At 44.8% G+C, this 72,089-nt stretch overlaps 1 protein-coding gene across 2 annotated transcripts; it reads left to right on the top strand.

Annotated features, from left to right (window-relative positions):
- Nucleotides 1-19,668: 19,668 nt before the first annotated feature.
- cd9r (CD9 molecule related) lies at nucleotides 19,669-66,248 on the top strand. Of its 2 annotated transcripts, none has more exons than XM_084329760.1 (9): nucleotides 19,669-19,882; nucleotides 20,188-20,312; nucleotides 23,392-23,497; nucleotides 23,660-23,757; nucleotides 42,570-42,644; nucleotides 42,819-42,935; nucleotides 43,170-43,262; nucleotides 59,695-59,778; nucleotides 63,540-66,248. In XM_084329760.1, exons 2-9 carry the CDS (start codon nucleotides 20,247-20,249, stop codon nucleotides 63,873-63,875), a joined length of 975 nt encoding a protein of 324 aa, XP_084185886.1. In that variant the 5' UTR covers nucleotides 19,669-19,882; nucleotides 20,188-20,246; the 3' UTR covers nucleotides 63,876-66,248. The 2 variants fall into 2 exon arrangements, with proteins under 2 accessions (XP_084185886.1, XP_084185885.1); XM_084329759.1 differs by having other exon boundaries at nucleotides 63,480-66,248.
- The last annotated feature ends 5,841 nt before the right edge of the window (nucleotides 66,249-72,089 follow it).

Genomic DNA, 72,089 nt, shown 5'->3' with positions numbered 1-72,089 from the left:
ACGCCGAAACCCTCACAGAATGGTGCGACCAGTCCTGATTCCAGCAGCTACGAAGACTGTAAGAGCCAGCGACGCGCTCCTCTCGATGGAGAGGTTCTTCAAAGGGGATTTTCTCTCCTCGTCCTCAGAGGAGAGATGGACCATGTACACGCTGCTCATCTCTGTCGGTGAGCGCAGCGCCGAGCAGGCGCTCCAGCTGGAAGCACACGGCCGTGTGATCAGTTGGCTGATTCGGGAGCTCCTGTCCTCTGCTTCCGAAGCCCCGGTTACCAGCATTCCTTCCTCCGCAAGTTCAGCTAGTCCTCTCGCCGTTAGCACGGCCCAGGCTGTTAGCCCAGCCGTTAGCCTAGCGTCCCCAGCTAATGCTGCTAACCCCAGCCCTGTTAACGTTGCTCAGGTTGTTAGCTCAGCCGTTAGCCTAGCGCCCTCAGCTAGTGCTGCTAACCCCAGCCCTGTTAACGTTGCTCAGGTTGTTAGCTCAACCGTTAGCCTAGCGCCCTCAGCTAGTGCTGCTAACCCCAGCCCTGTTAACGTTGCTCAGGTTGTTAGCTCAGCCGTTAGCCTAGCGTCCCCAGCTAGTGCTGCTAACCCCAGCCCTGTTAACGTTGCTCAGGTTGTTAGCTCAGCCGTTAGCCTAGCGCACTCAGCTAGTGCTGCTAACCCCAGCCCTGTTAACGTTGCTCAGGCTGTTAGCCCAGCCGTTAGCCTAGCTTCCCCAGCTAGTTCTGCTAACTCTCGCCCTGTGAACACTGCCCAGGCTGTTAGCCCAGCCGTTAGCCTAGCTTCGGCAGCTAGTAATGCTAACCCCAGCTCTGCTAACACAGTCCAGGCTTTCTCAACTAGCTCAGCACTGTCTGCTAGTTTAGCATCTAAAGCTAGCACCTCAGCTTTCCCCTGTAGCCAATATAGCCTTGTTAGCTACTTCCTTAGCATCCCCTGCTAGGTTAGCCACTGCTAGTTCTACAGGCCCTACAGCTAAACATTTGGCTTCCTCAGTTAGGAGACTCAGTGTGGTTCCGGCCCTTAGTACAGGCTTAACTCCCCCTGCTACTGCTAGCAAGTCTAGAAAGGCTAGTAAAGCCCTCACAGTTAGCAGGGCTTCTTCAGCTAACCCAGCCTCTACTGCCAGCCTAGCCCCTGTTAGCTTAGCCCCAGGTGCTACGCCCGGCCCGGTCTCCACGCCCGGTCCGGCTCCTATGCCTGACCCGGCCTCCTCGACTGGTCCGGCTCCCACGCCTGACCCGGCTCCCACGCCTGACCCGGCCTCCTCGACTGCTCCCGGCTCCTCGACAGATTCCGGCTCCTCGACTGATTCCGGCTCCTCGACTGGCCCCGGCTCCTCGTCTGGTCCCGGCTCTTCGTCTGGTCCAGCTCTTCGCCGTGGTCGTCGCCGTGGTCTTCGCCGTGGTCTTGGCCGTGGTCTTGGCCGTGGTCTTCATCCGCAGGGACCCCCGTCCGGGGGTCTGCACCCGGTCCCGAGGTCTGCACGTGGAGTGGTCCCCGTCCGGGGTCCTGCTCTGGGGTTGTCGTCTTCGTGCCTCCGCTCCGGCCCTTCCGGTCCGGCCCCGAGTCCTGCGCCTGGAGGGTCCTTCATCCAGGGTCCTACTCCGGGTCTGACGCCCACGCCCTTTTGCTCCAGGCCTCCTGACCGGTCCTCCGTCCCCGTTTCCAGTCCCCCTCACCGGCCCTTCATCCCCGTGTCCAGTCCCCCTCACCGGGCCTCTGTCCACGTTTCCGGCCCTCGTCGTCGGGCCTTTGTCCCAGTCTCCGGCCGCCCTGGCCCTTTGCCCCGCCCGCCCTTCCCCGGGTTTCCCTCTGGTCCTGTTCCTCGGGTCCCCTGCTACTTTGCCCCTCCTGGGTTCTTTTCGCGGCCCCCCGGTCCCGGCTCTCCGGGTCCTCGCCCCCCGTTTTTTCCGGGGTCTCGGCCCCCCGCCTCGCCCGTTCCCGGACGGTCTTACCCGGACGGGGGGGGTACTGTCATGGTCCCAGCCAGGGATCATGCTCGAACAATGTGAACAGTGTTTTTCTGCCGCCCTCTGGTGGCCAAACGCAGCAACTCCAGATCCTGGACTCTCTGTGGCATTCGAGTCTAGGTTTGCTGGATTCCTTTAATGCTTTGTTGTGTTCTCTGTTCATGTTGTGTGGTGCGTTTTAGCTTGTGTTAATACTTTACATGTGTCCCTTTAAGGCTTTCCCTTTGCACTTGTTTTTATTGGTGTTAACATCTTTATATATGTTCCTTAAGGATTGTTTCTTTTAGATATTCCTTTACACTTGTTTTTATCAATGATGTGAGTTGTTTTCCTTTCTGTGTTCCTCAGCCATGGCCTGTTGCCAGCTGGCACTTGTTAGTAATCACAGGGCAGTATATAGACCTGCCAGTTCCCCTCATTGATTGCCGCACCATTGCATTGTTTTGTATTGTAGTTGTGTTCGGTCACATACTCACCGTTTTGTCTCTAAGTATTCCCTGTGAGTCCGTTCCTATTTAGTCCTTATTCTTCCAGCATTGCTGTGTATTGTTTTCCGGGTTTTGCAGTTCGCTTTTGTTTGTAACAGTTTTAACGTGTATCCTGTTTGCAACTGCTAGTAAAAGCCTGTTCACTTTCATCCGCCGTCTCAGCTTCTTCTCTCTCTGCTCGTGTTAACTGCATTTGGGATCTCCTCTTCTATACCACGCCGAAACACTCACAAAATGGAGATAATTTAACTAAAACATGCCTAGAATTGCCTTAGTATGTGTATTTCCCACCAAAATAAGTCCACTATTATAAGCAAAGTTACAAGCTTAATTTTCCATGGGAAAGGTCTGGAAAGTTTGTACTACTGGAGATATATTATTTATTGTCTTATTATTGGACAGGAGATAAACTCACCCTGAAGGTATTTCTGGTAAAAAAATAGATTTGGTGTTTGGTGTTATTATTGGTGCTATAAATAATCTATAGTATATAATATAATATGTACTATAGTAGCCTATAATAACATCTCTTAATAATTGTTTTACAAATCTCATTCTTAGCACCATGCGCCGTCCCACATATGGGAAGTTTTTAGGACGATTTGCCCACCGGCACTTTGGCGACCCCTAGTGGCTCGGGTGTGCATATTTTGTAATACAATATACAAATCGAATTGAAGGCTTATTTGTTGCCTGTCAATAGCGATAAAATCAAACAAAATCCGTTCAGCAGTTCTCGAGTTACATGCCGGTATTTGAGGCTTGTGCAAAGTACACGGTATTGCGCAATATACCACTCCCGACTCTTGGTGCAGTAGTTCCGTCAATCTAGATCCAATCTCGAAAATGATTGTGGAGGGTTGTAGCCAATGAGTGTGGCTTTCCAATGATACCCCACGTGGGGATGTATGAATAAAAATATAAAAATAACCGAATGAGCGAAAACAGGAAGAGAAAAACAGCCGAATGAATTGAAGTCTATGAGAAAGCTCAGTTTTTCTTTTGTACACAGTTTACCAAAATCACTCCTAATCATTTGGACATGTACTAACATAAGGCTTCAGGCTATGGGTCCGTATGGATTTGTAAGCCATACCACCTTCTGGGGAAATACTACCTCTGGACTACTAACGTAAGGTTATGTATATAACCAAGTTCTGTGAGTTATGGTGCGCTCAGCACCAGTTGCATAATATCTCGCTTCAGTGGATATGCACTGAATAAATTTCAACATGTACCTTTACATACCAACATCCATCTGACCACACCCCCATCTGCTGCCTACATAAGCAGGGGTGGGGTGGGGCCACACACTCATCTCCTTCCCAACAAATTTCACCACAATGAAAGATCAAGGGCCGCAGCGGCGTCCTGGTGCTGAGCGCACCATAACTCACAGAACTTGGTTATATACATAACCTTACGTTCTGTTTCGTTATGGCTTCGCTCAGCACCAGTTGCATAACAGGAGCTGAGCGGGAGCCATAGCCCGACAAATGTACCCCGCTGAGGCCCCCCACAACCATCAGACCGGGGAGGACCGAGCCCCCCGACCCTCCCTAATGGAGAATACCCCCCCTATTGGAGGCTTACGGGAGGGAGACGGATCCGACCGTGCGAAGAGGAACTCAAGCAACTCAACGCACAGGGTGAGCAGACCGTGGCTTGACCCCACGACTACACACACGCACAACCCGCATGCCACCCGGGAACGAACGGAAGAAACAAACCTCGTTACTGCCCCCAAAATCACGGGGTCAAGAGCAACCCAACCCCGTGGCAAGGCTGTAGCAGCGGAGCGCGAAGGAAGACCCAGACCCACCGAAGGGACTGGATCCCCTGGAAAAAGGGGGGGCCCGGAGAGGTCAATGACGCCAGGCATCAAGACCCCACCAGGCGGTCACTTAGTGACACCGCCCCCCACATCGCCAGCATATTCGGATAAAACCCCTCCAAGAGCGGGCCCTTTCCCCCCAATAGCACACCGCCTGGCACACTGACTCTGAAACACAGGCAGTCAGCATGGCCGTAAGCACTCAAAAAGGTTAACCAACGGAAGCAGGCAGCGCACCGGGGAAACCAGGCAGCAGGCTGTAACCTGAGCCTGGAGCACTGCGGACGAGACAGGCGCCAAAGGAGTCAGCTGAAAACAGCCCCCCCGGCGGAAGGGGCGTATGCTGGCGTTGTTGCATGACAAAGCCTCCATTAAAAAAAACCCACCCAGAGGGGTCGAGGCAGAGAAGGCTGACATGATTGGCAGACGTCATGAACGTGTAGGGGCACACTCAACCGGGTAACCCGGGAGTTGACTCTGCTCCAACACACCAGGGAACCAACCACCCTGTCGTTACCATATGCGGTGGTTGTTCCTATAACCCCTCAAGAAAAAACTCCAAAACACACCTGCGGGCATACACTGGCTATACCGCAGTACAAGTGTTTCAGTTTTCAAAAAAGGGTTATCCCAGGCCTACGGTATCAACGAAACTTTACTTCGGACCGGGCCCGGCGGCACGGGAAGCACAGGGTTACCAGAGGAGGTCCAAAGACCACCCCAACAGCCCCCTCTTCGCCACGCGTGAGAGAGGAGCGAAAAGAATGGAGAACCAGCCCTAAGCACACCGCACTTGGTATTCCCAGGCGGTCTCCCAACCAAGTACTAACCAGGACCGAACCTGCGTAGCGTCCGAGATCGGACGAGATCGGGCGTGTACAGGTTGGTATGGCCGTAAGCCATTACGATAGTGCAGAGTACAACATGTACCCAACAAAGGGTCTCCATAGCGCCTAACCCTGTGACACACGGACCGACCTGGCATTTTCCCCCCGAAAAAAGCACAAGTCCGTCAGGGTACCAGAACAGCAGATCTGCATCCCCGGCGGACAGCGGGTTAACTGACCTGGACCAGCGTGACCAGACCAGTCCCGTGTCCTAACCAGATATGAACGAGAATTCATCGAGACAACCTAGTAAACTGGCGCTCGGAAGAGACAAAACTCCATCCCAGTTGCCCTATAAAAATGCTGTTTTAACAAGCAACCAAGGCGCATGTAGCCCCTGTGTGATTCTGTCACAGAAACACACCTGAGCCAGCACTATGTATGCGTCGAGACCCAAACACATCAATGGATAGTCTAGCAAGACACCAAACATTGTTCCTCCAAGTCGCCTGGGAGAACGACACGGAGCCGTCGTGCTTCATGTACCTTCCTCTTTTTATTCAAAAAAGAAAGAACCCAGACCGACATGAATCCCTCATGACGCCGCTGAGGGTAATTTTTTTTTACATTTTTACATCCCACCACCCTCCCATAGGGAGGAGACGGAAATCCCCAGAGAGACTTCCCACGCGAGCTGTATAGATTGAAAAGAATATATTGCAACATTGAGCCATGTAAAAATTTGGGTTAGGGCTCTCCGAGGAGGAGGCACTGAACCAATACACACTCAATAATCGAATTGAATCGAATACACACACAATAGAGCAGGACTCCTTTTTTTATCCACTTTTTCTCCCATTTTTCTATATTTTCTCCCATCCCAATTTCGTATCATCCAATTCAACCCTCCCCTGTCACAAACGCTGTTTCTTGCCTCCCACAAGCCGGCTGCAATGTGGACTAAGTCATACATAGCACAAGTCCCCTCCGGTACTTGAGGTAACAGCAGTCGCATCTTTTCACCTGCGCAGCTCGATCTCTCAGTGGCGAGGAGTAACGCGTGGGAGGCTCACGCTGCCCCCGACACTTCCTGATTCTACTGCGCAGGCGCACCAACCGACCTGTAGGAGTCGCTGTCCACAACGCCCGATCCCCACCCATCAGTTTCCCACCCCCTAATACGGCCAATGTGTATTAGTATGAACGACCAGCTAAACTGAAAGCAATGTGGAGCGCTGGGCTCGAACAGGCGAGCCCAGCGTCTCCGCATTCGTGGCGAGCGCCTTGCCCACTACGCCAAGTAGCCGCCCAGCAGGACTCCTTTTTGAAGTTCTACTCACATTGATAATCTGAGGAGGAGGCTCTGCACTCTGAGGAGGCTCCCTCACAGGGAAGGAGAATCCGAACTCACAGAAGGCCCGAGGAGGAGCTTCGTGAGGAGGAGCTCTGACAACTCCCTGAAACAGATCCATAACATGGACCTGAACAACCCACGGAAGTATAGTGAGAGAGAAAATAAAGATATAATGTCAACGTATCTCCTTGTTCTTCTGTTTTCCTTTCTCCAGCTAATACTTTCTTCCTCGCCAAGTGATTGGTATACAGGCACTATATTGTGGATGAAATTTGAGAAGGAGATGAGTGTGTGGCCCCACCCCTGCTTATGTAGGCAGCAGATGGGGGTGTGGTCAGATGGATGTTGGTATGTAAAGGTACATGTTGAAATGTATTCAGTGCATATCCACTGAAGCGAGATATTATGCAACTGGTGCTGAGCGAAGCCATAACGAAACAGAACTACTATACAGAAAAACTTGAGTAACAAGTTTTTCTACAGTTCAGACCTATGTTACTCTATTACGTTAGCACTAAAAGTGAATTATTTTTCTGGAATCAGAAACTTCAGAATGTCATCTTTCAAAAGAGACATGTATGTTGTTTTGGTTTGCAAAAAAAGTATGCAGTGCTCAAGACTACCGGTTAATCTTTCCATTTATGGTAAACCTGTTATGGTTTGTAACCGACCTCAAACGCAACGGCACAGAGAGGAAGTTCAGAGTTAGCCAAAGCAAGGGCGTATTTATTTACAGAGTCACAAGATGGAATGAAGTACAGCAATCGAACAAACGGGGAATCTGGCATGTGAAGATGTTGCGGCTCTGCAGATACTCCCAGTAGGTAGTGGTGAGGAATTGGCTAGTGAAGTTGAAGCGGCTCTGCAGATACTCCCAGCTCTCACTCCCGGTGGAAACGGAGAGAGAGAGAAATCAGAGTTAGCCCAACGAACACACAGAGGCAGAGAGGTGACTGATCCAGTATAAATCCAAGTGACTTGATCTTCGGTGTACCACACACAAGTTTAGCTGAGTCCAGAGAAAAAACAATACGGTATCTTCAGTGTTAATCTAACACAAAATTAGGTGAGTCCTGGTACAAACAAAAACGGGATCTCTTCGGTGTTCACCAAACACACAAAAAACTGATAATCCAAAAGACAGTTTCCAAAAACTCACCAGAGCGCAACGCGAGAAGCGGGCAGATAACGAGGCGTAGCTCCGAACAGGGAACCAGGTTCTCCACAGCAGTTCTCCACAAAATATCGTGGAGAGCAAAAAGACAGGAACAGCGACGGGGAAGGCAGGTATATGCAGCTGTAATTCAGAACGACCCAACATCGATAGTAAGGGGGTCTGAGCATATAAAGCCTTCAGGGGTGCTAATTACAAGCTGTGACAGCTGCGGGATGAGATTGATACTTGCTCCAAAAGCGTGTGGCGGGGAAAGCACCAATCAAACACGGCACCTTAAAGGAACGGAGCGCGTGGCGGGGAATGCATTAATCACATAGTACCTTAAAGGAACGGAGAGTGTGGCAGGGAGCGGACCAAAACCTCACAGTACCCCCCCCTCCACGGGAGCCACCCGGCGACCAGCCCGACCCGGCTCGCCCGGATGGGCACGATGGAAGTCGGTGATCAGGCCGGGATCCATGATGAGCTGGCGGGAGACCCAGCTCCGTTCTTCCGGACCGTACCCCTCCCAGTCCACCAGGTACTGGAACCCCCGACCCCGCCGTCGAACGCCCATCAACCGGCGGACCTGCCACTGGGGGTGACCGTCCACCATCTCGGGAGGAGGTGGTTCCGGAGCAGGAGGCATCAGGGGACTGAGAGAGACAGGCTTAACCCGGGACACATGGAAAACGGGGTGAATGTGCATGGACGCAGGAAGCTTAAGACTCACCGCCGCCGGACTGAGTACCTTCAGAACCTCAAAAGGACCGACGAACCGGGGGTTAAGCTTCTTGGCTGAGGACCGAAGTGGAAGGTCCCTTGCGGAAAGCCACACCCTCTGCCCAGGGTGGTACGTCGGCGCAGGAACCCGGCGTCGGTCAGCCCCACGACTGCCGCGCTCCGATGACCGGAGCAGCGCGGTTCTGGTGATCTCCCAGACCCGACGGCACCGGTCGAGGTGGTCCTGTACGGAGGGAACTGCCACCTCCGACTCCTGTGCAGGGAAAAGAGGGGGTTGGTAACCCAGGGATACCTCAAAGGGTGAGAGGCCGGTGGCGGAACTGACCATGGAGTTGATGGAGTACTCGACCCAGGGAAGGAAACGGCTCCAAGAAGCTGGTCTCTCGGCAGCCACACACCGAAGAGCAGACTCCACACTCTGGTTCATCCTCTCCGTTTGTCCGTTAGTCTGGGGATGATAACCAGAGGAAAGACTGACCGTTGCCCCCAATCCCTTGCAAAAAGCCCGCCATACCTGGGAAGTGAACTGGGGCCCCCGGTCCGAGACGACGTCCTGGGGAAAACCATGGAGGCGAAACACGTGGCGTGTCAGGAGGTCCGCCGTCTCGGCCGCCGAGGGAAGCTTGGGAAGGGCCACGAGGTGAACCCCCTTGCTCAACCGATCCACCACGGTCAGTAGGCATGTGTTCCCCTGGGAAGAAGGAAGACCTGTGACGAAGTCCAGCGCCACATGTGACCAAGGACGGCTCGGGATGGGAAGCGGCTGCAATAGCCCGGAGGGTGCCTGGTGGGAGGCCTTGCTGCGGGCGCAGACTGCGCAGGCCAGTACGAACTCCTTGACGTCGTTCCTCATGGTGGGCCACCAGAATCGACGAGCCAGGAAGGAGAACGTGCGATGAACGCCCGGGTGGCAGGCGAACCGGCTGGTATGGCCCCACTGGAGGACCCGGGACCGGACCGAGTCGGGGACAAAGAGACGATGAACCGGTACATTGCCTGGAGCGCGATGGAAACGTAGGGCACGCCTTACCACCCCCTCGATGCCCAAGGTGACTACTCCTACCACCCTGGCCTCTGGGAGGATGGGAGTCGGGTCCTCAGTGGTTGGAGCCCCCTTGGAGTGTAACCGGGACAGGGAGTCGGCCTTCGTGTTGCGGGAACCAGGGCGAAACGTCAGCGAGAAGTCGAACCGACTGAGGAAGCTGGCCCATCTTGCCTGCCGGCCATTGAGGCGCTTGGAAGCACGGATGTACGTCAGGTTCTTGTGGTCCGTCCAAATGGTAAATGGCTCCTCGGCCCCCTCTAGCCAATGACGCCACTCCTCCAAGGCAGCCACAACCGCCAGCAGCTCCCGATTGCCGATGTCCTAGTTCCTCTCGGCAGGGAGGAAACGACGCGAGTAGAAGGCGCACGGATGTACCTTCTGGTCTGTTGCCGACCGCTGGGATAAGATAGCTCCCAGTCCAGTATTCGAGGCGTCCACCTCTACGATGAACTGTCTCTTGGGGTCTGGATGGAGCAAGATCGGGGCGGAAGTGAACCTCTTCTTGAGGGAGCGGAACGCAGCACACGCCGCTGGGGACCAGTCGAACGGCAGGGCGGGAGAGGTCAGCCTGGTAAGCGGTTCCGCCACTTGACTGTAGTTCCGGATGAACCTTCGGTAGAAGTTGGCGAACCCGAGGAAGCTCTGTAACTCCTTCCGAGAGGTGGGTTCCGGCCACTCCTCCACGGCCCGGATCTTGCGAGGATCAGCTCGGGTCAAGCCTCTCTCCACGATGAAGCCCAGGTAATCGACGGAGTCGGAGTGGAATCGGCACTTCTCCGTCTTGACGAAGAGCCGATTGTGGAGGAGGCGCTCCAGCACACGCCGGACATGCTGGATGTGTTCCTCGAGGGTCTTGGAGAAGATGAGGATGTCGTCTAGGTATACTACCACAAACTCCTCCAGCATGTCACGAAGGACGTCGTTCATGAGCGCCTGGAATACCGCCGGAGCGTTGGTGAGGCCGAACGGCATAACCAGGTACTCGTAGTGGCCCCTGGGAGTCTTGAAGGCGGTCTTCCACTCATCGCCCTCTCGGATACGGACTAGATGGTAGGCACTCCGGAGGTCCAGCTTGGTAAAGACGGTAGCCTGGGTGAGAGGCTCGAAGGTGGAGTTCATGAGAGGAAGAGGGTACTTGTTCTTAATGGTGATCTCGTTGAGCTGGCGATAGTCGATGCAGGGTCGAAGGTCTCCGTCCTTCTTCCCAACAAAGAAGAAGCCGGCCGCCACAGGAGAGGAGGAAGGCCGAATGAGTCCTGCTTCCAAGGACTCAGAGATGTATTGATCCATCGCTGCCTTCTCAGGGACGGTCAGACTGTAGAGGCGGCTGCCGGGAAGGGGAGCCCCTGAGCGGAGGTCGATGGCACAGTCGTAAGGCCGGTGAGGCGGAAGGGCCTGAGCCCTGGACTTACTGAAAACCTCCATGAGGTCGTGGTACTCGGGGGGTATGGTCGAGAGGTCCGGAGGCGGCTCACAAACGGATCTCCGGGGCGAGGGACAGGACGCCGCCTGAAGACACTGGGCATGACAGGAGGAGCTCCACCCCCTGATGGTACCGGAGGACCAGGCGATGTGGGGCTCGTGCAGCGCGAGCCAGGGCCGGCCCAGGACTACTGGGACAAGAGGGGATCTGGTGATAAAAAACTGGAGTCTCTCAACGTGGTTACCAGCAATGGTGAGCAGGACAGGGCAGGTGCGTTGAGTGATGTCAGCCAGGCGGTGTTGGTCCAATGCGAATACCTCCAATGGCCTCACTAGGTCCTCAAGTGGAATGTTGGCCCGGGTAGCAAACTCGAAGTCTAGGAAACTCTCGTCAGCCCCCGAGTCAATGAGTGCCTCCACCGTGGCCCGTTGGTCCGCCCAGGCCAGGGTGACGCTCATCAGACGGCTAGGTGGTGCACGGCTCTGGGAACGAGAAAAACGGCTCACCAGGATCTCCCGGGGTCCCGGCGAGCCTGGTCTTTTGGCCGGGTGGGGCAGTTGGCGATACGGTGTCCATCCCGACCGCAGTAGAGGCAAAGGCCGGACCTGAACCTCGCCTCCCGTTCAGCTTGGCTAAGATGAGAACGTCCCAGCTGCATGGGTTCCTCCCCGGGCACCGAACGAGAGGGGAAAGAGCCACCAGTCGTGTTGGGAGCAGGGCGGCCCGCAGTACCGTCACGAGTACGGGGGGTCTGGAGTACCTCTGGAGGTCCCTGTCGGGATCTCTCACGTCTTCTCTCCTGGAGGCGTCCGTCGATGCGAATGGCGAGGCTGAACAGGTCCTCGAGGGACTCAGGTTCCTCACGGGTCGCAAGCTGGTCCCTGACAGCGTCGTTGAGCCCCCTCATGAAGGTGAGACGAAGTGCTTGATCGTTCCAACCGCTCTCCGTTGCCGCCAGTCTGAACTCCAGCACGTAGTCGGTGACCCCGCCACTGCCCTGCCGGAAGGTACCCAACCGGGCTCCAGGGTCCTGGCCACGGGCTGGGTGGTGGAAAACCCTGCGGAGCTCAGCCACGAAGTCTGGGTAGGAAAAACAGAACTCTGCCCCCATTGCCCAGGAGGCAGTGACCCACTGGGCTGCCCGGCCTGAGAGCAAGTTAGTCATGTAAGCCACTTGGGCTCCCCTTGAAGTGAATCGGCTGGGTTGATGACGAAAAACCAACTCACATTGCATGATGAATGTGGCACAATCCTCGAAGTTACCATCGAACAACCGTGGTTCGGAGAGACGGGGCTCCCGAGGTGCGGGATCGGGAGGCGCGGGGCCTGCCAGGGCTGCGGGTGATGCTCCGGCCGAGGCTCCTGAAGTAAGTGGGGTTACAAGCAAGGTGTTAACGGTTTCACTCAGCGCTTGTAATTGGAGGAGAATATTAGACTGCTGGCTAGCCAGAGAGCCAAGGGACCCCTGAATAGGCAGAACCTGCTCTCGGAGCTCCTGTACAGCAGCCGCAGCCGCACCTAGCTGTAGGCTGTGGTCGTTGGTTAACTCTATCTGGACTGCCAACGCTGTTCTGACCCTCTCTGTGTCGGCTGAGGTCGTCATGGTTGGGTCGTAATGTTATGGTTTGTAACCGACCTCAAACGCAACGGCACAGAGAGGAAGTTCAGAGTTAGCCAAAGCAAGGGCGTATTTATTTACAGAGTCACAAGATGGAATGAAGTACAGCAAACGGAGAGAGAGAGAAATCAGAGTTAGCCCAACGAACACACAGAGGCAGAGAGGTGACTGATTCAGTATAAATCCAAGTGACTTGGTCTTCGGTGTACCACACACAAGTTTAGCTGAGTCCAGAGAAAAAACAATACGGTATCTTCAGTGTTAATCTAACACAAAATTAGGTGAGTCCTGGTACAAACAAAAACGGGATCTCTTCGGTGTTCACCAAACACACAAAAAACTGATAATCCAAAAGACAGTTTCCAAAAACTCACCAGAGCGCAACGCGAGAAGCGGGCAGATAACGAGGCGTAGCTCCGAACGGGGAACCAGGTTCTCCACAGCAGTTCTCCACAAAAGATCCTGGAGAGCAAAAAGACAGGAACAGCGACGGGGAAGGCAGGTATATGCAGGTGTAATTCAGAACGACCCAACATCGATAGTAAGGGGGTCTGAGCATATAAAGCCTTCAGGGGCGCTAATTACAAGCTGTGACAGCTGCGGGATGAGATTGATACTTGCTCCAAAAGCGTGTGGCGGGGAAAGCACCAATCAAACACGGCACCTTAAAGGAACGGAGCGCGTGGCGGGGAATGCATTAATCACATAGTACCTTAAAGGAACGGAGCGTGTGGCAGGGAGCGGACCAAAACCTCACAAAACCGGTTGTGTTGTTCAGAATTAATTAATAGACTATAGAAGTTGTTAGAATTGTACTTGTCCTGATGCGTCTTATTAACTATCCTAACATAACAAATCCATGCATTTTTAGATTTGTACTTATTATGGAAATTATATGGCAGTAATAATACATGAGCAGTCACAATGACTGTTGTGGCATTTCTGGAATTCTGGTTATTCTAGTTTAAAATCTTATTTATATATGCACATTTATATTTATTGATAATCTGATGAATCTGTTTATTTATACCAGGGTAGACAAACTCCGGAGTATTGCACATTGTAGAAAGTAGATTTAGGTTAGAGAGAGAGAGAGGCCATACTGTGCGGTGCACTACTGCGCATGCGAGAAACAAAGTAACATAATATAGGACACTAGAAACATACGGAACATAAAGTAACATATATATGGAAAATAAGACCTAATGTCCAAAATAGCGAAATCGCCTATACATTTTCCAATGTACAGTTTCTTCCCCCTCAAATGTATATACTCTCTTTTTAGACTCTTTTTGTACTCTTAAACAGTACTGTATATTTGTAGATCTGCATGGTATGTCATAAATGTCTAGATGTAACAGTACTGTATATCATTTGAGGGGGAAGAAACTGTACATTGGAGGAGGTTGGGTAGGTCGGGTGGGGGGGTTGGGTAGGTGGGGAAAACTGTACATTGGAGGTGGTTGGGTATGGGGACTACATTGGAGGCAGGTGAGCAGTGGCGTAACTCTGTTGCTAGTGGTGCGGGGGACAGATTAGGGGGCGTGGTCAGTGACGTCGCTGGGGGGGATAGGGGGGGGCCCCAGCGAGTCGTGTTTTCATGCATTCTGATCTGCTGTTCATCACCCGCCGCGGTGATCTGCAACAGCTGATCTGCTGTTCATGAATGAATGAATGAATGAAAACTTTATTTAACAGATTGCAGAATGGGTACAATACAGTACGGCGCAATACACACAATTGTTAAGGGGATGCAGACCAGAGAAAAACGTTTGTCTTGTTTACATCAGGGTCCCCCATTTGCGAGTGCTCGCTTATGCCTGTGTTTTTTTACTGTTGTGAAGCACTGTGAACTGCAACCTCTGTATGAAAAGTGCTATACAAATAAAGTTATTATTATTATTATCATTATTATTATTATTATTATTATTATTATTATTATTATTAGTATTATTATTAAGTGTATGCATCCGCCGCGGTGCTGCATTTTTCACTATCAGTATATTAAATTTGCCATTGTTTTTGGTCCTGGCCAGACCTAATTGCCGACCCCTGACGTATTTGAACACACACCTCGGCTGACGACCCGAGCTATTATTATGCAAAGACGAGTACTGTAGCGAGTGGGTACTTGGCCCGTGCATCTTTGCATAATAATAGGACAGGTAGTCAGAGACTCAGCTCAGAGACAATCAGCAATTTTCCGTGTCTGGTCCTAGTGCTGATCGCCGCGGCGCGGTCACGTGTCCGTTTATTATCCATGTATTATCTTTGGACGGTAAAAACGTGGGGGGGGACAATAACTGCATTCTGAAACCATGCGGGGGACATTTCCCAGTATCCCCCCCCATAGTTACGCCCCTGCAGGTGAGACTCGTGAGAGTATTAAGAGTCCGTTTTTTTTTCTAGCTCTGGTTTAATTAACCTATATTATTACCTGTATTACTTTAAGCATTCATTATTCTTTGTTGAAAAATAACCAAAGATGTCTTTCAGTGAAAATGTAAGTACCTATTTCGCTATTTTGGACATTAGGTCCTATTTTCCGTATGTTACTTTATGTTTCTAGTGTCCTATATGTTACTTTGTTTCTCGCATGCGCAGTAGTGCACCGCACAGTACAGGCCCCGACGCACAGTACAGGCCCCGGCATGCGGCACTGCAGATTTACCCTACGCGGGATGCGTGAACACTTTAGGCAACCAACATGCGCTTCGGCGTTGCTCTGAATTGCTCTGATTGGCCGAGCGTGCGCATGCGCATGAGCCGCAACACGCTCCTCAGAGGCAGGAATACTAAGCTCCCCCTTAAGCTCCAGGAGAGAGGAGAGAGGCTGAAAACCCACAGTTCTTGCCCGACTGATGGGAGCCGAATCCCGGATCCGATTTTTCTGATGAATACCCCCAAAACATGGCGGTCCCGAACGCATGGAAGTATTGATTGCGCCGTAACGAATCATTAAAAAAATATACCGTTAACTGGAATATGTTGTGCCTTTACACATATGTTGGATTATGTAATTGGTTTGTCATGACAAACGAATAAAAAAATCGCGATTTACCCGGTGGCTACAACAACACACAGTGACTACTAGCCCCTTACGTGACTGCGGTTTGCAAGTCACTGTGTGTTGTTGTAGCCACCGGGTAAATCGCGATTTTTTATTAGTTTGTCATGACAAACCAATTACATAATCCAATATGTGTAAAGGCACACCATATTCCAGTTAACGGTATATTTTTTTAATGATTCGTTACAGCGCAATCAGGACCTCCATGTTTTGGGGGTATTCATCAGAAAAATCGGATCCGGGATTCAGCTCCCATCAGTCGGGCAAGAACTGCGGGTTTTCAGCCTCTCTCCTCTCTCCTGGAGCTTAAGGGGGAGCCGCGCTCGGCCAATCAGAGAAACGCGGAAGGCGCTCGGCCAATCAGAGAAACGCGGAAGCGCATGTTGGTTGCCTAAAGTGTTCACGCACTCGGGCGTAGGAGGAAGGTAAACGAAAGTAAGGGATTAGGGAAGTAAGGGAAAGTGAAAGAACGGGTGTTTTCTGAACACATCATTTTGGCATCATCATTATTATGTCTACAATGTGTATTGTGTATAGATGGGCTAGTTTCATAAAGAGATTAAATGAAATTAAAGCATGAGACGGCGCACAACCATGGACTACGTATGTTGTTATACACAGCCCCGCGTTTCTTCTTGTGTTATCATGCTATTTCCATCATGTCAAATACATGACGTGTTAAAGACCAAGCATGGCTTTGTCAGTATTCCAATGTACAGCCCCACGCAACCCCACCCCACCTACCCAACCTCCTCCAATGTACAGTTTCTATGTCAAATGTATGTCAGTATTCCAATGACATAGGGACATATAGGTATTTAGTACTGATACATTTGTGACATAAGCGGTATACACAAAGGCAGAGCAAGAGGCTCTACAGAGGGTGGTGAAGGCGGCAGGCAGGATCATCGGGACTCCTCTACCAAACATCACCTCCGTCTTCACCTCCCGCTGCCTCCACCGCTCCAAATGTATCATCAAGGACCAGTCGCACCCAGCACATCACCTCTTTCAGCTCCTTCCCTCAGGGAGGAGATACCGGTCAATACATGCTAAGAGTACACGATTTAAGAACAGCTTTTTCCCCCAAGCAGTTAGACTGTTAAACACTCATTGACTGTCCCCTCACGTGCACCATGCACTTACCACTGCACTTGATAATCTCTGATTACCACCCATTATGCACTTTATTATTTAAAATATTCTGTTATGTACAGTGTTATGTGTTATGTGTTCATGTATGTATTATGTACTACGGTCTGTGGGAGCTCCCCTGAAATTTCGTTGTATACTGTGCAATGACAATTAAAAGTCTATTCTATTCTATTCAAATATACAGTACTGTTACCCCTAGATCCTGACAGAGTATATACATATGATGGGGAGGGGACTGTACATTAGGAGGGGGTGGGTGGGTGGGAGGGAAATATACATACGGCGGGGAGGGAATATAATATATAGACAGTCTCCTCCCCACCGCATGTATATTATACATGCGGTGGGGAGGAGACTGTCTATTAGGAGGTGGTGGGGGTTTTGGGCATTTACGGTGGCCAGTTTCGAATTGCAGCCTCCCGTAGGTGCTCTTTAAGAGCGGTTTTGAATGTGGGCAGGGATTCACATTCCTTTACAGCTTTGGGTAGGGCGTTCCACATTGTTGTGGCATAATTGCGAAACGTGTTTAGTCCCTTGTTTGAGCCGAATCTGGGTTTAACATGATTTGTTGAGCTTCCTCTGGTGTAGTGGTTGTGGTATTCACTGACCTTTGGGAAGTATTTTGACATGTACATGGGCACCCCGGTCGTATAGTGTATCTTGTAGACCAGGCCCATTGCAAGTTGCTGTACTCTGTCGTCTACTCTAAGCCATCCTAGGTTGTCAAAGTGGGCAGGGGTGAGGTGGGTTCTGGGGTTCAGGTCAAGTAGTAGTCTGACCAGTTTGTTTTGTGATGTTTGTAATTTTGTTTTAAGCGCCTTTGAGGTGCTTTGGTACCATGAGGTGCACGCATAGTCATAGTACCCTTGAATGACTGCTCCTGCCAGAGTCTTCAGGGTATTCTTGTTTACCAGAGAGGAGATCCGGTACAAGAATCTAGTTCGTTGGTTGACTTTTTTTATTACATTGGATGCCATTTTGTCACAGGAAAGATTTGCCTCTAGGATGGAACCCAGGTAGGTAATTTCGTCTTTCCTTGTGACAATATTGTCACCCACTGTAACTGAGAAGCCGTCGGTCTTGCTGAGTTTGTTATTTGAACCGAAGAGAATGGACTCTGTTTTGCCCATGTGTAATGATAGTTTGTTATCAGTGAGCCATATGCAGATTTTGCCTAGTTCCGTGCTGAGGGTTTTTTCAACCTGCAACCTGTTCTTGTCAGAGACCAGCAGGGTTGAGTCGTCCGCAAACAGGAACAAGTTGCAGTCACAGGCTGACTACATGTCATTTGCATAAATTAGGAAGAGTAGCGGTCCTAGTATGCTTCCTTGTGGAACACCACAGCTCACTGTGAGGGGGGGGATAGAGTACCGTTTACCTCTACCATCTGTTCTCTCCCCTCCAGGTAGGATTGCATCCAGCTCACTGATAAGCTATCAAAACCAATTGCTTTTAGCTTGTCCATTAGAATGGAGTGATTGACAGTGTCGAAGGCCTTTTGTAGGTCCAGCATGACCATGCCGCAGTATTTGCCCGCGTCCACCTCTTGTTTGATGTGGTCGTTCAAATAGAGGAGGCATGTGTCAGTGGAGTGGGACGTTCTGAAGCCAGATTGGAATTCGTAGATTAGATTTTTTTCTGCCAGGTACTTTTCGACCTGTTCGTAGACTATTTTCTCCATGACTTTCGAGATGGAGGTAAGAATAGAAACAGGGCGGTAGTTGCCTGGGTCTAATTTGCTGCCCTTTTTGTGCAGAGGGGTCACTCTCGCAATTTTGAAGTCCTTGGGGACGTGCCCCTGTTTTATAGAGAGGTTTATTATGTGTGTGATGACTGGGGTGATGGCGGCTGCTGCGTCTCTGAGGAATTTGGAGGGGATGTTGTCATGGCCAGTGGCCTTGTTAGGTTGGAGGGCGCTCAATTTTTTGAGTACCTCATCGGTTGTTACCATTTCAAGTTTGAAGTCGTCTTTGTGGACCCCTAGGTTTTTGTAGTATGCTACTATGTGTTCTACCCCATAATGCCCTGAGTGGGAGGGTAGTTTGTTTACCAGTGTTGTGGCTATGTTTGTGAAAAAGATGTTTAAGTAATTGGCTACATCCAGCTTGTCTGTGATGAGCGTGTTGTCCGTCTTTATGTTTATGTTTGAGAATCTGGTTTTAAGTTTTTTTTACTGCAGCCTAGTTGATTATTGAGTAATTTCCAAAGTTCGTAGGGTTTGTTTTTGTTTTCCTCAGTTTTGTCGTTGATGAAATTTCTTTTTGCAGTTCTGATCATGGTGTTTGTCATTTCTTAGTCTGTTTCTTTGAATTTTTAGTTCAACCACGTGGGCTTGGAGTTCACTGTTTGAGCTTTTGGAAAGCTTTGTCTGACTTTTATGAAGTTCAGAGCATTTTTTGTCTCTGGTTTTCATAGCGGCCAGTATTTCAGTGTGCATCCATGCCTCAGCGCGATTTTTAACCCTGGTGGTTCTTATGGGTGCCATGTTGTTGAGTATTTCTGTGAATTTGGTTTTGAATCCAAGCCATGTTTCTTCAACCTGTGTACCACTGAGTTCATCTGACCAGTCCAAGCTCCCCAGTTCTAGGTTAAAGGCCTCTCTAGAGTAAGTTTTGACGTCTCTAGATGTGACTGACAAATCAATCAATGACAATAAACCTGCATATTTGCAAATCTGGTATGTCATAAATGTATAGATGTAGCAGTACTGACTATCTGTATGTCATATATGTCCTGATGAATTGAAAATGGGGGACCCTGATGTAAACAAGACGAAAGTCTTTCTCTGGTCTGCATCCCCTTAACAATTGTGTGTATTGAGCTGTACTGTATTGTACCCATTCTGCAATCTGTTAATAAAGTTTTCAATCAATCAATCAATCAATCAATTGCGTCCAAGTTTCGTTTCTCCCTCGCAATCGCTACGCAGCCCCTCTAGTGTTGCCTCCAGTCAGTCAAGCCTTTAAGTTTCGTTTCTCCCTCGCAATCGCTACGCAGCCCCTCTAGTGTTGCCTCCAGCAGTCAAGCCTTTAAGCCAACCTAATTGCTTGCTGTGATGAATTTGGGCTGGTCTACGGAACAGGAAAACCCTTGTTGCGATTTCCCCCACATCACAACACAAGTCAACAAAGCTGTAACCGCTGCCTTCTTTACGATTGTCTACTGGAAGAAGCGGGTTGAACGCCGAAGAAAAGGGTACGCTATTTTATTTCATCCATTCATTAATGTAGAAAACCATTCAAAATACTGCAACCATAGCCTTTTGGTTAGTGCCACGATATATCTAAAATTTTAATAAAATAAAAAGACTGAAAGCTTGAAAAAGACCAAAGCTGCTCAATTCTATCAACAGTTTAGCAACGTGTTACATTATTTCGGGATCGTGTTAAACAATTCCAGTTTAGCCATCTTTTACAGTTGCATTTTGTTCCACTGTAAACGTGTCGCAAATTACAGAATGATATCGACTGATTGAGTGGTTTGGTTTTAATTTCATACAGACGGAAACAAAACCTCATCGTTGCCTTTCCGAGGAGTGGAGACGTGATTGTTGATCAACATGGCACTGGACGGATGTGGCCTGCTGTGCAAATATGTCTTGATCTTTTTCAACATCTTGTTTGCAGTAAGTATGCTTGGCCACTGTCGTGGGGTCGTGGTATGCGGCGTCGATAAGTTCTATGTATGCGTTTTGCTTGTTTGCCCGCGAGGCAAGAGTTCAAGATTATAGAGCACAATAGTAGTATAATCTTTCAGTTCAATAGAAATAATAACTTTCGTTTCACTTTGCAAATTTGGTAACCATAATAATAATCATAATAATAATAAACTTAAACTGTATTTGTATAGCACCTTTCATACAAGAATTACAGCCCAAAGTGCTTCACAGCGGTAAAAACAGACTGATTGATTGAAAACTTTATTAGATTGCAGAATGGGTACAATACAGTACGGATCAATACAAACAACTGTTAACAATATTGTCACAAGGAAAGATGAAATTACATACCTGGGATCCATCCCAGAGGCAAATCTTTCCTGTGACAAAATGATAACCAATGTATTAAAAAAAAGTCAACCAACGAACAAGATCTTGTACCGGATCTCCTCTGGTAAACAAGAATACCCTGAAGACTCTTAACAGGAGCACACATGCAAGGGTACTATGACTATGCTTGCACCTCATGGTACCAAAGCACCTCAAAGGCACTAAAAACAAGATTACAAACATCACAAAACAAACTGGCCAGACTACTGCTTGACCTGACTCCTAGAACCCACCTCACCCCTGCCCACTTTGACTACCTAGGATGGCTTAGAGTAGATGACAGAGTACAGCAACTTGCAATGGGCCTGGTCTACAAGATACACTACACCACTAAGGTACCCAATGTACATGTCGAAATACTTCCACGTCGTGAATTCCACGACCACAACACCAGAGGGTGTTCCACAAATCATGTTCAACCCAGATTCGGCTCAAACAAGGGACTAAACACGTTTCGCAATTATGCCACATCAATGTGTAACGCCCTACCCACAGCCGTAAAAAAAAATTTGAATCCCTACCCACCTTCAAAACCGCTCTCAAAGAACACCTACGGGAGGCTGCAATTCTAAACTGGCCCCTGTAAACATCCAACCCATGTCCCCCCAACCCAACCCCCTCCGATGTAGTTTCTTCCCCTTCGAATGTATATATATTTTTTGAAAATGGATGGGGGAAAAAAATATTCCAGTCCACATTTTCCAGTCCACTGATGCAGCCGGAGTTACCAGAGTTCATTCTGGAGCCTCTGAGCCCCGCGGATCATGAGTTCTACTGTATACACGTTAGATCTATACACTTATCGATTTTTTCGAATGGTGATCAGAAATTGGAATATACCATTTGGATACCATCTGATGTCAGGTAAGGAATCTATGTTATCAGTGTTAGGATAATCAGACTCGTTTTCACAGAGATGTAAGCTTTTTTGTGATATGTGCTCTATCTGTTTTCACTGTAAAAGCCATGAGGAAATGAAAGCAGCTATTATCAGCGCGCGGCTTGAACGTGCATGCGTGCACATATACTATCGATCATCTAGCGTTTATTTGAAAACGATTCATAAATAGGCCGACAAATATCAACGTTCTGGAATATTCCAGTAAAAGGCAATTATCACAGAATGGGCTGTTTTTCACCTGAAAACGGGTGCTTTTCAAAATGCTATCAAACGGAAGTGAAGCGATAAAAAACCAATCTGCCATGACAACATTGACTGGAAAATGATTCTTTCATAAGCGACGGGCAGATTAGACACATAGCCATAATTTAAAACATAGATTAGGCGATATTAACGTTAACATTGGCCGTGGACCGTGGCATCAAGGGGGTAAAAAGGAAAACCCGGCGTGGCATACAAAGTGTTAAGAGTAAGGTCAAGCAGTAGTCTGACCAGTTTGTTTTGTGATGTTTGTGGTCTTGTTTTTAGGACATTTGAGGTGCTTTGGTACCATGAGGTGCAAACATAGTCGTAGTACCCTTGAATGAGTGCTCCTGTTAGTCTTCAAGGTATTCTTGTTTACCAGAGAGGAGATCCCATACAAGAATCTTGTTCGTTGGTTGACTTTTTTGATTACATTTGTTGCCATTTTGTCACAGGAAAGATTTGCCTCTAGGATGGAACCCAGGTAAGTAATTTAATCTTTCCTTGTGACAATATTGTCACCCACTGTAACAGAGAAGCCGTTGGCCTTGCTGAGTTTGTTATTTGATCCAAAGAGAATGGATTATGTTTTACCCAGGTGTAAGATAATTTGTTATCAGCGAGCCAGGTGCAGATTCTGCCGAGTTCAGAGCTGAGGGCTTTTTCAACCTGCAACTGCAACTTGTCCCTGTCAGAGACCAGCAGGGCTGAGTCGTCTGCGAACAGGAACAAGTTGCAGTCACAAGCTGATGACAGCTATTTGCATAAATTGGGAACAGTAACGGTCCTAGTATGCTTCCTTGTGGAACACCACAGCTCACTGGGAGGGGGGGGGGGGGGCAGTGTACCGTTCACCTCCACCATCTGTTCTCTCACCTCCAGGTAGGATTGCATCCAGCTCACTGATGAACTATCAAAACCAATTGCTTTTAGCTTGTAAATCAGAATGGAGTGATTGACATTGTCGAAAGCCTTTTGGACCATGCCGCAGTATTTGCCCGTGTCCACCTCTTGTTTGATGTGGTCGATACAAATATTGACACAGTTTAAAACCTGAGTTTTCCTTGTGTTGAAACCACCGAAAACCAAAAGTCGATAGTGAATCATGAGCTTACAAAAAATAAATAGGCTACAAAATAAATATAGCTATATATATTTATTCCTGTGCACTTAAAATAGGCTACATTATGTCTTAGGATAGTAAAGTAATCAATGTGTTGCCTAGGTCTGCTTCTTTGTTTATTTTGTTCTTCAAAAGGAATCATATTTGTCCGACAGGGTTTATTTTTATTTCTACTTTATTTAGCTGGCAGCATCTCTATTCAAAAGTGTGCCAGTTCCACCGTGTCTTCTCAGGTCAACCTCAGAGTTTCACAGAAATCCATTTAGTGCTTTTCTCTCACAATTTTGTCTTGAAGCTGTGATTCTCTGCTGTGACACCATAATGGTGTGAATTCATGTCTACAGTTGTATAAAATGTGTGTGTTTTCTTTAATATTTCCTGCTTGGCAGCTGGCAGGGATTGCGATGTTGGGACTTGGCTTGTGGCTGAGATTCAGCAATGATACCAAGGGCATCTTTGAGATAGAGATCCTGAACAAAAGCACATTTGTCATCGGTGAGTCCTTCTCTACACATATCCTTTTTTTCTTTTCAGGAATGCAGGGGAAATGGCGTTGTGCTTTTGAGGCAAGGAGTCAAGTCTTCACTAATACTTCTCTCTTTCTCTCTCCCCTGTTCTCTCTCTCTCACTCTCGCTCTCACTCTCTCTCTCTCTCAGTTGTGATTGGGCTCATAGTGATGGGTTCAGTGATGCTGTTTGTGGTTGCATTCGGAGACTACGGTGCCTGCAACGAGAACAGATGTGCACTGGCAGTGGTGAGAATGCTTTTCTTTCCTTTGCATTCACAGCTGCATCCCTTCATTATGTATTATTACGTTCTCGTAAAGTCCCCACTTGCACGGTATCTATAGGCTAGTGCCTTGTCTCCATTAGCTATGTTCAGCCTGGCTGAGGCTAGCCATGGTCTAGCATGGTATGGTATGCTTGGGTTTGTGTCTGCATTGCGTTTCTTGTAAACTCTTTAAAATAATTTCACACCACCAATTCATACCACCACTTTTCTGTCAGGGTAACTGACAGGAAATCAAATGTAGTCTATTTAGAAAGTTGTAACTGCCTGTAGACATTTTTAAACATGATAACATAGACATTCAAAGTAGGGCTGGGCGATATGACGATATTATATAAATATCGGGTACAGTTCATTAACGATACACTTTTTCAACGTATTGTGGATATCGTGATGTTTTGCCCAAGAGGATTGTGTCGCGTCAATCTGGTCCACACGTTCAAACTTTTGAACAACGCCGCCCCACACACACTGTTAATCGTAAGTAGTAACTTTGATGCAGTAAAGGCATTCGTTTTGTGACATTAACGTTATATAGTTACATGTTCAATAACATCAGCGTATTTACCCGAACATAGCAACGTCCGAAGACCACCTAGATAGATAGCAAGTATTACTCGGTCCGTTCATATCTCAGCCCGTGCTGACTGAGTTGTGCCCATTCTGCGGTCTGTTAATAAAGTTTTCAATCAGACAGATGTATGGAAAGGCTTTTATTATAACATTCGTTGCAGTAAAATCATTATGCCTCGTTTAGTCATCCTGCGGAGCACTGGTCTCCTACTCGTCGGTCGTGGCGAGCTAACGTTAGTAGCTTTGTTGTTGTGAGCACTCGTCAAAATCAATGGAGGACAATCTGGAAGTCAAAAACTAATAGCGCTTGCCGATTGGTGCTAAGAACAGCAGGGCGGGTGCAAGCGGTGTGACAAAATTAAAATTATTCTGTTTTCCGTCAGAATGAATGAATGAATGAATGAAAACTTTATTAACAGATTGCAGAATGGGTACAATACAGTACAGCTCAATACAACAAGAGTGGACTGGAGGATGAAGACCAGAAAAAGACTTTCGGCTTTTTTACATAAGGGTCCTCCATTTTCAATTCATCAAAACATTTAGAGACATACAAATATACAGTAGTTTCATAAAAATGCTAAAATGCTATTTATTGATTGATTGATTGATTTAAAACTTTATTAACATATTGCAGAATGGGTACAGTACAGCTCAATACATACAATTGTTAACACTTTGAATGCCACGTCACGAGTATTCTCGGGTATTTATTTAATTTTTTTTTATTAGCGATCTGAAATCATATTGCATCACGCGAGCCTACCGTTGGAGATCCAGGGACCGCCGGCACTCAGATGTGAAAAAAGCGGCCCCTATCGTCTCCCAGATGGTAAATCACCCTTTTGGAATGGACTCAATGAAAGTGAATGGGAGAACGGATTTCTGACTCCACATTTTACTTCTCACTGATGCAGCCGGGGTCTACCAGAGTTCATTCTGGAGCCTCTGAGCCTCGCGGATCATGTGTTATACTGTACACACGATGGATCAATACATTTATCGATTTTTTCGAATGGAGATCAGAAATTGGAATAAACCATTTGGATACCATCTGACCTCAGGTAAGGAATCTATGTTATCAGTGTTAGGATAATCAGACTCGTTTTCACGGATATATAAGCGTTTATGTGATATGGCTGTTTTGTACTGTAAAAGCCATGAGGAAATAAGAGCAGCGATTATCAGCGCACGGCACGAGTGTGCGTGCGCACACATAATACTATCGATCATCTAGCGTTTATTTGAAAACGATTCATAAATAGGCCGACAAATGACAACGTTCTGGAATATTCCAGTAAAAGGCGATTATCATAGGCATGGGTTGTTTTTCCCCGGAAAACGGGTAATTTTCAAAATGCTCTAAAATGGAAATGAAGCGATAAAAATACAATCTGCCTTGCCAATGTTCACTGGAAAATGAGTCTTTGATAAGCGACGGGCAGATTAGACATATAGCCATAATTTAAAGCCCTGCAGAACATACTGGGAGAGAGATAGTGCTATTTCTTGATGTTTCCTTTTTTTAAGTAAGTAAAGAGGCCTATGTTCATATCGGTGAGCACAATTTGTAACACAAATATACAGTAGTTTCATAAAAAATAAAAAAAAAATATATATATATATATATATATATATATATATATATATATATATATATATATATATAAAAAATTTTAAAAATAAAAATAAAAAAATAATTGCCACAAATATCGGTATCGGCCGATTGTGTTAGTTGAACTATCGGTATCGGTGGCAAATTTTCATATCGGTGCATCCCTAATCCGATGTACTTTGTAAAATAAACAGGATTTATTTGAAAGCGAATGATGTACTATCACAACCAGGCCACGTGAGCGGATCGGCACGGGCGAGAAATCCGCTCTTCGCTCTTTAAAGCTTGGTCCGCTCCGCTAATCGCTCATGTTGACCCCGCCCCCAAGTCGCTCTCGGCTCGCTCACCGCTCACCTTGAATCGAGCGCTCCCCGCGCCACATTGCTCGGCAGATTTTATTTTTTTTGGAGCATGGTGTAAATTAGCTCAAACTACAACAGTCTACACCCCCTGGGCCCCTTAACAATTGTTTGTATTGAGCCGCATTGTAATTGTACCCATTCTGCAATGTTAAATAACGTTGTTTATCCATTCACTAGCTCTATTAAGCGATGATAGCTAGCCTAGCCACAATGCTATGGTCGCTGCCATTAACGTTAGCATGTAAGCTAACGACAACAACAATGGCGTCAAAACTTTTTCTAACAGGATGTGAGTGACAGCCTGAACAGGATATCACAGGTTCACCCTTCTCATTGGTTGAAAATGGCCTTCATGTTTGTACATCGCCATCTGTTGCTTTGGCATTGTACTACATGTATATTACATCAGTGTTAAACCACTGTGAGCGGCCTGGAGTGGATTGGAGCGGAGGAGAACTCTCGCTCCGGACGTCGCGCCGACCCATTTTAAAACCCACTCCTCACTCACGTCAAAACCGCCCGCGCCGCTCACGCGCCGCGCCGCTCACGTGCACTGATCACAACAGCCCCAATAGCTGCCTATAACTATAAAACTATGAACGTAAACTGGCCATTAAGTGCGGTCAAGAACTATATGGTACCGCTCTACCTGGGCCTGCCTGAACTCAAAACGACAAAATGTTATAGGAGTGGTTAGGGGGAACATGGGAAAAAGGGAGTATACCAGGTAAGTCTCCATCTTGGAATTCATTATGACATTCAGTGTTTCCCACAGGATTTTCAGAGACTATGGGGGTGAACCTCCCACCCTCTAGGGAGGTCCGGGGGCATGCCCCCCCGGAACCTTTTTTTGTGTGTACATTTTAAAGTTAAATGCATCAATCTGCTGCACTTTGAGAGCAAAATAAGAGGCTAGATCTATGATGAACTTTGTGCTCAAAACACAAAATCTACTAGACTAGTGCTTCCCAATCCTCTCCTCGAAGCACCTCAATGTATTTGTTAAATTCCACCACCAGCACACCTGATTCAACTTAACTAGCTCTTTATTAGTTGAATCAAGGTGTGCTGGTGGTGGAATTTAACAAATACATGGAACGGCTGGGGTGTCTGTTTGGGAACCACTGGACTAGAGCATACATTTGAGCCATCAAAGAAATTAAGCAAAAGTGGTTACCTGTGTTGAACCGTTTTATTTAAAAAATATAGTGGATTACCATTACGACTACTACCACTGTCAATACTACTGATACATCCCTATTGGCAAACTTTATATTAAAAAAAAAAGAAAAAAAAATTATTAACTATTTACAACTGTGGCGGGATTAATTAGACTGTGGCTGGCCGCCACAGTCTAGGTAATTAATGGGAAACCCTGCATATTATTAATAAACGCAAAGCACAAAGACTAATAAACGACAAGTCTAATGGGGCAGGGCAACTGGAGTAGTGTCGTGGGGGAGGGGGGCCAGACTGGCCGGGGCCGCTGTATCAAACCTATTGTAAAACAGGTTTAGCTCATTAGCCCGGTCCACATCTCCATCCACTCCCCTTCCCCCCGCTGGTTTGATGCCGGTTATGGTCTGCATTCCAGTCCACACTTGTTTGATGTTATTGTTCTCCAGCTGACCTTCCAACTTCCTCCTGTATTTGTCTTTGCCCTCTCTGAGGTTGATTCTCAGAAGCCCCTGAACTCTTTTGTCCTCCTCCTTGTTACCTGCGTTGAAAGCCCTCTTCTTCTCGTTCAGTAGGGCTTTGATGTCCTTAGTGACCCATGGCTTGTTATTAGGGTAGCAGGTAACAGTCCTAGATGGAACATTGGAGTCCACACAAAAGTTGATGTAGTCTGTGATGCACTCTGTGAGCTCATCAATGTCCTCTCCGTGGGGCTCACAGAGTGCCTGCCAGTCTGTGACCTCAAAGCAGCCCTGTAGTGCCTCTTGAGCCTCCTCCGACCACCTTCTTACAGTTATTTTGGTCGCAGGCTGTCTTCTGACCAGAGGCACATAACAGGGGTTGAGGTGAACCAGGTTGTGGTCCGACCGGCCCAGCTGTGGTAGTGGTGAGGAGCTGTATGCCTCCTTGATGTTGGCATAAAGCAGGTCCAGGGTCCTGTTCTCCCTGGTGTGGCAGCTGATGTATTGTTTGAAGTTTGGTAGTGATTTGTCCAGTTTTGCATGGTTAAAATCCCCTGAGATGAGGATTAGAGCCTTCGGGTGTTTGAAAAAAAATATTTGAGCTCTTCCAGACATTTAAATGAAAAACTATTTATTGTTTTTAATACAAATAGACCTCCTGTTCACTATAAAGTGCCACGTTTTGATATATTGAGCTTTTAAGTAAACATTTTTTGGAACACGCAACCTAAAACCCCTTCCTCTCCCAAACCGTTCCTGCAATTGTTTTATGTTGCATGATGAATACATTTATTGTATTGTATTTTTTATGTTTAAATATCAACATTATCTGTCCACCCTCAGTACATTTAGTATCAATATAATATACTCGTCTGACTTCATCTGATCTTTTCAAACGCGCACACACACAGAAGGGAGAATGCCCCCCCCCTCCTTCCCAGTCCCCACTCTGCTGTTCTCTATCGCTCTGAACAGGGTTTTAGCTTGTTGTTAGCTTATGCTAACGTAATGTTAATTCCGGTCTTAAACACGACGTGGTCATAAAGGAATGGCGAGGATTGCAAAGCATGTTATATGCATTTGACCCGTTGCGGAATAAAACAGCAGGGATTTGTTTTGGGTGGCGAAATAGGCACACTATCCTTGCTCTGTTTCAATGTCCGCGTTCCAGACGCTACTGCTGCTACTGAGACGAGTACTGCTGTGTTGTGAGCCGAGCGGATATGAGTCACGACACACAGGATTTTCAAAATAAGAGTATCGAAATGAACTGAGCGTTGCTAGCTGCCGGAGCCATAGATATTATGGCTGGAGCTGCACTTGGGCAGAAATGACACAGGATTTTCAAAATAAGAGTATTGATATGAACCGAATGCCTATCGCACCAGTGCTACTGAAGTAAATCCATTCATCGCACAGACGGATGTTGCTGTAGCACGTGCGATATATATCTCGCACTGTACAGCCCTGAATCAACGCTAGATTATCATTATTATATCTCCTTGTGCATACATGAAATGGCCATCGTAGGATCCTGAATTCCTGACCTCTCTTTCTTTGGAAGGCCTATCCCACTCTGCTTCTCCCAAATCAGGCTTTTATGGGACCACTGGCATAACGCTCCAGTGCATTTTGAAGGTAGATTTAGGCTAGAAGAAACTGGGTTCTGTAGATTTAGGCTAGAAGAAGCTGGAATAAAAATAAAAAATAATAATAATTAGTATAAAACTGTTCCTTGGTTAAAAAACATTTGCATTGGTGTTGCATGAAGGGGGCCAGTTCGCCCTCCTTCATTTTTAAATAAAATCTTTTAAAACACTAACTGGAGCAATGTGTCCCTAGTTCCAGGAAGTAAGTAAGACCAGGGGCTCTCATTGTGTGAGAAAGCCGAGAGTATTACCCCAACTGCTGCGTAGCACAGGCCTGCGATAGGAAGTCCTATGTTCCTGTAGCGTACTAAGTTCCTAACAACAGGATATGATGCGTCTCTGGTCAAGGTTTCAGTGAATGAGTAGACTCCTCTCTTCCTAGTTCATTGTTATTAAGTGACTTACAGTGTTACTCGGTTTCTGACTGCTGCATCACGCACATTTCACTTTCTTCTCGACCAAAGGCTGCCTTTCTGTCATCTTCTATAAGTCTAAAGGGGAAACTAAAACAACAATCATCACAGTCATACAACACAGTTGTAGTTGGCGCATATAATTGTGATCACTAAATTATTGCAGCTGCCGCCTAATAATTTAAAGGAACACACCAACATTATGGGAAATGTGCTTACCGACTTCTCCAGAGTCAAGACAAGAAGATGGATGGCAATTTCTTCTCTGTGCCTTCAGTAGAAAGCTATCCGCCTGAAAGCTAGCCTAGCTTAGCAGAGATGAATGGAGGTGGATATGGACCACTAGCCTAGCTGAGGTGTTTTTGGCCAACAGCTAGGCTAGCTGGTCCGTATCCACTTCTATTCATTTGTGCTAAGCTAGGCTAGCTTGCAGCCGGATAACTTTATACTGAATGCACAGAGAGGAAATTGTCTGGAGACGACGGTAAGCGTATTTCCCATAATGTTGGCGTGTTCCTTTTTAACACTTTCACTGCCCAAGCTTAATTCCTTTTTACCTCCTTGAATGCCCAGCACCACTTCAATGTTAACGTTAATATCGCCTAATCTATGTTTTAAATTATGGCTATGTGTCTAATCTGCCCGTCGCTTATCAAAGACTCATTTTCCAGTCAACATTGTTGTAGCAGATTGTTTTTTTTATCGCTTCATTTCCGTTTTCTAGCATTTTGAAAAGCACTAGTTTTCATGGAAAAATTAAGACATTCCATGATAATCGCCCTTTACTGGAATACTCTAGAACAGGGGTGGCCAACCAGTCAGAGACTAAGAGCCACAAAAAGTTACTGTGGTACCACAAAGAGCCACACCATCAGCGTTTCTCAACCTTTTTTTTCAGTCACGGCACCCTTCATGTGTTTATAGGTCTCACCCTCTGGCCTCTGAAGTTGCTAATGTCTTTTTTATTTGGGCCTCACAGGGTTAAAAGTACCCTGTGAGACCCACGGTTGCAAAATTACAAAATCACTTTTAGCCATTTAAAAAAAGAATGTTTATTTAAAAATTTTTAAGCACATGTATAGTCAATTGGTCCTGTTGTTCAGCCTCACAATGCTATTTGATAGTAAATGTGTTTAAATGTCCCACCCTCTGGCCTCTGAAGTTGCTAATGTCTTTTTAATTTGGGCCTCACAGGGTTAACCTCTTAAGCCTGAGATATACAGTAAAAGTGTATATTTTCAGCATTACGTTTGTTTACCAATTATTTTAACTGTTATTAGTGAAATATAAGATTATAGAAATCTCAGGGCATTAAGTCGGAAACCGGCACATATCGACAAGAGGAAGTGGCACAGCCAAAAGTGAGGAAGGAAGAGACTCTGGGCTTTCGAATTTCGAAAAACTACCCTACCCAGCTCACACCAGCCCCTGTCAATCATCTGACTTCTGGATTAACTTTTTTATTTTTCTTATTTTTTGGGATTATCTCCCACAAACCTGAACGTTATTGCCATAAAACAGAACACAGTTAGTTTCTCTACCTTTCTGTGAACGTCTTGCAAAAAACGGTGTTGCAATACGATGAAAAATGGTGGAGAAATTTACATTATAAAAAAGATGGCAGAATTCAGTACTGTATCTACAAAACCTTCTGTTTAATCATCTTCCCTTTATTAATTTGCTTAGATTTTTCAGGTCTGGTCAATTTTAGCATGGTGTTATTCACAGTCAAAGATAATTATAATTTTTTTTAAATAGAATTGATATTCTCCTTTGGTTCATTACAATTTACTCAAGCCTAGTAACAGACGCACTATTTCTGACACTGATCCATATGTCCCGATTCAGATACCAAGAACATGCAAATGGACCATTAAAAAAAAATGTAATGTTTATTCCACGTCCTTATGGAATGAGTGACATAAAAAAAAAATATTTTTTCTTTTTTTTATGGATGGAAGAGCCGCACATTGACGGGCAAAGAGCCGCATGCGGCTCGCGAGCCGCGGGTTGGCCACCCCTGCTCTAGAACGTTGTCATTCCTCGGCCCTATTCACGAATCGTTTTCAAATAAACGCTAGATCATCGATAGTACATGTGTACGCATGCACGCTCTGGCCGCGAGCTGAAAATCGATTCTCCTATTTCCTGACCGCTCGCACAGTCAATCAGCCATATCACATAATCACATAAAAGCTTATATCTCTCTAAGACTGGTAACATAGATTCCTTACCTGAGATCAGATGGTATCCAAATGGATTATTCCAATTCCTGATCGCCATTCGAAAAAATCAATCCTTTTATTGATTCACCGTGTATACTGTAAAAACACATAATCCCCGCTGCTCTGAGGCTCACTAGTGGAGCTGATCTACCCCGGCTGCGTGAGTGAGAAGTAAAATGTGGAGTCAGGGATTTTTTTTCTCATTCATTTTCATTGAGTTCAATCCAAAAGGGTGAATTACCATCTGGGAGACGATAGGGGGCGCTTTTTTCACATCTGATCGCCTGGAGTGGCTGAATTTCCAACGGTAGACTCGGTTGATGAAATATGATTTCAGATCGCTAATAAAAAAAAAACGAGAAAATACGTGAGTGGGCATTCAACCCGCGGGGGCCGGGGGGTAAACCCGAGAAAACTCGGGTTGGGCAATCAAAGTGTTAAAGAGCACAATACATTGATCTGCAACATGAAACACGGAAGTATGAAATGGACGTTCTACACCATGATGGAATGCACTTCCTACACCTCACAGTCTACGACAGGCTGAGATTACCTCTAGAAATCTATTGTCGGCACGTTAGGAGGTCCCATTACGCTTATGACGAGGTCTCTTATTCATTGTGAACATGAGACTGGTTTCTGACCCCAGGCTTGCGGTGTGACTCACTGCGATGTGTTCAGAAAACACCTGTTCTTTCACTTTCCTTTCCCTTACGTTCCCGTACTTTCGTTTACCTTCCTCCTACCCCCCCCCCTCTCTCTAGTTCATGAGGTGTATCACTTTGAGTGTGTCATAAGAGATCCCCCCCATCTCTCCCTCTCTCTAGTTGATGAGATGTATCACAATGGACACGTCAGGAGAAACCCCCCCACACACCACCTCTCTCTCCCACCCTCCCTCTCTGATGTATCTGGTGTATGGGCATGTCAGAAGTGCTCGCTCTCCCTCATTAACAACATCACTGGTAGAAGAATTCTAGTACATAAAATGTTCGAGTGGCCTATAGAATGAATGACCAAGTACATTATTAAAGGGGCAGTTCACCTAAAATAGAAAAACATATGTTCCCCCTTACCCAGAGTGCTATCTATCCATCCAGATTTTACAACTTTGTATTTTTGAGAGAGAGAGAGATTATTGCGCTGCTCTCTCTGCTCCTGTGTCGAGAAAACAACTGGCCTAATGAGCGATTTACAGCTCCCTTTTCTGTAACTTGTTATCTTTTAAGGAATGTAGCCTTGAAGCCCCGTCTAACTCGCCTCGTCTCTCTCCGTCTTTCCACTTTCACCCGGACAAAAGGCCCACATCCTTATCAAGAGTTGTGACGTCGCCAGTCCTGTCGCCTGGCAACTATAACATATCGACCGGCAGCTATTCAGGCAGCCCTAACCCCATAACCACCCAGGTCAGGGACAGACTGTCTCCAGGCCTTCTCTGTTTTAACCACTTATGCATCGGGCAAAAATGGGGCAATTTGTAATGACATTTTTTGATGATTGCATACCCAAAGTAACTTGTGATTTATTATACTAATACTTATAGCACATGCATGAGTCTGGTCTCTTTTGAAAGGTAACATTCTGAAGTTTCTTACACAATAAACGGGGTTCGCACAAGGTCCTTGAAGTGCTTAAAGTGCTTGATAAAAAAGAAAGAAAAAAAAGGTCAAGGCCTGGAATAACTTAAACAACATTTTTAACGAGGTGCTTAACCCATCTCCCACCAATGACGTGTTACCACGTCATTCCTCGCCATGCGTAATCTGCCAATGCCGTTTTACAGCGTCTTTGAGATCAATATTTCAAATTTCTGTCACGGTATTCACATTTCACCCACGGAGTCTTGGCTGGTACTGTAGATCTCCGCTCAACTCTCCAACGCTTCAATACCGCCACCTGGTGGCCGATCGGCGAGTTGCCAAAACCGGAAGTGGCCGGAAATGCTTGGTCCGCACCCTATTCCGTCCGGCCACTCGCTACCCCTCGCGGGACTCTATCCAGACACTGTGCATATCGATCCGTTGCCATAACTCAATAAACAACATGATTGGACGTATATTAGTATTATACAAACCGGAACTGGATCACCTAGATCAACATCCCATAATAGCGATCTTTTTGCTCCAGTATCATCCCCCATCGCTACGAGGAAGCTGCCGTGAGTTTCAGCGTTTTTGATTATTATTATCCAAACAAACTGCTCTGATCTATATATCACCCATACTACATGAATCATTTAACGTCGGTCATTGCATTATAAACGACCCCCCCCCCCCCTCCGGTCACCAGCAGATGACCAGTGATGACGTTTAGGATCATGTACATGTGACATTTTTAATATAACGTTGATCGGTATCAAACTGCATTTGATCATCTAATTATGCATTTATGGCTATATCTCACGTTCTATGAAATACAGCTGTCATGTACGCAGGTCTGATAATAACAACTGGAGGACGGCACATGAGCAAAAGCAGCCCCTCTCAGTAAATATGTTCAAGGTCCCAGGTGTAGGTGAAAAAAAGACACAACACAAGACGTTTTCCAAATAGTAAATTATATATTGAATGGAGGTAGGGGTTTAAACCTCCTCCATAGTGTACAGGGGAAAAGGTAGGGGAGGACAAACAAGACATACATATAAGGAAACTCAAACAAACACTTAGTAGTCACGATACTACCTTGGGCCCATCCCAGGCCACCACAGCTGTGGAGTCTAACCCACACTCCATGTGATAAGATGGCACCGTGCCACACAGTGTTGTTCTTAGGCCATAGATAGGCGAGACAGCAGCCTCCCCACTCTACCATAAGGCAAGTGACTTCCAGCAACGAGACTCCCGTGTGTGTGTCATCTTCCCGCTTATATTCACTCATCCCACTAACTGCCCACAGGTGTAATCAAGCAGGTGCAATCAGCTCAATCAGGAGGATGAGTGGTCTCTGGGAAGAAGAGAAGAGGCAGCATTAAAAGATGACACATCACACCACCAAGAACAACATAACCCAACTCATGATACTAATCTGATGTTCACATGGTCTCCTAATACAGTAACAATGATAATGACCAACCCACGTACGTCACACCTCCCCCCATAAGAGCGAACCCGCAGGGTTAGCAAAACATTATCACCCATTATCAACCAACATCCGATTAGCATCACAGAACAAAAAGAATAAAAATAGAAAGGTCCACAGACAAAACGGCAGCCTACACCATAAAACCAACCCATGTCAGATGCATCAGCTGCCGGACGTGGCTGGCACATTCCTCATACCGAGGCCATGACGGTATACCGTAGTCAACCATACGCGAATTGCTCAATGATGTTCGCACTCCCAACATCAACCCTGTGCGTCCTGTAAGGCACATTAGAACACAACACAGCATGTGAAACAACAGTCCTGTCACATCTCAACTCCGACGAGACGCGGGCAGGACTTTTCATTAGCCTATTCACATGACACCAGTGTGTCCTCCTCCGCCGCCCGAGCGTATGCAACATATACTTAGTGGCAGAGACCTTTCCCCTTACCACATAAGGTCCTGAGAACCGGGCAGTGAGCACCGTACTAGGCGTGGGCAGCACAATAAACACCTCATCCCCCGCCTCAAAATGCTGCGTCACCCAGCGTTTCCGTTAGAACATATTCGTGCCGGTCTGAGTGTCCTGCAAGATTTCTATCACCGGACATATTCGAGATATTCCGGTCAGAGTTTTAAACAGCAGTCTATTATAATCACATTTATGAGCTAGCGAATTCCGTTATAATTGGACATGTGTATTAATTACATCAAGCGAAGAATGAGAAATTGATTTGCAGAATCAAATTACTATCTCTCGCCTCTCAAGTTAGTGCGATACGCTACCAGCATCAAGCTCCCGCCCCGCAGGCTCCCGCTGCAGCAGCTCTGTCACACGCACCCCCAAATGAATCTCGAGTCGACATCGCTTCACCTCGTTGTATCAGACACGTCACACATATCATAATGTTCAACTTCACGTATACAGTCATTAATATATTCCAAATAAAATAAGTCCCTCGATACTCCGTGCTGCTGCTGACTTGAAATAAAATAGACCGCGTATGTGGGCAGTCGGTCCGACACTAAACAGCAGTCTGTTATAATCACATTTTTATGAGCTAACGAATTCCGTTATATTGGACATTTGTATTAATTATATCAAGCGAAGAACTGAGAAAGCAGAGAGACGGCAACATTATCGTGGTTTGCGTGACGACTCTCTCCACCTCGCAACGACTTATTTGCAAAGAGTATGGCGCTGCAGAGAAGCTGATTCAGTGTTATTGGCTCTTTTCTGGGAACCGCACAGCAGCGCCCCCCACCCAACATTGGCTGAAAATGGCTGAATTGGAGTACTGCTGGAATACTGCATTGTGCTGATAGTGCTCTGGCTCTGCAGCTTCACAAAAGTTCGCACACCCAGCACTAAGCTCTCGCTGACGACGTCGTTGTCATTATTAGAAGCAACGAGGAAACGAATGTAATGATCGTTTCGTTCATCGCATAGGCTATTTAATTTTAGCCTATTTTAATACAATTCAAATAATCAAATTGTGCTTAGACTCAGGGAATTATTTTCACCGGACATTAAGACCGGAGAGAGTAAATATGTCGGACTTCAACAGATTTTGCCGGTCAAATACCGGTAATTACCGGCTAACGGAAACGCTGGCGTCACCGCCAACTTGCAAAACTCACCACAGACCGAGTCACCCAACGCTAGACCTTGGTCTCGCTTCCGCTCCTGTGCACTAGGGACAGCACAAATAGAAGGGACATTGGGGTGATTATTAATCAATGCATCACACAACAAGTTCGTAAATGGAGCGTCTCCAACCTCCAACACAGGGACAACCTTACCCCCAGCGATATCATTCCCCATGACGAAATCCACGCCCTTTACGGGAAAACATGGGCGAACCGCGACCGGAAAACAACCTGTGATCAGTGCAGACTGTACATGCACCTTATGCAACGGCACGCGCACACACCCCATGCCAATACCTCTCACCAATCCGCTCGACCGACAGGAGTCCACATCCAATGGTAATACATCAGCCAGGATGAACGATTGAGAGGCTCCTGTATCACGGAGTATTCTTACCCGTTGGTAGTCCCCAACTTTACCCGACAGGGACACACAACCATCAAACAAAAAGGGCTCAAAAGAGCTATGCTGGTCAGGACATGACACCATACCAATCAACCCCACCCCTTTCGGTTCCTGGGCTGACTCCCTGGTCTCCTGTCGATCCCTTAGCGCATGACAGTCCTTCACAAAATGCCCTTCTTTTTTACAATAATGACACACTCGCTCGTCACCCAAGGCATTTCGAGACGGCGGTGAGCAAGGTCGGAATGGTCGCTCGTCACCTCCGCGATACGGCGGCCCCGACGGAGAAAACGCGCCCCCTCCTACATACACACCATTTCGTACAGAAACATTTTTGTGGATCATTGCCAACTCGTCACACAAAACTGCAGCTTCCTGGAGGGTAGAAACCTTTCGCTCCTCTAACTGTATTATCATGTGTTCGGGCACAAATTTTTTAAATTGTTCAATGAGGATTAACTCGCTCAAAGCCTCGACCCCATCCACCTTACACGCTTCACACCAACGAGTGAACATCGTCCGTTGTTCATGGGAAAATGCCACATGTGTTTGCGAGGGAGCTTTACTTAGTCCCCTAAACCGCTGCCTATATGCCTCCAGCACCAGTTCATATACGCGCAAGACAGCACCCTTCACTTTCTCATATACCATGCTGTCCTCCTTCGATAATAACTGGCATGCGTCCTGAGCCCTACCCGTGAGCTTATATTGCAATAATAGTGCCCACTGATCCTCCGGCCAATGCGAAGCCCACGCTACCCGCTCAAAATTAACAAAAAATGCTTCCACCTCAGACTCTCGAAAAACAGGAACCATAGCAATATGCTGCCCAACATTAAAACTGCCCTGGTAACCTTCAGATGAGGGCGAAGAAGAGCCAACACTCTCCAGTTCCATCCTCTTTAGTGTAATCTGGAGCTCTCTATCTCTCTCCTTTAGTGTAATCTCTAGCTCTCTATCTCTCTCCTTCTCCTTTCCTCGCTCTTCCCTGTCTCTCTCCCTCTCCCTCTCCTCTCTGTCTCGTACAAGCCGCTTTGTCCTCTCTGTCTCGTACAGCTGCTTTGTCCTCTCTGTCCTCTCTGCGCAAAAGCGCTCTCTCCTCCATCTGGAGACGGGCAAAACGCAGACTAGAGCGCGTATGGCCAGAAGACGTGGATTCTTTATCCGAATCGCCCGCGCCCTCACTTTCAGCTCTGGGCGTACTACCATTCTTCCTAATAGCACCAGCCTCCGGGTTAAGATCACGCAAGGGAGAGTCAACCCATTCGCCAGTGTGTTCAACCTCCTGGTCACTATGACTCACTACTCCCCGAGCCGTGCTAAACACCTGTTGCTCCACCAACCCCGCTATTACAGCTGCCTTCATATCCGCCTTGGATTGGGAACTTTGCACAGTAATATTATAATGCTTAGCAATAAGGCATAATTCCGCCTTAGTGCAACCTTTCACCTGATCCTCTGTCGGATCCGCCACGAAGACTTCAAAAACAAACGCCGACGCAGCCATAATATGTCTTTATGCGTGCGGAAAAAAAAAAATATATATATATCACGTCCTCACTTAATTAACCATGACCGTGCACAATAATAATAGACACATTCTGCTTTTATACCTCTTAACCAAAACAATCCAACTGACCACATCTACTAAATGAAAACAATAACAAATGGTCCTAACCACTCAACTAGGAGTCACCTGTGTCACTCTAGCCTATCCCAGATAAACTACTCCACTACCTGGATGAAGGCTACACATATCTTCAGTCGCTTACCGATTTCATTGCGCGCTCCACCGGAATCACGACTCGTGCCCCCCACCCTCTAGCCAAGCAGGTGACCCCCCCCTGTTACCTATGTGGCAGAAAAATAGAATGGTTAAGAGCATCACAACAACAATGGTTTACATCAATCAACTGTGCACGGACAATGGAACCCACTAACTTACCAATTTAGAAAACGCTATCTTATTACACCTGATATGCTTCAATCGACAAGTCACCCCGTTATTTTACCAACAAGGAACCATACAATTGCGCAAACTTAACGAGCCCCCATGTCATGTACGCAGGTCTGATAATAACAACTGGAGGACGGCACATGAGCAAAAGCAGCCCCTCTCAGTAAATATGTTCAAAATCAAGGTCCCAGGTGTAGGTGAAAAAAAGACAACACAAGACGTTTTCCAAATAGTAAATTATATATTGAATGGAGGTAGGGGTTTAAACCTCCTCCATGGTGTACAGGGGAAAAGGTAGGGGAGGACAAACAAGACATACATATAAGGAAACTCAAACAAACACTTAGTAGTCACGATACTACCTTGGGCCCATCCCAGGCCACCACAGCTGTGGAGTCTAACCCACACTCCATGTGATAAGATGGCACCGTGCCACACAGTGTTGTTCTTAGGCCATAGATAGGCGAGACAGCAGCCTCCCCACTCTACCATAAGGCAAGTGACTTCCAGCAACGAGACTCCCGTGTGTGTGTCATCTTCCCGCTTATATTCACTCATCCCACTAACTGCCCACAGGTGTAATCAAGCAGGTGCAATCAGCTCAATCAGGAGGATGAGTGGTCTCTGGGAAGAAGAGAAGAGGCAGCATTAAAAGATGACACATCACACCACCAAGAACAACATAACCCAACTCATGATACTAATCTGATGTTCACATGGTCTCCTAATACAGTAACAATGATAATGACCAACCCACGTACGTCACAACAGCAGAAAACGATAAAAACATATTTATACTCTGGACGGTATTTTAGTATGAATGTGTGAATGAAAAAGTAAAACGTTCCTACATCCTGAACGATAGATAATTGATGTTGAATGGGCCATAGTAATGTCAATTTAGCAATACAATTTAAAAAGTTATAGCCCTGCAAAGAAGGTGAACATCTCCATAGACAAATAGTGCTGGCAGAGAGGCTACAAGGATGGATATAAGCTCCGGCAGATAAAGGGTTAAAAAGTCCTTGAAATTCAAATCAACCATTCGCATTTAATATTTTGTTCATCCATGATCAAATTGCTCGGAACCAAGAAATCGTTTTTCTGTTCCGTTTTAACCCTTTCACTGCCACCCGACAGAAGGTTAAAAAATAGTGCTTGGAAAATTACTTAAAAGTCCTTGAATAAAATGTTGTAATGTCTGTGGGAACCCTGAATAAATAAAAATCACTTTTGAGTGCTAATAAAATAGAGTAACAGAGGTTTGAACACAGAAGTAAACGGCTGTCGTGTGGCAGTGAAAGGGTTAACCTGTGTATTGTCGCAGTGAAAGTGTTAAGTTTGGTAGTGCGGCAGTGAAAGGGTTAATAAAATCTGACGAGTTACGCACACTCCAACTGCTTTTCCTAATTTCTTCGTGTGTGCATTTAAAAGTGAATTGTATCCTCCGAGTGACATCCTTGAAAAAGTACTTAAAAGTCCTTGAATAAAATGTTGTAATGTCTGTGGGAACCCTGAATAAATAAAAATCACTTTGAGTGCTAATAAAATAGAGTAACAGAGGTTTGAACACAGAAGTAAACGTTTTGTGTACTTGCATTTCTGTTTACTTGTTGCCAGATGCCTGTTTTTGGGTTCCAGCTGAGAGGTAGGAGCTGGAAAACATAACGGTTCCATAGCCTGAAGTCTTAGTCATACAGGTCCAAAGTTTATAAAAATCCCATGGAAAATGAATGTTTTACAAAGGTTTTTGTAATGTGTGTTTTGCGGAAAAAATTCGGCATGATTATCCAAAATGGTATTCACATACGTACTTATCCTGTTATAATCATAACAAAAACCAGTCATATCTTTCACTGCTCAGTAAAAGTAACCGAATGGATCAGAACTCTGTATCTGCTGATACCGATTTTGAGTAACTTTAAGTATTGGCAGTAGGGCTGTCTTAAATACTTCGAAGCTTCGAAGCTTCGTTCGATGGCACAAGCTTCGAACATAAAAAAAAAATCGAAGTAAAAAAAAAAAAAAAAAAAAAAAAAATTCAATATATATATATTTTTTTTTACTTCGCTTTTTGTGTGTGTGTGCGTGCATGGGGCCATTGGGTGGGGCCGGGGGACAAATACACTGGAGGAAAGTAACCCAGCTCAGCACTGCCCAAATTATATCATCACTATTGCCTGTTTGAAGGATATCATCCTCAAACACATATACACGTTTCAAGTTTCTTTAATAGTTGTCATACAGAAGTACAGAATACTTTTATACAAAATGCTTCTTACTGTTACGCTCCAGAGACTGTGCTAGACAAGATAAGTATGAAATAAAATAAGAAATGAAATAAAATAGTATAGCATGTAATAGAAGTCAGTGTTCAGTATGGACATATGTACAATGTTCGATGCAGAATACATACACCTACATGCCTTGTAGAATTCCACACATAAGAAAGAAAGATACTGGGATGAATAAACAAAATAGGAAATAAAATGTAGAAATGCATGCAATACATAAATAAATATGAATCTCCATATATGAAATAGAACATTTAGATAAGGTGCTACTGAGATGTTTTGGTGAGTTCTTTGTTTTTTTGTGGAAGTAGCCCTTCTTAAAAATGCATGAACATTCACTGATAATTGGTCTGTAGTGGAGTCTACAAGGTCTACATTGCCGGACCATGTAGAATCCGGACCTTGTAGACTGACATAATTCTGTGCATAGTTTAGTCTACACAGGCCATATTTCAAATAATCAAAATCTTACTTCATTCATCTTAAACATTCTTGATTTGGGGGATTGGTAGTTCCCATGAAATCTGAAGTTGTTCAAACGACAACAGCGATCCACCTTGAATTAAATCACACAGCCGAGTGAAACCTTGTTGGCTGCGTCAGTCACGAAAGGGGCTACTTAATTAATTAATCCACTTTATTTATAGAGCGCATTTAAAAACAACAAAGTTTACCAAAGTGCTGTACAAGTCCCACAACATAAGGTACATTTTTTTTCTTTTTTTCTTTTTTGAAGCTTCGATTGCCAAAAAAAGCTTCGAAGGTCAGCCCTAATTGGCAGTGAGAAAGCGGTATCTGTGTATCCCTGGAAGAAAAGTGCAATATTATCCAGGTACAGGTGACGTATGTGTGCATGAGATGTGTGTGAACACTTGTGTATTGATCACTGTGTGTTTCCCTGTTCCTCTCAGTTCTCTGCACTGCTGGCTGTCCTGGCGGTAGCAGGGGTCGTCGCTGGAGTGCTCACTTACACCCACGGTGATGAGGTGTGAGAGGGGGTGGGAAAGAAAGAAGGCCAATGATAATAAAAACTAATAGAAAATGCATACAAGTCACTCCTCAAATGAAAGAGGTTATTTAGTATTTGAGATTAAAAAAAAGGTGGAGGGTCACATATAATCGCTAACCTGAATATTGATTTTGTACTTTTCACCGTTTAGGTCGGAGCACAATTGGCAGAGTTCTACACGTCTATGTATGGCCTGTATGTGGCCAAGATGTTTATGGCCAAGATAGACCCAGCCGGCCTCGTCACTCTCTCCGTCTTCCACCATGTGGTAAACTTTTTTCCACATTATTGAAATGTACAATTAACCCTTTGGAAAGCGACTGTGCAACTATGGAATCTTCATAGTCTAGGAAAAATGGCTGTCATGGAAACCGCCCTGAAGTGTGACGTGATTTACTAGTGTAGTGATTTACCTTTTTAAAGCAAAATGTGATTGTTTTGGTTTTATGTAAAGTGTTTTTTCTTTTTGGTTTTTGAACCATCTCACTCTCTCTCTCCCTAGTTCCAGTGCTGTGGAGTGCTGGGGGCGTTGGAAATACCTGTGAGAGATTTCTGCCCCGAACGAGATGGCATCGTGGCCAAATTGGAAATGCCTGTAAGTTGGACACTTTGGCTTCAAGGCAGGTGCTGACGGCAAGTCAGTATCGTGTCGCAATCAGAGATGCAGTGGAGGGTAAACTCACCTGACCTCAGTTCACCCACCTAATGCACTGGCATTGTCACTTAATTCAGTCACTCAATAACTCTCGGTTAGCCACTCTGCCCCTAGTGGTGGTTCACAGGCATGGCACTTTGCGTAAGACTAGTTCAATCCGATGCGAGAATCTGTCTGCAGGATGGTGTGTCCTTGTTATTGGTGAAATGGAGTCGGCACACATTTTTAAGCATACATCTTTATGGTTTTGCAGACTGTAGTTAGTAGTATCAGATATGGATGGGTGTAAGTAATCGATTACTCACCGTCTGAACTGAACTCTAGTGGTTTTTGAGGGAACTCAATTCTTATTTATTTCTTATTAATTTTTTTGGTAAGGTCCACTGAAACTGCTTGTTTTTGCCACTGAAACAGAAATCAGGTGAGTAATTGCAGGAAGAAACAGTGGAAGACAACAGCGATAAGCATTGTTGCTGCCAACATGTTCTTTAACTCATTCAGCACCAAAAATGTAATATGTCGTGTTTTGCCGCCAACGCTTGAGTGCCAAAAACGTAATATCAAGTTTTTTTCCTTTGATCCCCGTTCTAAACACTCAGCTGGAGCTCCCTAGGTCTCCCTGGCAGATCTGCCTACGTTGGAATTGCAATGACGATCGAATCTCGCCAGGTGGCAGTATCGCCTACCCTTTGAACTGGGGATATCACTTGTCTTCCAGTACTGACTTACCTCTGGCTGTTTCCGCCTAGGAGTGGATCACAACATAGCAATCGGTGGAAGATTTGGTGCCTCAGATCTATTATTTCCCGTATGGTAGCCATGGCCAATATACACAAGTAATTGCAATCGCCATGGGATCGACTGGGATTTATTCATTTTGGAGTACTTTCTGATAACCTGCTGGTATTTTTTTTACGTAAAACATGCTTCTGTACCGATCAGTGTCGTATTTTACCGGACGTAAAACATGTTTTTGGTAACGATCGCAGTTTCTAGTTAATGTTTAATTACCATATGTAAGGGTTCGTGCACAGAGGGGATTGTCACAATACTGTCGGACAAATAACAAGAATTAACTCATTTACAAGTTGTATTAAGTTTAGCAAATAAGGGAACAGATAAATAACATTTCAATGCAGTAAAAAAAGCAATATTTTCGGGTTTGGTCCACATATAAGCCGCAGGGTCGAAAAATGGGGAAAAAAGCCGTGGCTTATAGTCCGAAAAGTACGGTATATGGTATATACCGGCGGTTCTCAAACTATGGGTCGCGACTAGGGATGCTCAATATTGGCTTTTTTTACCTATACCGATATTGTCCAACTCTTCATTTCCGATACCGATATCAACCGATACCGATATATGCAGGGTTCCCCCCCCCCAAAAATTTAATAATTTCAGGTAATTAACATTACATATCTCTTGTTGTGGAATTAACACAACATTATGCATACTTTTGACAATAAATAAAATCAGAATTTGTTCTTACTTGCTTGCCTGGGTAAATAAAGGTTATAGAAATGTAAAAAAATAAAGAAAAAAGAAAAATTGAAAACAGATACAGATATTTTCCGATATCACATTTTAATGCCGATATCGGCCGATAATATTGGTAGGCCGATAATATCGGACATCCCTAGTCGCGACCCAAAGTGGTGACAGTGGGGTTGCGCATTGGCAACAAAAAATAACTGATAGAGTTTTCCACCCGGCAGCTGTGTGTATTTGCCATGTCTCGCCCCTTCATCAATGGAGGCCGACACACGTATCGTATTCCAATACACATCTCACTACACCCTGCGCATTTATAATCGCGGGAGGGGGGGTTTGATTGATTGATTGATTGAAAAGTTTATTAACAGTGCAGAATGGGTACAGTACAGTACAGCTCAATACATACAATTGTTAAGAGGATGCAGACCTGAGAAAGACTTTCGTCTTGTTTCCATCAGGGTCCCCCATTTTCAATTCATCATATGACACACATGACATACAGATAGACAGTACTGCTACATCTATACATTTATGACATACCAGATTTTCAAATACAGTACTGTTTGTGATACTAAAAAAATCCAGAAGAAGAGTATATACATTTGACATAGAAACTGTGCATTGGGGGAGGTTGGGTAGGTGGGGTGGGGCTGTACATTGGATGTTGGGTAGGGGGGGGGGGACACTGTACATTGGAATACTGACATACATTTGACATGGAAACTGTACATTGGAGGAGGTTGGGTAGGTGGGGTGGGGTTGGGTGGGGCTGTACATTGGAATACTGACAGCCATGCTTGGTCTTTATTGTACAACTGGGTTAGGACATTTGTAGGGGCCAGTTTTGAATTGCAGTCTCCCGTAGGTGTTCTTTGAGAGTGTTTTTGAAGGTGGGTAGTGATTTACATTCCTTTACAGCTTTGGGTAGGGCGTTCCACATTGTTGTGGCATAATTGCGAAACGTGTTTAGTCCCTTGTTTGAGCCGAATCTGGGTTTTACATGATTTGTGGAGCTCCCTCTGGTGTTGTGATCGTGGTATTCACTGACCTTTGGGAAGTATTTTGACATGTACATGGGTACCTTGGTCGTGTAGTGTATCTTGTAGACCAGGCCCATTGCAAGTTGCTGTACTCTGTTGTCTACTCTAAGCCATCCTAGGTTGGCAAAGTGTGCAGGGGTGAGGTGGGTTCTAGGAGTCAGGTCAAGCAGTAGTCTGACTAGTTTGTTTTGAGATGTTTGTAATTTGGTTTTTAGTGCCTTTGAGGTGCTTTGGTACCATTAGGTGCAAGCATAGTCGTAGTACCCTTGAATGAGTGCTCCTGCCAGAGTCTTCAGGGTATTCTTGTTTACCAGGGAGGAGATCCGGTACAAGAATCGAGTTCGTTGATTGACTTTTTTTATTACATTGGATGCCATTTTGTCACAGGAAAGATTAGCCTCTAGGATGGAACCCAGGTAGGTAATTTCATCTCTCCTTGTGACAATATTGTCACCCACTGTAACTGAGAAGCTGTCTGTTTTGCTGAGTTTGTTATTTGAACCGAAGAGAATGGACTCTGTTTTGCCCATGTGTAATGATAGTTTGTTGTCGGCGAGCCATATGCAGATTTTGCCTAGTTCCGAGCTGAGGGTTTTTTCAACCTGTAACTTGTTCTTGTCAGAGACCAGCAGGGCTGAGTCGTCCGCAAACAGGAACAAGTTGCAGTCACAAGCTGACGACATGTCATTTGCATAAATTAGGAACAGTAGTGGTCCTAGTATGCTTCCTTGTGGAACACCACAGTTCACTGTGAGGGGGGGGGATAGGGTACCGTTTACCTCCACCATCTGTTCTCTCCCCTCCAGGTAGGATTGTATCCAGCTCACTGATAAACTATCAAAACCTGGTCTTTTTGTGTGTAACCTGGACTCTCAATGGATAGGTTTGTTGTCAGAAGCGTTGCTGGTTGGCCGCGATGAAATGGGCTCTGCCTCTGCGCATAACCAGCTGCTATAACACACTGAAGTGAGGTGGCTATCTCGAGGCAGAGTATTCGCCTTTGTTAACTTGGAGAAGAAGCGTGGATTTTCCTTGCAGACAAAAACACATTGGCAGAGAAATGTGCTGATGATGAGCTGGAAACTCTGTTAGTGGCACTCCAGGATAATCATCAGAGATTTGGGGGTATTTACTCAGCTTGATGGCTTGTTGTTGTAGGAACAGAATGCAGGAGGCGCTCAATGATCTTTCGTGTGACGAGCTACTGAAAGTCAAGTTCACTGGACAGGCCCTCGCAAAGTTCTGGATATCAGTCCGGAACGAGTACCCAGTGTTGTGTAATGCTGCGCTGATAAAGCGTGTCCCCTTCGCATCAACATATACCTCAGGGTGGATTTTCAGAGTAGAAGCGGATCTCTGCCAAAGCGCACGTGAGCGCATTTTCTTTTCATGTTCTGGCAACATATTTTGGCTAAATATGCCTCGTTTAATAAATGTGTATACAGAAACAATTCCATTGCTTTTGTTGAAAATATTAATTAATTTCATTGATCACATAGTGCGGTAATACATTTTTTGAAACGTGTGCTTTTATTTTGATATTCCTTATTTCCACGTTGAAATTACGCGATTAACTCATTCGGCGCCAGCTATTAGTCAGGGCCGCTGTAGCTAGGCCAGGCTTTAAACGATAGGAGTGCGTCACCTTGTTTGTAGAGCTATAACTATATTCTATATTATAGCTATGGATACAATACTATGGCCCATCTGACATCACCCATCTATCGTTCAATATGTGAAAAAGAATAAATGTTTCCATCCATACGTTCCCATGTTATACCGTGGTGAATATAAGTATGGTTTTAGAGCGGTCTAGGGTCATTCATGAAATGCTGAGTTATAGCCGTATACGTCAATTCCACTATAGACGTTGCCGTTTCTTGCCTGTACACGCTATTATTCCGAAATCAAATCTATATCATAGGCAGTGATGCCACAGATTACTTGTAAAAGTAATATGATTACTGATTACTGATTACTCCTTTAAAAAGTAATCTTAGTTACTTTACTGATTACTTGATTATCAGAGTAACTTAGTTACTTTGAAAGTAACTAGGTTACGAAGTCGTCCCCCCTGCTGCTGCCACAACATAAGAATGACAAAAAAAATTTAGTAAAATGTACTCAATTTGAGTAAAATGTACTAATAGGGCAGGTATGCCTATCTTGCTATCTATAGATCTATAGATTTCACAAAAGATAAATGGTCAATAACACCACATGTAGGCTGATATGTAGCCTACCTTTGAGGCCTGCCCCATTCAGATATGGTTCTACGTTATTATTATTTATTATTGTGTGAATGAATGAATGAATGAATGAATGAATGAATGAATGAATGAATGAAAACTTTATTTAACAGATTGCAGAATGGGTACAATACAGTACGGCTCAATACACACAATTGTTAAGGGGATGCAGACCAGAGAAAGACGTTTGTCTTGTTTCCATCAGGGTCCCCCATTTTCAATTCATATAGACATTTATGACATACACAACATACATGACATTTATGGCATAGGGACATATAGGTATTTAGTACTGATACATTTGTGACATAAGCGGTATTCAAATATACAGTACTGTTACCCCTAGATCCTGACAGAGTATATACATATGATGGGGAGGGGACTGTACATTAGGAGGGGGTGGGTGGGTGGGAGGGAAATATATATACGGCGGGGAGGGAATATATATACTGCAGTGTTGTCAGTGTGCTACTGACAACCTACATACTGCAGTATGGTGTTCCATGTTCATGGAATAGTGCAATGCAAAATATGTTTAACACAAAGGTGGAACATACTGTTTGGCTGGTGGTGCAGCTCCGAGTCCTGTAGAAGTCGATGGTCGTGCTGTGCAGCTGCTGTATATTCCATATGCGGTAGACAGTATTTTGTTTCCTCCGCAAAGTGAATGTTTTTTTCACCCGGCTTAACAAACGTTAAGTAGACTAGTGAACTTCCAGTGCTGCAAGAAAGCGTTACGAGCGCGAGCTTCTCCCTGCTAGCGCGCAGTTTAGGTCAGGCTGAAAATAACAATAACAGCCGCGCCCACCAGCATGGATCAACACGCGAGGTTACGTGCTCAGACACGCTTTGAAAACGTGACATGTGACGTCACTCCCAAAGAGAAGTAAACAGCTCTAAGCGTATTTTTGACTGTCGAAAACGAAATAAAATACTGTATTCCGCCTGCATTATGAATTTATGATGAGATAGTAACGAAATAGTAATGCACAGCCACTTGGACAAGTAACTGCAATTAGATTACTGGCTTTTAAAGATTAACGCGTTAGATTACCATTTTCGCGGAAAAGTAATCAGATTACAATAACGCGTTACTTAGTAACGCGTTAGTGGCATCACTGATCATAGGTATTATGTTCCATCATGAATGCATGAAAGGAGGGGGGGGTCGTTTCTGATTATTTGATTGTCAGTAACGGCATTCGTATTGAACACTAAAAACGCTTATCAGCCCGATCACGTGTATGCTTTTACCAACGCGTTCGTGTTTCCGGGTTCTCGTTTTGCGCTCTGATTGGCCACTGGCCTACACGCGTACGCCCCCCTTGCTATGAGCGGCTGTGTCTGTGCGCTATTGTTTATTATTATCCGGCCACAGTGTGGGTTCCCTGGTCGGTGATGATGAGCTCAAATAGGTTATTATAATAAACACTGAATGGAGCAATATAGCCTTGTTGTTAGTTAGACAGCAGGCTATACGGTCTTCTTCAGTTGAGTTACACTTTGATCCACGTTTTTTCCCATTTTCTATTTTTCTCCCATCCCAATTTCATATCATCCAATTCAACCCTCCCCTGTCTCGAACGCTGTTTCTTGCCTCCCACAAGCCGGCTGCAATGTGGACTAAGTCATACATAGCACGAGTCCCCTCCGATACTCGAGGTAACAGCAGTCTCATCTTTTTCACCTGCGCGGCGCGATCTTTCAGCGTCAGGGGTCTGCGCTTTGGAGGGTTGCCGCTAGGGCTGACCTTCGAATTTATTTTGGCAATCGAAGCTTCGGGGCCGAGCTTCGATTTTAATTCGAAGCTTCGAATTAAATTTTTATTTTTTTCTGTATCTTATGTTGTGGGACTTGTACAGCACTTTGGTAAACTTTGTTGTTTTTAAATGTGCTCTATAAATAAAGTGGATTGGATTAATGAATTAAGTAGCCCCTTTCGTGACTGACACAGCCAACACGGCTGTGTGATTTAATTCAAGGTGGATCGCTGTTGTCGTTTGAACAACTTCAGATTTCATGGGAACTACCAATCCCCCAAATCAAGAATGTTTAAGATGAATGAAGTAAGATTTTGATTATTTGAAATATGGCCTGTGTAGACTAAACTATGCACAGAATTATGTCAGTCTACAAGGTCCGGCAATGTAGACCTTGTAGACTCCACTACAGACCAATTATCAGTGAATGTTCATGCATTTTTAAGAAGGGCTACTTCCACAAAAAAACAAAGAACTCACCAAAACATCTCAGTAGCACCTTATCTAAATGTTCTATTTTCATATATGGAGATTCATATTTATTTATGTATTGCATGCATTTCTACATTTTATTTCCTATTTTGTTTATTCATCCCAGTATCTTTCTTTCTTATGTGTGGAATTCTACAAGGCATTTACATTCACATTTACATTTAGTCATTTAGCTGACGCTTTTATCCAAATCGACTTATAAGTTCTGTACGACAGGTCATCAGGAAGGATACAACTCTATCAGCTGAGTAACAATATTCATCAAAGTGTTGCGTGTTACAGTGTAGGTTAGTTTATTAGGACAAGTGCATGACAGTAAGGTTAGTTAGGGTTAGATTTATTTTATTTTATTTCAGATAATGGTTGAAGAAGTGCGTCTTTAGTCGACGGCGAAAGATTGGACGGGATTCGGCTGTCCTAACTGGGGTGGGTAGTTCATTCCACCATTGTGGGGCAAGGACTGAGAATAGGCGTGTAGGTGGTGTATATGTGTTTGAGGATGATATCCTTCAAACAGGCAATAGTGATGATATAATTTGGGCAGTGCTGAGCTGGGTTACTTTCCTCCAGTGTATTTGTCCCCCGGCCACACCCAATGGCCCCATGCACACAATGTTCGAAGCTTGTGCCATCGAACGAAGCTTCGAAGCTTCGAAGTATTTAAGACAGCCCTAGTTGCCGCCCCATCGCTTCCTGATTATACTGCGCAGGCGCACCAACCGACCTGTAGGAGTCGCTGTCCACAACGCCCGATCCCCACCCATCAGTTTCCCACCCCCTAATACTGCCAATGTGTATTAGTACGGACGACCAGCTAAACTGAAAGCAATGTGGAGCGCTGGGCTCGAACAGGCGAACCCAGCGTCTCCAGTATTCGTGGTGAGCGTCTTGCCCACTGCACCACGTAGCCGCCCAGTTGAGTAACAATCCCATCGCTGACAACAAGTACTATAGTCACACACAGGCCTGCCGTGTTTTATGAATGAAGTAGATTTTCATTTAATCGCCTTTGGGGCGTGAGATATGAAGACCGATTTAACTGGGTATAGGAAGGAAGTACCATACGAGCCGCAAATTAAACATGCAGTGAGTCTGCGACAACAACCCAATAATTAACATATACACCCTCTAGCAAAACATGACACAATGTGATCCTATCTCCGATAGAGCGGCTGGTCGCAGAGACGCGAGTTGAACGAACACATCGGGAGGAGAATGAATGAATGAAAACTTTATTTAACAGATTGCAGAATGGGTACAATACAGTACGGCTCAATACACACAATTGTTAAGGGGATGCAGACCAGAGAGACTTTCGTCTTGTTTACATCAGGGTCCCACATTTTCAATTCAGTGAATTGTGACCAGGAGAATAGATCAGACGCGCATCATCCTATAATAACCTCATGTCCCCAAAGGCGATTAAATGAAAATCTACTTCATTCATAAAACACGGCAGGCCTGTGTGTGACTATAGTACTTGTTGTCAGCGATGGGATTGTCTTCTTTTTTTTTTAAACTTTGGCCATTCCCCTGGCTCTTTTATGTGTTTATCACATTTATACTGGTCAAGGATGACCGACAGAAACAGGCTGAAAGGGTTCAGATGGGGGGGAAGACACTCTGGGAAAGGCACGGCTGCAGTCGGGATTCGAACTCGCTAAGCCCCAGATCCGTGACGAGCACGGTTGTCCACGGCGCTGAAATAGCGCTTGCGGTACGTGGTGAGCTACTGGAGCTCCCCTTCTTCTTTATAGATAAATAAGCCATTTTTGTTGTAGAGCTGCCCGTGTTGTTGTGATGATGCATCGCTAGAGCAAGACTTGCTATAAATGTTTCAAAGTGTAACTCAACTGAAGAAGACTATAGCCTGCTGTCTAACTAACAACATGGCTGTTGTGAAGGGCCAGATTAAACCGAATATATATATTTATTTATATATATATATTTAATTGTATTTGTATATTCTCTAATATTCCCTGATATCCCTTGTATATTACTTGTACAATATGCATTGAATATCCATTCTAGCCTACTGAACATCCCATAATAGTCTCCATTCTACTATTGGTCGAGACCTTGGTGCCAGGCTGCCATACCCCTCAGACCCAGTTCAAACGTACCGCTCGACATGTACGAACAAGTCCTAGTTCCGCGTAGGAATTTGGCTACCGCACCACTAATGGGACTATTTGTTCATAGTGCGTATATATACTGCGCTACTAAAGTAGGACTTTCTTTTCAGTCCAGTTTCTTACCCTCCAATAGAGTCACAGACGTAAAGCCTCCCCGCGATGCCACGTGTGGGAGTAAGGCCAAGTTCGGCCTACCATCGGTATTGAGACATCATGTATATTAATATTTGAATAGTCATATTTGGCACTATATCGTCGAGTTGGACGTAGTCTATTAAGCTAATAATAGTCTGTTAATATATAGTGCTTTGTGCGGTGAGAATACTACCGTAGTCAGTACCCCATCGTTTCGGGCAGAGAACTGGCTGCTTACCCAGGGTGGTTGACCCTATGTGAAGCTGCACCCGAGGAGCCCCAGAGCCGACGAGCGAGTGGACCTGTATACCGGATTATTCTACCGACGACAGCCCGCCTTCCCAGGCACGGATTATGCTTTGGATACTTTGATTATTCTATGGATAAAGACCCCCGACACTACCGTGTGTTGGAACCCCCCCCCCTGGAGAGGACGCAAGGTGAGGAGACGCTCTGCAAGACGAGGTCTCTCCACATCTCTCCCCCGTGGACCGGAGAGAGCCGGCCCACAAAGAGTCCACCTGCTTTCATCTGTGGTCCAAGGATCGCCGGCGCATTGAACGGCACTACAGTGGGTTCACCTGGGATACCCTTGGCCGGACGAGGCAGCTGGATTCTACCCCCCCCCCCCTCCTACTCCTGTCGGCTTACAAGCGACCGGATTAACCCCCTCTAGTGTATCCAGCCTATAATCATTAAAGTATCATTGCTGTTATTCCTTAACTATTCCAGGTCGTATATTTACCACCTGCGCCTTCAGAGATTGGACATTATCTATTGATATACCGACGAATACTCCTTGCCATAAAAGTGCATACTATTTCAATTCATAAATGTAATTAAGTGATTAAGTGCTTATTCTACACACCATCGCTGTGTAGGAAATAAAGACCTGTTTCTAATTCGTACATTTGTGTTGGATCCGTTTCATCTACGTGAGAGTGTTCATGATAATATATTTATGCCGTGTACTGGGTGGCCGAATATTAAGTACAAAGGTAGTGGTAGTAAGTATCATATCTAGTAATACAGTCAGGGAATTGTACCCCTCAGTTACAATGGCTATATTGCTCCATTCAGTGTTTATTATAATAACCTATTTGAGCTCATCATCACCGACCAGGGAACCCACACTGTGGCCGGATAATAATAAACAATAGCGCACAGACACAGCCGCTCATAGCGAGGGGGGCGTACGCGCGTAGGTCAGTGGCCAATCAGAGCGCAAAACGGGAACCCGGAAACACGAACGCGTTGGTAAAAGCATACACGCAGCCCGATCGGTATAAAAGCATTGCAGGATCAAGCTAAAATGTACGTCAGATTGTTCTTACCTGTGATCGGGAGTATTCCAAAAATAATATTCCAATTGTTTGATCGCCATATGGTACATCCAATATCCATTTGGTCCACGGCATAATACACCACAACATATGGATTGGGGATATTTGACACGCTTCAATGGAACTGGGAGAACTGTTCCCCTCGCTCGACAAGGACAAATGAAACCGGAGACGTTTGGCCATTACACAGGCCAAGATACAAGGTTACAAAGGGTGCTCGATACCGACGTCTAGCTGGATGCGGCCGGTATTGCACTTTGGCGACCTGAGCCTCATTCCCTATGGTAACACAGAAGTCCCTGGATGAATAATGAATACAAATATTGAATAAAGGAATAAATGACCAAAACCCGAGTTAACCCGGGATATCTCTGGTCTGGCGCCGAATGTGTTAACCCTTTTCCCGCCAATAATGTCGTACGACGGGTTTCAAGTTCATGCGGATTCTGCCAATAATGGCGTATGACGTGATTCTGATCATAATTTCATATTTTCGTCATGGTATTCATATTCCACTCACGGAGCCTTGTCAGATGCTGATGGACTCAGCACAACTCTGCAACGCTTCAATACTGCCACCTGGTGGCTGATCGGCGAGTTGCCAAACTGGAAATGCCCGTTGCAGCTCGGTCCGTCCGGCCACTCGTTTTAGCGTCCCGGGACTCAATACACACACTGTGGATATGGATCTTTGCCATAACTCAATAATCTACATTATTTGGGCGTGTATTAGTAATATACAAACCGGAAATGGATCGCCTAGATCCCCACCACATAACTGGGATCTGTTTGCTCCATTCATCGCCCAACGGTACGAGGAGACTGACGTGAGTTTCAGCGTTTTTGTTTATCATTTTCGATACAAACTGCTCTGATCAATATATCACCCATACTACATGAAGCATCTAATGACTATCACGGAATTATAAACGACCCCCCCCCCCCCTTCCGTTCACCCGCGCATGATCAGTCATAACCCTTAGGACCATGTACAGTTGAAATTTTTAATATAGCGTCGATCGGTATCAAACTGCATTTGATGATCTAATATATGCATTTGTGCCTATATCTCACGTTCTGGGAAATACTGCAGAAAACGATAAAAACATTTATGCTCTAGACGGTATTTTCGTATGAATGTGTGAATGAAAAAGTAAAACGTTCCTACATCCTGAACGATAGGTAATCGATGTTGAATGGGCCATAGTAATGTCAATTTAGCAATACAATTTAAAAAGTTATAGCCCTGCAAAGAAGGTGAACATCTCCATAGACTTACAGTACTGGCAGAGAATGGTATAAGATGATCAAAGTGGTGGCAGGGAATGGGTTAAGTGTGGGGTCGCCAAAATAATTCCTAAATAAAATAGGGTCGTGGTATAAAAAAGTTTGAGAGCCCCTGGTATATACCTTTGATTTGGAAGTATTTGGGGTTTCAGGTGAGCAACCAGAACGATTTGGGCATAATGCATATAACGCGTCATATCTTGCGATCTATGAAAAAAGATTATTTAGGAAAGGGGCGATGTTTAGTGTGTAATAGCGCACAAACTACAGTATGTAGAAATGAACTGGTTAGTCATTCTTGGACTATAAACAATGCCGGTCAAATGAGCCATACTATTGTCTCCATAGCTATAATACAGAACACACGATGGGTCCGCAAACATTGCGAAAATGGTCAATAAAGCTGGCGCCATTGAGTAAAGATGGGAAAAGAGCGTGGCAGTCAATGAGTTAAGATGCATTCTAAAAATAGATTTCCGTAAACGAGCACTCGAAACATTACTTTACTAGTTTACCCACCTATATTTTACCACTGCATATCTGGACATACTATTAAAGGGAAGGTTCTGAATATTTTACGCCTAGCCCTATTTCCTACTCATCAACAATGTTGTTAAAGGGTAGAGTCCTTTCTCAGTACAATCCATGCTGTGCTTCATACTAGATCCCCTGCTCCTCCTTGAGTCTATTCATCACAAGCGGTGTCTGAGGAAGGCGTTGTCGATGCCGCCTTTCATTCCAATCATGGACTGTTTGCCCTCCTGTTTGCGCTACAGGAACCTCCGCTCCAAGTCAAGCAGACTCGGGAACAGCTTCTTTCACTCAGCTATAGGGATGGGTATCGTTAGGATTTTATCGATACTACTACTCTTATCGATACTGCTTAACGGTTCGGTACTTTATCGATACTCTTATCGTTTTTTTTTTATTTAGCAAAAAAAAATTAAATTAAAGGGGAACTATCTTATAAATGGCCTTTTTGAGTGTTTAGCATTGTTTCCTAGCTATGTGAACTTATATTAATATGATCTATGTCTCAAAATTCTCATATTGGTGCATTCTTCCAATTCTCCTCTCACAATATTCACCCTCACTGAACTGAGTCATCTGAATCTGTGATGTCATAAAGACACTGCTGCATGTTAATGTTGAGATACAAGATGAGCTGCACACAGTGGCACCTGCACCTGCACCTGCAGCCCAGGCTCAAAACGGCTCGAGATCTTGAGGTAGAAAAATGCTGTTTTTGAGGACTTGATTAGAAATACAAAACAATGAATAAAAAATATATATATATTACAGAGGTGTTCCATAGACTCACAGGAATTGTGTAAAAGTGCCCAAATAGTGAAAGAAATAGTAAAATAGTTCCCCTTTAACAGAATCAACATTGCTTTATTATTCTTTTATATAACTATATTACTGCACATGGCTACTTTTGATCAATTAATACAAGCAGTCAGATAAATTAACTATTTTGGGACTTTCTATTTTATTTAGAAAGTTCTTAAATCAGAATGTCCCACCCAATACCCAGCTGTTAAAAACGGTTCAATACTCCATGTTATTAGTAGAGGCTGTGACACTCTGTCATCCTTCCTCTAGCTCCTAGGGTGAAGGGACTTTGGGCTTGCTGGGACCGGTGGTGGTAGAGGGAGGAGGGGTGGGCTGGGACATGGTGGCTGCAGCCTCAGCCTGAAGATCTTTCATCTTTCTAATATATTTGTAGCTAAACAATTAGCTAAGCAATTATATTTTATTTATTAGCCTATTCATAATAATTCGTTATTAGCCTAGCTAACTCCGTATTATCTTGGCTTACCTGCAGTGGACGTGGATGGAGATGGAACACTGGGAGCAAAGCAGTCAAACGGCGCATTTCTGCAGACTAATGTTATGTTTTGACAAATTGCTTGTATTGCCACCCTTACTGGCAAATGTTTTATTGCACTTGTGGCAACGTGCGTCGTCGGCATCAACTTTCGTAAAGTGTACCCAGACTTTCGAGCGATTTGCTCTCCGCCATGACGAGCGCAGAGCTCGGTCTGTGTGTGCTGCGCTCTCTTAACACTTTGAGCGCCACTCACGGCTTTATTCGGGTTTACGACCCGACCGTTGAATGCCATGTCACGGCTATTCTCGGGTGTTTTTATTTTTATTTTTTATTAGCGATCTGAAATCATATTGCATCATGCGAGCCTACCGTTGGAGATCCAGGGACCGCCGGCGATCAGATGTGAAAAAAGCGCCCCCTATCGTCTCCCAGATGGTAAATCACCCTTTTGGAATGGACTCAATGAAAGTGAATGGGAGAACGGATTTCTGACTCCACATTCTACTTCTCACTGATGCAGCCGGGGTCTACCAGAGTTCATTCTGGAGCCTCTGAGCCACGGCGAATATGGGTTATACTGTACACACGATGGATCAATACATTTATCGATTTTTTTTGAATGGCGATCGGAAATTGGAATAAACCATTTGGATACCATCTGACCTCAGGTAAGGAATCTATGTTATCAGTGTTAGGATAATCAGACTCGTTTTCACAGAGATATAAGTATTTGTGATATGTGATATAGCTGTTTTGACTGTAAAAGCGATCAGGAAATGAGAGCAGCTATTATCAGCGCGCGGCACGAACGTGCGTGCGCACACATACTATCGATCATCTAGCGTTTATTTGAAAACGATTCATAAATAGGCAGACAAATGACAACGTTCTGGAATATTCCAGTAAAAGGCGATTATCATAGGCATGGGTTGTTTTTCCCCGGAAAACTGGTGATTTTCAAAATGTTATCAAACGGAAATGAAGCGATAAAAATACAATCTGCCTTGCCAATGTTGACTGGAAAATGAGTCTTTGATAAGCGACGGGCAGATTAGACACATAGCCATAATTTAAAACATAGATTAGGCGATATTAACGTTAACATTGGCCGTGGACCGTGGCATTCAAGGGGGTAAAAAGGAAAACGCGGCCGGCGCTCAAAGTGTTAAGTACCCGTGTGTGTATGTGTGAGTGAGTGTGAGTAATAATGGCTCGCTGCGGCTCGCTTCTCGTGCAGAGACAGAGAGAGGAGAGATAGTTCGCAACGTTTAAATTCCTCGAAAAAAACCTCATAGTAATAATAATTTCTAGAGTATCAATAGCAGTACCAATAACGTCGGAGCTTATCAATACTCAGTTTTTTTTTCTAATTTAGTACCGGTTCCCGTTTAGAACCGGGGTCCGGGGGGCATCCCTACTCAGCTATCATCTCCCTGAACTCTGTACCATGACAGCCCCCCCCCCATACCATATAAACTCTGAACACCATTGCCTATACCCAAGGCTCTGTTACCCATACTGTACGAACTTTGAACTCTGTTGCCTATATTTCATTTATACCTGCCTATTGCTTTCACTGCCCTACACTGTAATCATAGTAATCATAATAGTCATAACTACATACCTCATACTATAGTCTACCCATATAACTGTATGATAGCATGTATAATAGTGCTATATATACCATATATATATATATATATATATATATATATTTACAGCATATATATATATCCATATCTATCTGGATATACCTGCATATAATCCCTCTATATACCTACTTGTACACCTACTATTACTAGTTACGCTGCTGGCCAGTATGACTTACTACCATAGTGTCTTTATACCTGTATCACTGTACATATTAATACTTCAACTCTACATACATCTGATTAGAACTATTACTGTTGATTATCAGACTTTACATTTGCACTCTGGTTGGATGCCACACTCCTTTTCATTGTATTGTACTTGTTCTGTATAATGACTACATTTGAATCTAATCTAAGAATGAACGACTTTAACCCTTTCACTACCACACTACAGAAGGTTAACCTTTCACTCTACCACACTACAGAGGGTTAACCGTCTGTAGTGTGGTAGTGAAAGGGTTAACCTTCTGTAGTGTGGTAGTGAAATGGTTAACCTTCTAAGGGTTAACCCTTTGGTAGTGTGGTAGTGAAAGGGTTAAAATAACGGGGCAGCTTAAAAAAAGCACTTAAACAGACTGGAAAGTGCACCCAAAGCAAGGTTTTCAGGTATTTTCTCACAGACTGAAGACTGAAGTTTTGTGGCAAACTAGTCGGAGCTGCGGGTTTCCAGTATGAAGCACAGCAAAGAACTGTGGCAAGAAACTATTCCACCGATCAACTACATCAAATTCTGAAATTACCCTTTTAATAAAGTGTCAATTAACTAAAAAACGACAATGCTCATCTCATGTACAGTTAGGGGCCACAGGGTACTAAGATCATACTAGATCAACAATCGGGACTTGTTCACGTTATGAGCACATCTCAGAGACCCTTTTCTAGCTACAGATGGACGTGATCTACATTCCCACATGTCTCAGTGCCCTCGCTCTGTCTCTTGTCTCCCCACAGCCCTGCCCTGTAGCCATTTATGATGCCTTTAAGACCAAAGCGCCAATGGTGTTGGGCTTCTTCCTGGGACTTGGAGCTCTTCTGGTAAGCAGTGCCAACGTACAGCACAGCACACCCTATAGCATACAAGGCCTGTCCCTGACTTAAGGAGATAGTCGACTGGTAGCAAAATATCATTCCATTTGGGCTGTGGGGTGTGCTTAATGTCTGAAGAAGTCGATTGAAGGCTTCTTGTCCTCTGCGAAAGCATGCAATTGGTCCACTGATGGATACATCTTGATATTTGTCTACTCTAGTGTGTTCATTAGACGAGTGAAATCCTCTTTCTGTGCCTGTTTTCAATCTTTATTTATACTCGATAATACAGTGAGTAATTAAACTCATTTACAGTGCTGTCTGTAACACACAACTACACTACCCTATCTCCAACACACAACTACACTACCCTATCTCCAACACACAACTACACTACCCTATTATCCAACACACAACAGATTATACCATTCAACACAACTACACTATTCTCCAATACACAGCATGATTATACCATTCAACATAGGGCTGGGCGATATGACGATATTATATAAATATCGGGTACAGTTCATTAACGATACACTTTTTCAACGTATCGTGGATATCGTGATGTTTTGCCCAAGAGGATTGTGTCGCGTCAATCTGTCCACACGTTACTCGTTCATATCTCAGCCTGTGCTGAGATATGCCCATTCCGCGGTCTGTTAATAAAGTTTTCAATCAGACAGATGTATGGAAAGGCTTTTATTATAACATTCGTTGTAGTAAAATCATTATGCCTCATTTAGTCATCCTGTGAAGCACTGGTCTCCTACTCGACGGCCGCGGGGAGCTAACGTTAGTAGCTTTGTTGATGTTCAGCACACGGGACATTCAGGAAGTCAAAAACTAATAACACTTGCCGATTGGTGCTAAGAACAGCAGGGCGGGTGCAAGCGGTGTGACGTCATTGGCAGACTCGACTGTCAATCAAAATGATTATGTTTCCGTCAGAATGAATGAATGAAAACTGTATTAAAAGGTTGCAGAATGGGTACAATACAGTACAGGAGGATGAAGACCAGAAAAAGACTTTCGGCTTTTTTACATAAGGGTCCTCCATTTTCAATTCATCAAAACATTTAGAGACATACATATATACAGTAGTTTCATAAAAATGCTAAAATGCTATTTATTGATTGATTGATTTAAAACTTTAACATATTGCAGAATGGGTACAGTACAGCTCAATACATACAATTGTTAAGGGGATGCAGACCAGAGAAAGACTTTAGTCTTGTTTACATCAGGGTCCCCCATTTTCAATTCATCATATTTCATATCTAAATCATATAATATCTCATATGCAATATATAATCTAATAATCTAAATCTAATATAAAAATGCTAAATGCATGGGTATTTTATTTTGTCTTTAATGTTAGCTTGCAAACTCAAATACTGTCTTGGTAAGCCTCATAATGAATTGTTTGGGGTAAAAAAGAAAAACATCGTGATGTGTATCGTGTATCGCCGAAAGGTCAGAAAATATCGTGATATCATATTTAGGCCATATCGCCCAGCCCTAATTCAACAACACAACTACACTACCCTATTCACCAACACACAACGTGATACCATTCAACATGCTGGACCTCCAAAAGGCTTGAGACACTTGTCAATCACTCCATTCTGTTTGACAAGCTAAAATAAATTGGTTTTGATAGTTCATCAGTGAGCTGGATGCAATCCTACCTGGAGGGGAGAGAACAGATGGTGGAGGTGAACTGTACATTGCCCCCTCCCCTCCCAGTGAGCTGTGATGTTCCACAAGGAAGCATACTAGGACCGCTACTGTTCCTAATTTATGCAAATGACATGTCGTCAGCTTGTGACTGCAACTTGTTCCTGTTCGCGGACGACTCAGCGCTGCTGGTCTCTGACAAGAACAAGTTACAGGTTGAAAAAGCCCTCCGCTCTGAACTCACCCAACCCCCTCCAATGTACAGTTTCTTCCACTTCGAATGTATATATATATTTTTTATGATCTCTTTCTATTAAACAGTCCTGTATATTTGTATGTCTTGCATGTCGTGATGAAATAGTACTGTATATCTCTATGTCATAAATGTCTTGATGAATTGAAAATGGGGGACCCTGATGTAAACAAGACTAAAGTATTTTTCTGGTCTGCATCCCCTTAACAATTGTTTGTATTGAGCCATACTGTATTGTACCCAGGGCTTGACGTTGACACCTGCCCACCTGCCCAGGGCTGGTGAAAATGCTGAGTGGCTAGTGACTTTGGAAAACCACTAGCCACAGTGGCTAGTGAGCCAAAAAGTTAACGTCAAGCCCTGCATAGGTGTGTCAATGATAATGTTCACGGCGTTTGGAGCAATAATATAATTGCTAGGTTCAACACAGCCAAGGCATAGGTGTGTCAATGATAATGTTCACGGCGTTTGGAGCAACAATGTAATTGCTAGGTTCAACACAACTCTTCCACATCTACACCCTCCATCTTGTCCCAGTCAGCCGTTGCCCAACTGGAGCTCCTTTTGCGGCTGAGTCACTGGTCGCAGGCAGTAGTAAACAATGGAGTCAACAGTCAGAAGCACAGTTGTACAGTTGGCGTGTAGCAGTATGATTACAATGATACTGTCCCCAGCAGGGGTTAGTGAAGAAGAAATTACCTATATTTATAACTTTTTGGGTGGGGGCGCGAGTGCGGGGATTTTTGGCTAGTGACTTTGGAAAACCACTAGCCACAGTGGCTAGTGAGCCAAAAAGTTAACGTCAAGCCCTGAATTTGTACCCATTCTGCAATCTGTTAATAAAGTTTTCAATCAATCAAACAACACAACTACACTACCCTATTCCCCAACACACATGGTTATACCAAACAACACAACTACACTACCCTATTCTCCAACACACATGATTATACCATTCAACACAACTACACTACACTATTCTCCAACACACATGATTATACCCTTCAACAACACTATTCTCCAACACACCGGATTATACCATTCAACAACACAACTACACTACACTATTCTCCAACACACAACACGTGTGGACCTTTTTAAAATATCATAAATACATATTACTGATTCCCTGGTTTAAAAATCATAATCTATAACGTTATCCATACTTAAATTCGGTAACTACATTTGATTACGCTTACCTTTGGATTCCTTTGTCTCCAAAATCAAGATCTTACCAACCATCTATCTTCATACCATCTTACATTAGATTCCATTCAAATCCTGGATAGTGAGACATTATGATTTGACAAATGTAGTGGGAAATTGTTTGGTTTTGGCTGCAGCTAACATTTGTATACATGGAGGGGACGGAGCAAATACACACAAGTCAGGAGCTTGGTGCCTTCAGTTACCATAGAAACAGAAACCCTTGCCAAAGCACAATTGACGACCTCTTTTCTGTCGATGATTGCAAATGTTGAGCACCCTTGCATAAATTAACCTCAACAGTGTTAATTTTTGAAACAGCTGTTGTGACATTAACCGTATCAGACAACGAAGTACAGGAAGTGAGTTGAGCTGATAAGAGTTCAGAAAAAACAACTCATGTTCTGTCATTTCTTCGTGTTGATTCTTTTAACCTTATATACCTCCCTCTGTTTTGACCCTACAACCCTCAACTCCTGCCTTCCAACCCCCCTTTCTTCCTTCCATCTGTCCTGTCCTGTCCTGTCCATTAATCCATCCACCTGTCTATCCCTCCCTTTCCTTTTTTCAGATATTGGCTCTGGTGTGCAGCATTATCCTCAATGCAAAACTGTTCCTCTCCTCTCCCCAGAACATCATCTCCTCTCCCCAGTACATCATGCTGGCTTCCACCTCTACTGCCCTGGCCACCCCCTACCCTGGCCAGAACCAGGCCCTCACCCCCTACCCTGGCCAGAACCAGGCCCTCACCCCCTACCCGGGCCAGAACCAGGCCCTCACCCTCTACCCGGGCCAGAACCAGGCCCTCACCCCCTACCCGGGCCAGAACCAGGCCCTCACCCTCTACCCGGGCCAGAACCAGGCCCTCACCCCCTACCCTGGCCAGAACCAGGCCACCACCCCCTACCCCGACCCTGTGGTCTTCACTCCCATCACTAATTCTGAAGCTGGCAAAAAGAGCGGGTGATTCACAGCAAAGCTTTTATTTCATCCCACTCTACTTAACCCTTCCCTTGCTTCCTCTACTCTCCCCCCTCACTGTGCCGTTGCTAGATCACAGCCCTGGTGTGTACCATTATCCTCCTCAAGCAGATCAGGAGGAACCAGCAGGAGCTCACTGACTACTATACTGCAGTGTACTGAAGGAAGGATGAACGCCAACTCCTCCACCGCTCCATCTGCTAAACGCCGTCGCTGGAGTTGATGCTGAGCCAATGAAGAAAATGTTTACAGATTTATTTCTCTGTATGCAAAAACTACTGATCAGTCACACTTATATATTTTTATTTTTTTTACCCAAACCCTTGTGGTTTTAAATCACCAATTGTGAAAGATGTGCACTCGTCCAGTTCTGCCATGCAGGTTGGATTGAATAGAAGTCCAAAAATACATTCCAGTCAAGAGTTGTCGGTGACCATCAATCTCTCTTTTGCTTTATTATTATTTTGTTTATAATCCTGCAGTGGAGCCACAGAAACTGGATGCCTTTCCTAATTGGCCATTATTCATGTTGCTGGAAGGCGTAGCGGCCGGGCATTAGCATACAAAGCCTAACAGGCCTCTACATCATCATGGGCAGCTATTAGTGATCTCTGGTGATGACACCACCTCCTTCCTTTTACATGATAAATCTCAGCAGGGCAGACAGAGTGCTGCAGAAATCTGTCTGAAGGTTTATTTAACTTTTTTGAAATGATCTTAGTTACCAAAGTATTTTTTTTTAACCCTGTTATATGGTGGAGTTGGTCTATTGCTGCTTTACATGCAATTGTTTTTGCACATAAACATACAAAAGGGACAATTTTTACATAATTCCATTTGCTATTGTATTATTTTGTAGTATATTGCCATTTGCTGTTTTGACTGTTTGAAATGCAGGTATTCATTAGTGGCATTGGCTTGCCAAAATATTTGCCTACATGCCACACAGCGCACTAGTCATTCAATGGAATAGTGTTACTTAATTTTCCACTTACGACACCATTTTTATTTCTTTGTTACGTTTTAAAATCAAACCTAGATGGTACTTCTCATTTCAAATGTTATTTAGTCGTTAGTCCACCTGACACATTTCCTTTATGTTCCATTATGTGAATCAGTTTTGAAGACGTGAATGTTATTTTCCTTAAATTGTGTGTGTTGAATCAGGCCACATGCACTGACTTGGCAATTAAAATAAAGGGCGTCTTTGATTCAAAGAATATATTCCCTATAGGATGGTTTGTCAAGCAGCCTAGTTTGGGGCCGTTGTATGTTGATGGAATATAATGCTTCATATGAAGTGCTTTACAGATATGCAGTCAGTGTCACCTGGTGGAGAAGATCTGCATTTTGTAAATTTCACATTTTAATTATAAACCTCACTTTAACCCTAACCTCACTTGAGACATTACGCCCCACCTTAACATAAAATAAAGCTGGAAAATATTTGAGTAATCAATTTTCCTCAATTATATAATCAACGGAAATGCAGATGCCTTCTAGCCATGACTGTTGCCTTCTCACTAAAGCCAAAGGAGGAACGGTATAGAACCTCTCTCGCCCTTAGCATTCTACTGCAGTTCATCCCCTCACTTCTGTAGAACCCTGTATAGTGCAGGGTTCAAGCTGTGGGTCCCGGTAAGTAACAGTCTCTAGTGGGTCCTCACTTGATAAGAATACCAGTATGTTTTAAAGGTATAATCTTTAATATCGTCAAACAGTGCACTCTAGGCAAAAGCGTGCCCGATGTTTGGGTTAGAGTTTAGTGGGGATGGTGGAGCGGTTGCCATTGCTGGCCACACCCCAGGTTCTCCAGAAGAGGTCCGACTAAATGTATAGTAGGTTAAACTCCAACCTACATATCACACCAAAACAAAGAATGTAAACAAAGTGCAGTACCAAGTGGGGAGCGCTTGTCTAGAGGGTACCATTTGACAACATTACAGATTCTACCTTTAATGTGACTGGTTCTCAGGGTGACTAATTTAGTCCAGTCATGAAAATTATTTAAATGGCCTGAAAGGTAAACTAAAATTGTTGTTTTAAAGTTGACCAATCTGGACTATGTATGAGGGTTAGAACCACTGCTATAGAGAGCTGCTCCAGTGACCGTAAGGTGGTCTTGTAGAAAACCATGTTTTATTTCATTTTTGCCTGAGAACCACCCTTCCCTTAACAGCATTTCTTGCTAATGTTATGCCTACTAAACCCTGTACTACTGACTATAGTATTACAGATTTCAAAAGTTTATCATCAAATAAATATTCCAAAGTGCTTTTCTTAAACCCACAGAGATCCATGTCTTTACTCCGAGAAAACAAGTAGTCTGTTGTGAATACAAGTCTTTATTTCTTTGCTCAGCTGTCACCTTTTGGTCCTACAGGGAGGAATGGAGGGGATCAGTACACAAAAAAGTGTAAACAAAAAAACAAGTCATACTAATGCTACCGTGTAGATGTAGAATATCTAGCTAACCACATGAAGAAGATGTGGGTCGTTTCCTCATTCATGCCAGCAAAGACTGTTTTCCTTTGGGTTCCGTCTTCTGAAACCCACCAGTCCTGTACCAGCAAAAGCCAATTATCACACTCCAATGCAGAGTTTGACAACGTTCCACTGTTGAAACATTTCTGCCCAAACAGGAAGTAACCTAACCGGTGTTACCTTTACGCATTATTTTCCCTTAAAAGGGGAACTATTTTACTATTTCTTTCACTATTTGGGCACTTTTACACAATTCCTGTGAGTGTATGGAACACCTCTGTAATATCTTTTATTTTTTTATTCATTGTTTTGTATTTCTAATCAAGTCCTCAAAAACAGCATTTTTCTACCTCAAGATCTTAAGCCGTTTTGAGCCTGGGCTCCAGCCACTGTGTGCAGCTCATCATGTACCTGATGCCACACAGCCACATCATCATGCAGCGGTGTCTCTCTGACATCACAATTTCAGATGACTCAGTTCAGTGAGGGTGAATATTGTGAGAGGAGAATTGGAAGAATGTGCCAATATGAGAATTAGAGACATAGATCATATTAATATAAGTTCACATAGCTAGGAAACCATGCTAAACACTCAAAAAGGCCATTTATAAGATAGTTCCCCTTTAACATACAGAGTAAAGAATAACCAAATGAGTGCAGCCTCGTTTCTCCAGAGTCAATGGAAACGATGACCAACACAGCCATAAATGTATGGTTTCCTTAAAGGAAAACTCCAACATTTTGGGAAATTAGCTTATTTGCCATCTACCCTGGAGTTGGACAAGAAGATACATACCTTTTTTCTTCTCTGTGCATGCAGTAGGAGTAGGAAGACGTGCACCGTTAGCCTAGCTTAGCATCAGTCACTGGAAGTAGGTTCCTCCATTAGCCTAGTTCCCAACGTCTTCCTACTCCTACTGCATGCACAGAGAAGAAAAAGGTATGCATCTTCTTGTCTAACTCCAGGGTAGATGGCAAATAAGCTAATTTAATTTCCCAAAATGTTAGAGTGTTCCTTTAAGCATAAAATGACAGCACTATCGTCAGTTTACCATTTTAATAATTACATAACTCAAATGTTCAGACAAGCTTACTCGATACTAGAGTGATACTCTACACCCAATTAAACGTTATAGCCACGTTATCTTTCAAACTAGTTTGTCCTGATCTGGTACAGATTTCCCCCCCTCTTTGGAGGCTGTGACGTGCAGCTATGTAGGAATGTGGCCAATTATACAACAGTTTGTTCTGATCAAGCAATCCGAGAGCCGTGTGTCATTTACTACATCATGGCTGGGAGTTGCTTAGCAACGCATACAGAGTGGAACTAACCATCAAAACCTGATTTTGTTTGTCACAATATGAAAATCAGATATTGTAATTATGTACTTTTATGCAAGTAATTGGATGTGTGTTACAGTAAACATCACAGCTTTGATCTACCGAGACCAGTCATGTTGTCATTTATTAATTTATCAACACTCCCTTTCATGCTCCATCGTCGTCATTTCCAACCTAGACCTTGTTTTTCATATCGACCAATTCCCACCAGAATACCATCAATTGGACCACAGATAAGAAAGTTCTGTGTAAAGAAATGAGAAAGGCTCCTTTATTAATAATTTGAAAATGGCAACATTAGCTAAAAGAAAACAAGTACCTATGATTAAATGATTTTAGAGAAGCGGTAATACCGCTGATTTTTGACAAGTTCTACTGAAGTGAAATATCCCTTTGGCTGCTTTTGAGGCCAATTTCTGACTTGTGCAGTTGCCTCGTTACTTAGTCATGTACAGCAGTAGTTAAACTAGTTCTCGCCAAGGACCTCCAGATAGATATTTACTAGGCTATGGATTTTTTATTAATTCTATAGCTGTCTTTTCTGTAGTTGAGATAACAGTGGAGAAAGTGAAACCTATAATCAGAATAGTCATTCTTCTCATTGAGCTAACCACTGATGTAGGGCTGTCCTCACCACTGATGTAGGGCTGAGCTAACCACTGATGTAGGGCTGTCCTCACCACTGATGTAGGGCTGAGCTAACCACTGATGTAGGGCTGTCCTCACCACTGATGTAGGGCGGTCCTCACCACTGATGTAGGGCGGTCCTCACCACTGATGTAGGGCTGTCCTCACCACTGATGTAGGGCTGTCCTCACCACTGATGTAGGGCTGAGCTAACCACTGATGTAGGGCTGTCCTCACCACTGATGTAGGGCTGTCCTCACCACTGATGTAGGGCTGAGCTAACCACTGATGTAGGGCTGTCCTCACCACTGATGTAGGGCGGTCCTCACCTCACCACTGATGTAGGGCTGTCCTCACCACTGATGTAGGGCTGTCCTCACCACTGATGTAGAGCTGAGCTAACCACTGATGTAGGGCTGAGCTCACCACTGATGTCGGGCTGTCCTCACCACTGATGTAGGGCTGTCCTCACCACTGATGTAGGGCTGTCCTCACCACTGATGTAGGGCTGTCCTCACCTAACCACTGCTGTAGGGCTGTCCTCACCTAACCACTGATGTAGGGCTGTCCTCACCTAACCACTGATGTAGGGCTGTCCTCACCTAACCACTGATATAGGGCTGTCCTCACCTAACAGTCCTGGGATTTTGCAGACTGGTGGATTCGTTGGATTTTGACAAATTGTGTTCCCTACATGCAATCATACAGAAGTACCACTTTAAATCTTGTGCTCAGAGATATAACTAATACACCGATATACAATATATAGATACTGTGTATTCCATAGAGATATACACAGACATAAGTGGCAGTAATGCGGAACATCCAGTGTTCCAACTGCCACTGCATCTCAAATGAGTAAGAAGCAGTATCGTCTTCTGGGTAGAAAACAATAGACTTTGTCCCAAATGGCGCAGTAGCAGTGTGAACACATATGTACTGTGTTCACTTCCCATCTACAAGCTCTTTGGTGTATCCATAGTGTTGCTGATGAACTCACTGCTGAAGCAGCCCACAGTACAGTCACCATCTGCAGCAGAGCACACGTCCGTGGAGCACATAAAATAGACCTGGGGGGAGACGGGAGAGGGTTAGCTGTCAAGTTGACCAAGAGATCCAACAATAGACATTCACTTGACTGAGTACATGTGTTCGGTGGGTCTAATCTCTGGGTCATCCTGGTCAGAGGATCTGTCGGTAACAAGGTGGGCGGGACATCCTGTGGGCTGAGTACATGTGTTCGGTGGAGACTAACCTCTGGGTCCTCCTGGTCAGAGGATCTATCGGTAACAAGGTGGGCGGGACATCCTGTGGGCTGAGTACATGTGTTCGTGGAGACTAACCTCTGGGTCCTCCTGGTTAGAGGATCTGTCGGTAACAAGGTGGGCGGGACATCCTGTGGGCGGCGACAGGAAGCTGGTGACAGTGAGTCGCAGAGTGTGGTTTGAGTGGGAAGACTGTGGAGGAGGAGGCTTGGGATCTCCATGGCTAGGACAGCTGAAATGGGAAACTATTTCAAATGCAAGAATACTGACCCAACATGAACTGAGATGGAAGAGTTCAAGAGAATTTAGTACCTCCCCTCCCCCCTATGATGCCTGAATTTCCCCAAGGGGATCAATAAAGGAATATATTATCTTAATTTTGAGGCCGAAAAAGCTTTGTGTTCTTTATAAAACATAAACATCTGCATAACCTGTACATGGCTGCTCATATGCCTCCGAACTACAGATACACTGATAAGATGCAGGAGTTACATAAATTATAAATACTCAAATGGCGGTTGGTGGTGTTGGTTGCAGCTGCGTTATCACAAAATCCAGATGTGGGGAAACCCCCTATAGCAGACCAGAGTGTGCTCTCAATGTATTAGTGTTAAGGGGCACTTCACACACACAAAAATTTGCTAAACAGTTTTGTACACATTCATTTGGTTGTCAGTGTAAATGAGCTTTTAGGTATGGCCACCAGTGATTGAATCCTTGTGTTGTGTTAATTACACCTTGATAAAATAAGGTAGTCGTCCCTATAATAAAAGGTATTGCTATTTTTTCCATCCAACGTTAAATCATTTCATGGTGCTGTAATTAACATGACAAGGATTCAATGTCCCCGATGACATCACTTTTTTTTTCAGTTAAACTACTTTGTTTCAGGTCTGTACCACATCATGGACAGAACATATTTGGGGAAGAGCAAGATAAAAAGTGTGGTCATGGCTGGAGAAGACATCTGCATTTTGTTCAAATACATTTTTACAACTCCTAAAATCCATGATCACACAAAAGAAAACATCCTCATTTTAGGTTAAGGTGGGGTTAGGTTCAGGTTAGGTTTACAACAACTTACTGTATAAGGTGAAAAATCAACAATGCCTATACCCTCTAGCTATGACTAAGCGTCGTCAGATACTGCTAACCCTAACCTACCATCTTTTACATCTACCATCTTTGGTTGTATACAATACCGTGACCTACCCATCATGTATGAGCATCCAGCCGGTGCGAGTGTAAGCCAGGCAGTAATGCACCAGGAGCACCAGGCCAGGCTCTGGGGCGCTCAGCGGGCTCAGCAGACCCACCTCCAGGTACACCGACTGGCCCAGCAGGAGGCTGAGAGGCAGGTGAAGATCTGGGTGGTATCTAGAAAAAGACTCATCTGGAAGCACAGTTGGTACACCATAACATTAAAGAGTCCATACATGAAAATCCTGTTTCCCAATTTAACTCATTGGATGCCAGAGGTCGCTGTGGGCGTATGGCCGTTTGTGCCAGAGCTGTAATGAAATGGGGGTACATGCCGGTGTTTGTAGTGCTAAAACTATATTAAATATTATAGCTATGGATCTAATGATAGTCGATTGTCATTGAGTTTCTTATGGTCAAGATGCAAAAAAACAGACTTTTTTCATCAATACATTCCCGTTTTATACCGTGGTGAATATGAGTATAGTTTCAGAGTAATTCTGTGTAATCCCAGGAAACTCCGGCAAACAGCGTTTTACTGCATTTCACTATAAATCGTGCCATTCCTCGCCTGGATCAATAATCAATCTGAAATCAACGCTAGATTATCGGTATTATGTTTCATCATGGATGCATGAAAGGGGGGGGGTGGGGGGAAGCCGCGCCTCCGTGCTTTGATCGCAACCAACGGGACACGCGACACACACACACCACAGACACACGCTCCGATCGTTGGGAAATAATTATCGGATCAACGCAAGATTGATAACATATAGCCCTTACCTTGTCTATGATGTACTGCAAAAAGAATAATCCAATTATCTGATCACCATTCCAAGTACTGATCGCGATCGTGTTTCCAACGTTACCCAGCATTGAACATGAACGGGGGGGTTATAACAGCTTGTCTTGCCAGAGTATTTAGACCCCACACGCACGCACGCCGCAGCTCGGCCCAGACACTAAGCCACATCGTTTCAAATGGAGTGCAATAGCGGCCGCAAAGCATTAGGCGGCGGTATTGGACTTTTGTGATCCCAGACCCATCCCCAGTGATAACACAGCTGCCTGCATGTTTATGAATGGAAATAGCGAATAAAAGAAATAACGATTCAATAACGTATATATATATATATATACACACATGGTTGGCGTTATTCGATTGGCGGACAAACATGTATATATGCGTGAACGGCGGTGAATGAGTTAAAAAGGTCCAGTGTCTTATATGGCCTTTTCCAGTGTTTAGCATTGTTTTATAGCAATGGGGGGGTTAGTATCAA

Source organism: Notolepis coatsorum (genome assembly GCF_963971535.1).
Source record: "Notolepis coatsorum genome assembly, chromosome: 14".
Taxonomy (NCBI): domain Eukaryota; kingdom Metazoa; phylum Chordata; class Actinopteri; order Aulopiformes; family Paralepididae; genus Notolepis; species Notolepis coatsorum.
This window is presented reverse-complemented; position numbering and strand designations above follow the sequence as displayed.

Bases quoted from the DNA above. Each gene is read 5' to 3' on its own strand.
- cd9r (XM_084329759.1), top strand. From the start codon at position 20,247: ATGGCACTGGACGGATGTGGCCTGCTGTGCAAATATGTCTTGATCTTT. The intron at 42,936-43,169 runs GTAAACTTTTTT...CTCTCTCCCTAG, and splicing joins TCTCCGTCTTCCACCATGTG to TTCCAGTGCTGTGGAGTGCT. The intron at 43,263-59,694 runs GTAAGTTGGACA...GTCTCCCCACAG, and splicing joins TGGCCAAATTGGAAATGCCT to CCCTGCCCTGTAGCCATTTA.